The following is a 72,089-nucleotide window of genomic DNA, read 5'->3' on the forward strand; positions in this document are numbered from 1 at the left end:
TTAATCTCTGGTGCCATCTGTTATTACGCAGTTCTGTTAAAGCATTTTTCAATATCTGACTATGCTTATTCAGTTTCTTCTTGTCTTCTTCTCTTTTTGTTGTTCTGTAGATTTTCCTGAGTTTTCTGTTCTTTTTTATAAGTTCCTTTATATCCCTTGGCGTATCTCCATGTGAATGTTTCGGAATTGGTTTCCTTATTCTCTTGGTGCTTTCTTCATAGGCTTCTTTTATTTGATTTTCCAATTTTTCAACTGCTTCATCTAATTCATCCCGGGTGTTTATTTGGGGAATTTCCGTGATTTTCTCCTGAAGTAAATTCTTATATTTCTCCCAGTCTGTGCGATCCTTGGTTTGTGTCTCTTCTTCGTTTCTTGGGCCATGACCCACTATGAATTCTATGGGATTGTGGTCTGAAGTTCCGTCTTCTATTGTATCAATGCTGATTTCTTCAGTGATGTCTTTCATTACGACAATGTCCAGTACATCGGGTAGTCCATTTACTCTTGGTATGTAGGTCGGTATATCAGGTCCTATCACAACTGCATTAAGTTTTTCAGCATAAATCTTCAGTCTTCTCCCATTGGTATTTTCCACCCTACTGTTCCATTCCTGCGATTTGCAGTTAAGATCACCAATTATGATTTTCGGGTGTCTTCCTACTAGTAGCATTTTTAGATCCTCTTCCAGCATGTCCTTATCCGGTGATTTATAAGTCGAAATAATCTTCACTTGTCCTCGATTGGTATTCACAATAATCGATATTGCTTCTACTTCTTGACCATTGAATATTTGGTCGAAATGGTGATCCATATTCCTTCTAGCCAGTATAGCAACGCCACCTGTGCTGTTAGGTCTATCATTTCTGTAGATATCGTAATTGGGAAATGCTATCCGAACGTTGGGGTTAAGTCTTGTTTCTTGGAGAGCTATGACATCCGGTCTCTTCTCTTCAATCAGTTCTTCGAATTCTGGTCTGCGGGCTCTCAATCCTTCGACGTTCCAAGAGACGATTATGAGATTGTTCTTTATCGTCGTATCATCCATTAAATATTCTTAATAATTTGCTGCATCTTCTTTTCAATCTCTTTCTCCAGATTCTGCATCATCGTGCTGAGGAGGTTTTTCGTGAACTTATCCAGTTCCTCAGTGATTCCAGAAATTCCATTTCTGGTTTCGGCTTTTTTGTCGGTTTTTGCCTTTTCCGTCTTTTTCTCTGGTTTCTTCGTCTCTTTGACTGCTTTGGTTGCAGTTTCCTGGGGTTTCTTCACTTCCGAAGAGTTTTGGGCTGGCTTCGGAGTATTTTGTGTTGGCCTCGAGCTGGTTTGGTTTGATCTTGGCGATCTCTTGGCCTTTTTAGTTACCAATTTCCATTCGCTACATCCCTTGTAGCTGGCTGGATGTCCTTGCTCTCCACAGAGAACACAAGAAGCATTTCGCTCCTCGTTCTCCCTGGTAAGCGTACACTCCTTGGAGCTGTGATTACCGGAGCATTTCACGCACCTCCATGGAAAAGTGCACTTACTTTGGGCATGTCCATATCGCTGACAGCGATAACATTGTCCAGGCCCTGTCGTCCTTCTCTTAGGTTCAACAACACAGTTCATGTTGTAGAGCCTTCTCACCTCGAAGATACCCTTATTCTGGGTTTTAACCAGCAATAAGGGCATCGGCTTTTTTGTTATATTTGAGGTCATCCTTATGACCTCAGCATCGAAGATCCCTTGATCCTTGAGGTCGTCAAGGATCGTCGGGATATCTGCATCCAGCGGTAGGTATCTCACTACCGCATAAATTTTCTTTTCCTCCTCTCGTTGGAGAGTGTAAAACTCTCTGTTGATTTTGTGGAGGAATTCAGTCATCCTTCGATGATCTTGTGGGGTTTGTGGGACTAAAATTCCACCCCTACACGGAGAAAGGGGAATGGCGTATACCAATACTGATAAGGCAGATGCATTGGCGGACTCGATCGAACGAGAATCGTGAATAAATTACAGGATAGACGACGATAATGAAGATTTGGAAGAACTGGTTGAAGAAAATGATGAAGAAATGGATGAATTACCCTCGGCTGCTGAAATAGACAAAACAACATAGCCAAATGAAATCAGGGAAATAATTAGAACTTTGAAGAAGAGGGAAGCTCCCGGAAGCGATAAAATGACGAATGTTATGTTAAAGAAATTATCTAGAAAAGGGATAGCTGCTCTAACAAATATCGCGAATGGAATTATGAGGACAGAACACTACCCAGAAAAATGGAAAACAGCGGAAGTCATAGTCATCAATAAACCATTCAAAGAGAAGAAGTTTCCACAAAACTACAGACCGATAAGTCTACCGTCGGCGTTAGGAAAAGTAGTAGAAAGAATTATAGCCACGAGGCTCAATAAGGAAACCGAAAATCTGAACTAATACCACCAGAACAGTTCGGATTCAGAAGAGAGCATTCAACAGAGCAACAATTATTAAGGCTCACAGAATACATCACAGAGGGATTCCAAAATAAACAAGCTACAGGTCTTGTTTTACTAGACGTCGCCAGAGCATTCTACAGAGTATGGCATGAAGGATTAATATATAAGATGAGATGTGCTGGATATTCGATCAAAATATGCAAGTTGATCAGAAATAGAAGATTTTAAGTGAAAGTGGCAGGAGAATGCTCCACAACAAGAGATATAGAGGCTGGAGTACCCCAAGGGTCAGTACTTGGGCCACTTCTGTACAACATATGCATTCACGATATTCCGAAGAATCCAAGAACCATGCTGGCGTTATATGCTGACGACACAGGCATAGCAACTCGACACCGCAACCCAGAAGTAATAGAACGAGTTCTACAAGAAACGATTAACGAAACAAATGACTGGTTCATAAAGTGGAAAATCAAACTCAATGGACAAAAGAGCCAAGCAATATTACTACAGAAGAGAAGACTGCGACTCACAACGAATCTAGATGTTGACTGCGAAGAAATCGACTGGAAAAATAAAGCCAAATATTTAGGAATAACACGGCAAAGAACCATATCAAAAGAATTCAGGCCACTGAAAACAAGCTGCTACGATGTGCAATAGATGCACCTTGGTTTTTCAGGAATAGACAGATTTATAGGGACCTAAAATGGGAAACCATAACGTAATTCATGAACAGAAAAGCAGAGAAATTATCCGAATCAAGAACTCAGGAGACTAGTGGACTACGACCCAGAGGAAGACAAAAGGAGAATGCGAATTTACCGCAAGAGATCAATTAAGAAGAGATTAAAATAAGAACATAAACTCATTGAAAAATTCAATAGTGTTATCCAATAGGGGATAAACACATAAATCCCAGCACGATAGTGTGCGAGAAGAAAACCGACTAAGAGATGAACGGTTTATAGGCAAATGCCCGGAACCAAAATTCAAGAAGCAGTTGAGGGTTTTTAGTGGGTCTCGAGCTCAGGAGAGTGAGAAACCCTACACTTGTTCCGCCACAGGAGAGGGTGGTTCGTCTGACTTGCAGATTTTCCCCCTGCTACACCAAAAAAAAATGATATACACTTGACTTTTCTGGTTAGTACTTCCAAAAATAAAAAAAGCAGAGTAGAATAGTTATGATGGCAAAAGTTGCAATGAAACATGAAAATATTTTTACTAAAAAGATTTTCAAAACGTTGTTCTTTATATAGTGGACAAACAATACCTATATTCAAATTTGAATTGTACATTTGAATGTCCCCAGAGGAAAAAACCTAGAGGTGTCAAGTCTGGTGAGCATGGTGGTCAATCGGCCCCCTTCTAACAATCCATTCCTCCCAAAAGGATCTGTGAGCCAGTGCCTCACCAAATTTAAATTAATATTTCCATCCAGTTGATTTTCTAATGTTATTATACTTCTTCAAGCTTTTAGAAGAACACCTTAGTGAGGCAATGGCTCAATGGCTCACTCTCCAAGAGAAATGGATTTGTAGAAGAGGACCACTTGAATTGACACCTCGCTCCCTAGACTTAGCATTCAGTTTTTTTCCTCTCGAAATATTCGAAGTCAGTGGTGTATGAAACAGACTGCAGATGTAGAGAGAAATTCTAGTTCAAGTTTTCCAAAACGTAAGGGCCGAATACGAAAATAAGTTATACTTCGGTCTACAAAATAATGGACAACATTCTGGATATCTTTTATAGTAGAAAATTTTTCATTTTTCCATGTTTCATCGCAACTCTTGCTATTGTTACTATTCTACCTTTTTTCTCAATTTTCGAAAGTAATAGAACAAAATTGAAGTGTGAGTAATTCTTGAAAAGGCCATAGAATTACCTTCGAAAAAAGGTGTCAATCAACCCGTTCCTGTTTTAAGGTCCTGGGTTGATTAGAACCAACCGTTAAAAAATTTCACCTTACGAAACGAAGTTTTCCCCAAAACACAATATAAATTTTCATATCATATGAACATATTACTTCAATTTGTAACCAAGGAAATTTCGATCATTATTAGATGATCAAGGTAATTGAATGACAGATTGAAAAAAATCAGTTTCCATCAAACGAGTTTTTCTAGTATTCACAAGGTTGGCAAGAGTTACTGAACACGTCCATTGAAACTTTTGAATCTCGAATTTTCTCTAATCCTCAAACCGAATCATTAAAATTCCTTTTCAGTCATAGTGAAATCGAAATTCTGAATGGAGAAATTACTTGATCCTATTTACATCGCTACCATTTATTTTCCTCTGAACAGTCATTCAGACAGTCTAACTTATTAGGTACCTACGCATTAGGCGTGAAAGTACTAAATGAAACTTTTATGTACGGGTTAAACTTTGTTGAGAGTGAAATACTCATTCCTAGAGACCGGTTTCTATGCAACAAAAAAGATTGAAATTCTAGATGAATTTTGCCGGTTAATGATAGACGATATATTATAATTTTGAGGTTATAAATTGACGACTAAAATAAATGTTGAGTAAAAATTGAGAAGAATTCAAACCATATGGTTCTGCAATTTGAGACAAAACTTTGTGTAATACTTTTCTGCAAAAAACCAACTCTGCGTGACGGTTCAAACAAATGCCACCCTCATACACATATGAGTTATGGGAATCATAAACTGTTCTGAATATCTTCGATCTCTTTTCTTCCGAACAAAAGTGCGTCCATTCGTACCTATACTCCATTCACTTTTATTGTAGCACTCACTTGGCCATGGAAATTTGACACCTTTCACTCTATATATTACGAAAATCTGAGGTTATGACGCTTGTCAAAACATTTTCGGGTTTTAAATCAACGCTATGTTGCCCGTTCTACGTAAAAGTTTCTGTTATTACGTATTTTATCACAATGTCGAATCTCTTCGGAAAATATGTGACGAACATAATTGAAGTTTATACAAACTGATTGAAGGCATACCAAATCCAGTTATTTGCATGGAAAATACAAGAGATCGGTATATCATAATATGCACTAGCTTGAGGAGAGTTAATGTTCGTTATCTTCTTTGGCTAAGGTTTGAATACGTTACATCAGTTGTAGATTTCAAAAATATTAACCCGAAGATGAAATGCTATGTTGCAGTAGTTGGGAATAGGTATCTCCCGAAGGAATTAACAGATAATTACAAGAATGTGTTTGCTCTGCAATATAAAGTAGTTCGTATTACTCAGAAAATATGGATGTTTCGTATATTAAATATTCATTATGTGAATTGATTTCGAAGAAAGATATTACCTGTCATTCTGCCTGAGATTTGATAATTTTGAAAGAATTCCTAGTTCAATTATAGGTACATTTTTCAAATATAATTTTTAGGCAGCGCACTTGAACACTTGGTGTGTGTTGATGATTCAGAATGATGAATAACTGAGAAGAGGGCTTTTTTTATTCAAAATCTCGACAGGTAGCATTGAAGATTATAACTAAATAATTGAAAATTCTCAAAAATGAACCTGAAATATGATTTCGTTCGTTCGTTTCTCATTCACAACAAGTGTGCCATGCAAGGTGAGAATTGGATTTGATTGAAAAAAATATGTTTTTTTCAATTCTGAAAAAAAAATTCTTCAACTGATCCAGAATAGATTTTGACATTTGAAAAATACTCAATATTTTCAGTTCTGTCCTGATAATCTGCGAAATGCCTGTGCCATCTCGAAGGGCTATTCGAAGTAAACGAGCCCACAAATTTTCATCAGAATCGGACTACTCGTTCTTATATCGATTGAAATTTATTTTGGGAGGATTTTGCATCTCTTCACAAACCTTTTAGGGCTTTCACTCCCAATCTCTGAAACAAAATTAATTAAAAATGAAATCAACGATTTGCTCCTGCGTGAATTCTTGCACTAATTTGTCAGGAGCAAATTAACTAGAAAAAATTGTTGCCTGACAATGAACTCAAAATAAATAACGTTGAAACTATAATTCTTCGTAACGTTTCGGAGTCTATATCAGACTCCTTCATCAGACGAAAAAATCTACTTTTGAAAATCTTCTGGAATTGTCGCTTTTTGTCTGACATTAATTGTCAACACACAGAAACAGAGACTGCACAGAAACGTTGATTCATTTAATTTTGAAATTACCGGATGACAGTTCCTTCTTTAATAAATTGATCCAAATATGATCTATTCCTACCGAACAATTTGCCAAATTATTATCCTGATCTAATAGAATACACGTAGACTCTTTAATTTTTCGTTTATAATGGTCTGGTTCTGACAGAACCAGAATTAAATGAATCAACGTTTCTGTGCAGTCTCTGTTTCTGTGTGTTGACAATTAATGTCAGACAAAAAGCGACAATTCCAGAAGATTTTCAAAAGTAGATTTTTTCGTCTGATGAAGGAGTCTGATATAGACTCCGAAACGTTACGAAGAATTATAGTTTCAACGTTATTTATTTTGAGTTCATTGTCAGGCAACAATTTTTTCTAGTTAATTTGCTCCTGACAAATTAGTGCAAGAATTCACGCAGGAGCAAATCGTTGATTTCATTTTTAATTAATTTTGTTTCAGAGATTGGGAGTGAAAGCCCTAAAAGGTTTGTGAAGAGATACTCGTTCTTACGTTATGGATATCGAAAATTTAAGCCTAACTTAAATCACCCCGTATCTCCGAATCTAAAGGCCTTTGGTTACAAAAAAAGAAACTTTTCTGAAAGGCGGGAAAGGCCTAGATGACCCTCATTCATCGTTAGGCTATACCAACCGCTCGTGAAACACCTTGTAGCAACCAAAGATAAAATCTTTGGTACTAACAATGCATACCTGTTACTTCTAATAAACTGAACAAGGCCTGTACCTATTGAAACAACGAATGCTTAATTTAGTTGCAATTTATTCCTAATTGAATGCTTATTCTACTGGTCTAATAATAGAGAGGCAATGAATGCAATAATGAGAATTACTTCAGACACATTTTACACGCTGATATGAATATCATCATGTGTTAGGGTCTGAACTACAATACAGGGTTGGGAATGATAAAGTTTGGGACCAAGTAAATATCTTTTGAACGAAAAGGACAAGGAAAAAGGACCAAAGCAATTATGTACGAATTCGAAATTTCAAGCTCTTTCAACAAAGATATACAGGAGGTCCCATATAAATTAAAAAAGTTGAGGATTTTTCCTGTTCAACCGGAGGTATATTATCAACATCAGATGCATTTTGCGCCTTTGTAGTAACCTGCAAAATTTCATAAAAATCGTCCTTCTCGTTCAAAAGATATTTATATATTTGGTTCCATTCGTTATCCCAACCCTGTATATTGTATATACAGGAGAGGCTTTGACTCGTAAAAACAGTCAATTTTTGAGGTCGAAAGAAAGACTTTTTTCCTTTACCTTTTTTCGAATCGGCCCGGTTTAAAAGATACAGTCTGTTGAAAAACCAAAAAAAAAAATAATTTTTACTTCTATCTCACAAACGGTTCTATCTAATGAAATGACTTTCGGAATATGGTTTTTCATTTATTTCATTAATCTTTTTCGAATACAAGATATCACCCACGTCTTCCAGTTTTCTCATTATGACCATTACGTACCATAAAATACCAAAAATTCAAAGAACCCAACTCTTGAAACTAAGTTGGAAGCTATCTAATGTATACGTGAACGTTTTGTAAAATAAGAGTATTCCTCATATTTTCTCGTATAATGCGCCGTTTTCGAGTAATTTGATAATCAAAAATTAAAAAGTATCAGTAAAATTTTAAAAATTGGGTACTTTGGCTGAATACAACTCTGTTTAAAAGATCCACAGATGTGTAGTGTCACAGATTTAGCTAGTTATTCTGAAAATTAAATTTGTTTTTCCAAAGCTCCTCAGCTCTTTATGAAAATTTAAAATGGCTATATCTTTGTATCAGGGCCGAATCAGAAAAAATGGTGTAGAAAAAAAGTGTTTCTTTTCATCTCAAGAATCTACTGTTAAAATTTTTGTACGAGTCAAAGACTCACCCTGTATACAACTAAAGAAGGAAGACAGATGAGATGGAACGTTCTTCCTGTTGGGGTCCGGTTGATGACAAATTGGCTTGTTGCTGATACTTGTTGATATCATATTAGAGAGTGATGCATCTGAATTAATTCTTAAATGCAATAAATGCATCCTGTCAGATTTCTAAGCAGTTAATAACCATTTTATCCCTTCCGAAGGTTATGGTTTTTCCGAGGCAGCAGTACGCCCAGGCCTAGGAGCTGCACAAATGGCCGTTATATTCAAGAACTTGATGAACAGACTGAACATACAGAAATACTACGTTCAAGGGGGGGATTGGGGGTCGATGATTGCGAACTATATGGCTGTTTTATACCCTCAACAAGTCATCGGAATGCACTCGAACTTATGCTTCAGCGATATGCCCATAACGAATCTGAAGAAGATCGTTTACGGTTTGAAGCCGTCACTGATCGTGGACAAAAAGTATGAACACCTTGTATATCCGATGTCGAGCGTGCTCGCCAATTTGATTTTGGAGTCTGGGTATTTACATCTACAGGCTACCAAACCAGATACTGTAGGTGAGTTGAAATCGAAAAGGAGATTAATTTTAAGTTTTGTATCTCTACTTCATCTACCAACTGTATTTTTTTCTAAAAATTCGACATTTTTACTCTATTCCTGATTATTTATTTTATTTCGAACCGATGCATAAGTATATTATTTTCCATTCAATACAAATACAAATTCAAAATTCTTAGCCTACTATAGAACCACACAAAATTTCAATGTCGAAATATTTTATTACTCAACATATTCTCCTCTTAATTGGATACATTTATGTATGTATGTATCAATTTGAATGAAGTATTCAAAGTGTTAACACGTATTCACGAGTGGCTCCTCGAGTGATTGGTTTTTAGTATATAAATCTGTTTTTTTTCGTGTTGGCTTTTTTGTGCGACATTACTGGTGCATACAAGGTAGTAATTCTTACCCTCTATCAACAAAATATTCCCTTACGGGGTGCCGATTTGTTGTTTCTTCGTTTTTTTTATTATTATTTACCTCTATATTTCTGGTTTGTCGACGATAATACGCACGAACGTTGCGCCGATTTCCCCACCATCTGCATTTGTTGGATGTTTCCTTCTGTGACGCTCCGCGTTCCGTTCTTGTTTCTCTGTTTCCCGGTACTTGATATTACCTGGAGCTGTAAGTGTTGCGGACTCTTTCATAGACTGTTCCGCACCGCTACGTAATTTTAAACCTACAATCCCTCAATCCTATACCCTATACCCAATTGTTTACCTTTTCCAATCCGTGGCCTACCTGGTCTGTCGAAGTCTCTCTTATCGGCCCAAGAGAGTGAAGCTTGTTGTTATCCTGTTCTGGTTTCCTTGTTCAACCAATTCCGTTAAAATGAGTAAATGTCATGTATGCTCTAAACAAACTACTGCTTCGAAATGCATCAGCTGTTTTAAGTGCAAGAAGAATTTCCATATTGATTGCCTCAGTTTGATACCCGGTGAGCTGTGCTCGATTGATGCCAGTTGGGTTTGTAATTATTGTAAGAAGGAGGGCCGATCCCTTCGAAGTGGGTCGGTCTCCTACTCTGTCCAATGTTCGAATACATCCACAGCGATGGCTTCGTTGCCACCTGCACTGGGTGCTGACCAGTTCGCTGCAATTATGGCGAAACTCGACGCGATATCTGGCGACATTTCAGCAATTAAGTCCACACAGATAACACTCCAAGCCGACTTATCTGAGTGTAAGTCTATTTTGGAGAGACACTCATTGGATATAGTTCGTCATGAGGGCATCCTCGACGATCATGCTCGTTCGATCAACAAACACGATTCTGAGATATCATCTTGCGATTCTCAAATACATCATCTTACTGAATCTCATAAGGATCTTAAAAACGTTGTTGATTCTGTCAGCTCCAAAATTTCGGAGATTGTATCCTCTAGTTTGGCTCCCAAAACTTCGCATCCCGTGGACCCGGCTCTCCAACCTGCCGAATTGCTGGAACGTTTGCGTAGATCCCATAACATTTTGATTCGTGGAATTCCTGAAGCGAGCACCGAGATGGATAACTCGACTGTTTCTCGGGTGCTTGATTATATTACTCCGGACGCCAATTCCCAGCGCATTTCTTTGTCCAGAATAGGTAACACAGCCGAAAACCGACCCAGGATGATCAAGGTTTCCTTCAGCAACCCACTGGTGGTCTCTAAAATACTCAGGAACAAGAAGGCTGTCGCGAGTGTACCTGACTGGAGCAGATTCGTTATCTCTGATGATAAATCACCTATGCAGATCAGAGAACTCAACAATTTGCGCATGGAACTCAAACGCAGGATAAGTGCAGGTGAAACCGGTATAGACATCAAGTACATCTCTGGCAAACCTACAATTACTGATGTCTCAGGCCTTAGGAACTCGAAAAACTGAGCGCCCATCACGAGTGGACTATCTTTTACACCAACGCGCAGTCTTTGTTGTCCAAGTACCCTGAACTGTTGGCTTTTGTCAAAGTTTGCCATCCTACATTTGTTCTGATTGCGGAATCTTGGCTCCACCCTGGTATACCCGACTCTCTTGTTGCTTTACCTGGTTACTCAATGTTCAGACAGGACAGCGCCCTGACCGTGGGTTATGGTGGCGTGTGCGTTTACGTTTCTGGGGAAGTTTCTGATACCTTTTCCTTGACGATATCAAAGCTTGATTCTCCAGGGGTTGATAATATATTCATTGATGTTCTACAGGGTAACTCCTGCGTCTTCACCATTGGATGCATTTATAGACCACATCCCTGTCAGTCTGATGCAACAGTTGCCGCACACCTGGGTGATCTGTCCCATACCAAACGAAACCTGTTCGTGGCTGGTGATTTTAATATGCCTGATGTTGAATGGCCCCTCTCATCAAGAGTTTGTAATTCTGTATCTAGTCCTTACATAGATTCAATTCGTAGTAACAACTTGCACCAGCTAATCGACTTTCCAACTAGATTTCGTAATTCGCAGTCTCCGTCTCTTCTAGATTTGATACTTACAAATGATACTGACCTTGTGTCCAAAATTGAGCAGTATCCACCTCTGGGAAAATCAGATCACATTGTTTTGATGTCTACTCTTGATATAAAATTCCTATCGTCATCCAAGAAATCACGAAAAACCTTGAAGATTACAAACTACCCTCTTCTTAACCGAAAGCTTGGGGAGATCGACTGGGATGCCTTTTTAAAACCGACTGGTGATGTTGAAGAGTATTGGTCTATATTCACATCAATTCTCCAGAATCTGATGGACGAGTGCTCGTATGAGAAGGTTATTACCCAGGTACCAGCGAAGCCATGGATTGATAATAACATCCTTAAGTTGATACGTCATAAAAAATCTATATGGCGGCGTTACACACGCTATAAACGACTGAGTGATTACAATGAACACCGACGTTTTTCTAATTCTCTCCCAACTCTCATTAAAAATGCCAAAAGGGAATATGAATCCAAATTAGTCCGATCGAAGGACCAGAAGAAATTCTTCAAGTATGTGAGGGCAACCCTCAACTCCAAAGTTGACGTACCGTTGGTTCACAACAGCAACAATCAGCCGTGCTCAAGTCCTGAAGAATCTGCAAATGTTCTAGCTGACTCGTTTGCTGCTTCTTTTACCGCAGGAAGCTTGAACTTCCCGAAGATGCTCGATCCACGCTGCTCCTCTGAGATTTCAGACATAAGTTTTACCCCTTCTATCGTTGAAGCTCATCTCTCAGCTCTTAAAGTCAACTCCTCCCCAGGTGCTGATGGTTTCTCGGCAAGACTACTGAAGGAATGTGCAAAGCCGCTATCATATCCACTTTCTCTCATATATACACGTTCATTCGAGACTTCACGTTTGCCTTCTACCTGGCGAAGTGCACTGGTGACGCCAATCTTTAAGAAGGGGGACAAACGTGATGCTTCTAACTATCGTCCCATCAGTCTGGTTTCAATTGTAGCTAAGGTCTGTGAGAGAATTATTCTTGACAATGTCCTCCATTTTGCTCTTGACACCTCTCTTATACCGGACTGTCAGCATGGTTTCCTGCCTGGGCGTTCAGTGATTACCAACCTTCTTGAGGTCATTAATTCCTGGTCATACTCGCTTGACAAGGGTCACCCGGTTGATGTGGTCTACCTGGATTTTTCACGCGCATTCGATCGTGTGCCACACAAACTCCTCCTTCGCAAACTGGAACATTTGGGAATTCGTGGCCGTTTACTTCGCTGGATTGAGTCATTCTTATCTGATAGATCGTTCAAAGTTCGTGTCGGCGAGACCCTTTCATCTTCGAGGCCTGTTTTGAGTGGAGTCCCACAGGGGTCCGTGTTGGGACCACTCCTTTTCATCCTTTACATCTCTGATTTGCCGAAGATTATTAGGTCCTGCTGCTCTCAATTTGCCGACGATACTAAATTATTCAACAATCCTAATGACGCAGCTCACATACTTCAAGAGGACCTGGATAAATTGAGCCTGTGGTGCCGGGATTGGCAATTGCCCCTCAATCAGGAGAAGTGTGTTGTTTTGCACTTAGGCAACCATAATCCCCGACGTCAATACCTTCTAAATAATATGCCGATCGCTTCTTGTAGTAGCCACTGTGACCTTGGTGTAGTTGTTACTGAAAATCTGAGCTGGTCCGAACATATTCTCCATGTCGTTAACAAGGCCAAGCGATCTCTTTTTCTAGTTCAGAAAGCTTTCGGAAGATGTGATCCATCTACATGCGCAGCCCTGTACAAGACATACATCCGCCCCATCTTGGAATTCGCTGGCCCTGTGTGGTGTCCAGTGTTGAGCAGAGATTCTGAAATGCTTGAGAACATCCAACGTCGTGCAACCAGGCTTCCGTATGGTATTACGCGACCTAACTATGTGGAAAGGCTTTCCCTCATGGGTATGTCAACATTTGAAGACAGAAGGATTCGCGGTGATCTCATCATCACCTATCGAGCCCTCCACAATTTGTTTGGGGTCGATCTTGGATGCCTTTTCCGCCTGAACTCCGACTGCCGACTCCGGGGTCATGCCTTCAAGCTGGCGAAGGAGAACTTCAAAACATCACAGAGACAGAACTTTTTGACAAATCGCGTGTTTGGAGTGTGGAATAGCTTGCCTTCATCTATTGTGAACTCGGTATCGGTGAACGCTTTTAAGTGCGGTTACGACGGCTGGCGTCGTTGCGTGGAATAGTGTCGCTCGTGATTATGTTCTATTTTCTACATTTGTTGTTTTTGATTGTATGAGTTTATAGGCTATGCCTAAACTCTTAACTGTAATATAATAATAATAATAATAATTTATTACAGTGAACCTGCAACGTCTCTAGACCTTTCAAAAAAATGTTTCTTCTTGCTCTGCTAACCAGACCTCCACAGCTTTTATTACCTCCTCGTTGGAAGAAAATTTACGACCCTTTAAACTTTTTTCAGTTGAGGAAAGAGATGGAGCCAAATCTGGTGAATAACGGGGGTGTTCTAGTAATTCAAACTCTAAATCAAGAATTTTTTCATCCCAACATGAGATTTGTGTGCGTTGTCCTGCAAAAACAAAACACCTTTGGATAGCTTTCCGCGTCTTTTCTCTTCAATTTTTTCTCGTAGAGTGGTCAGTAATGTCGAATAGTAATCTCTGGTTATTGTTTTACCCTTATCCAAAAAATCAATTATGATTACTCCATGGCAATCCCAAGAAACTGAAGCAAGAACTTTTCCAGCAGATTTTTGGTCACGAAACTTCCTAGGTCTTGAACCAGAGTGTCGCCATTCCATCGATTGTTGCTTTGTTTCTGGATCGTAGAAACGTACAGAAGTGTCATCCATAGTAACAATTCGGTTTAAGAAGTCTACATCGGTTTCAATTCGAGCACAGATCGAACGCAATGCTTCGACCCTTGCACGCTTTTGGTTTTTTTCACGTCCAAATTGACGTGAACTATATGATGAACGCGTTCGTATGAAATATTCAGTGCTTCAGATATCCGTTTTAGCCCAATTCGACGATCTGATAAAATCATGTCATGAACTGCATCGATATTTTCGGGGACTGACACAGAAACTGGCCTTCCCGATCGGTCATCATCTTCAATGGAAAGTTTACCTCTTTTGAAGCTTGCAGTCCAATTTGTCACTGTCGCATATACGAAGGACATTGATCACCATGGGTATTAAGCATATCATCGTAAATCTACTTACCTACCTCTTACCTTTTAAATGCAGGTACTTGATGATGGATCGATACTCCAATTTTTCGACTTTCACATTTCGGTGGACATCTTCTTTCTTTTAATTTATTGCGTAGCTCTAGTTTACTTTTTTGACCTGAAAATTCACACTGACACTTCTAATGAGTTATTGTTCGTTGCTATGGTAACGCAATATTTTTTTTATTCATAGAACTGGTCTAGGCTATAACTATACTTCATTCACTTTTATTTTAGCAGTCGGTTGGCCATGGAAATTTGACACATTTCACTCTGTATAGTACGAAATTGTGGGGTTATGAAGCTTGTCAAAACATTTTTGGATTTTAAATCCACGCTATGTTGCCCGTTCTACGTAAAAGTTTCTGTTATTACGTATTTTACCACAATGTCGAATCTCTTCGGAAAATATGTGACGAACATAATTGAAGTTTATACAAACTGATTGAAGGCATACCAAATCCAGTTATTTGCATGGAAAATACAAGAGATCAGTATAATATCATAATATGCACTAGCTTGAGGAGAGTTAATGTTCGTTATCTTCTCTGGCTTACATCATTTGTAGATTTCAAAAATATTAAACCGAAGATGAAATGCATATGATGCAGTGGTTGGGAATGGGTATCTCCCGAAGGAATTAACATATAATTACAAGAATGTTAAATTCTTCAACAAAAATCATCTTGCATCAATATAAGTAAAAGGAATTGAAGGAAGTTTCAAGTTAAGATGAACTTCACCTTTGAACAAAAATTTCACATGAATAAACAAGTAACAGGACAACTTGCGCGTATTTGTGGCTTTTCATCTTAATATATTGATGTAATAATAATAATTAGGTATTTATTAGTACCTTAAAACATTTACATTGTATAGGACAAGTCAAATGAAAAATAGAAATATCCATTTTAGGGAAGTTATTCTTCGATGACATTTATCGAAAATCCTGTAGTAAACTTTTCGCATTAATTCACTCAATCATAAAATTCTCAAATGCCACCACTTTTGGGTCTCCCCAATAGAAGGAAATTCTTTGTCATCCTCTTCATTCACAATCTTTCTGATTGTGGAAATATCCAGTTGAAATATAAGTCGTTTAGATTCAGATGAAACATTATATAAATTCTCTTACATTGAATATGTTCGCTACCGTCTGACGTATTGTGGATTTTAGAATATCAGGGTATAATTATTTGAATGAGCGGACCTGAATTCTAAAACCCTGTCTCTTTTTTCAATCACTTTCGGCATTTTTGTAATAAAAATTGATATTAGTTGTGGCAACGGCGTTATGACATTAACGACATTTCATGAGTGCCAACCTAACTTCGCTCTAGTTACAAAAACTTGAGAAAATTATTTCATGGCCAACCGACTGCTAAAATAAATTTTAATGAAGTATAGATATCAATACATCCTCATCATTTCTCAAAAACAATAACTTTCAACTCTGTTATAGATTTCATTAAAACTCATTTTTCCAGACTTTCTGCATTCAACATGATTTATATGTAGTCATTCTGTAACAAATTTGGATGATCCATTTTGTTTCAGGTACAGCCTTAAACGACTCCCCAGTAGGGTTGGCTGCTTATATACTGGAAAAGTTTATAACTTGGACAAATCCCAGCTTTAAAGAACGAGAGGACGGGGCTTTGACTGAAAAATATAAAATGGAGGATCTTCTGGATAATGTAATGATATATTGGGTAACTGGTACAATAACGTCATTAATGAGGTTATACTCAGAATCTTTCAATAGTGCCCACTACAGTTTGCACCTTTCTAAGTGAGTACAATCATTCATTTTGGTATTATTTTCAATAATTAAAGGTGGAGATGTGCTCTTCCTGATATGACTTTAAGGTAAGTAAGACAGAATGGTCGGGACCAACTGTTGACAATTTTTCAAAAGAAAAAATTACATACCCCATGAACAATCCAGCAGATGGAACTCAAATTCCGCATGAATCTTCAAAACGTCATTTTAAAGTCATATACTAGTTTTAAATCAGATGGGATCTGTGTTTTTGGAGATATTTTGTGATATTTTTCTGGGGACAAGCGGCGTTGTACGAGTCAAGTACCTGGATGGGTGACCACTTCAGTTATGAACTTGAACAAGCGCTCAAAAAATCGTGACAATCACTATTTCGAACAAATTAGTATTGTGCTTCTGGTCACATAATTCACTTTGAAAATATATGAAGATTTATCTATTGAGTTTCTCTTTTGTAATTTCAGAATACCTGTGACTGTACCATCTGGATGTTCGAGATTTGCACACGACATAGTGTACTCACCTACCGCCCTGTTGGAGGATAAATTTCCCAATTTATTACACGTGACTGATCACGACGCAGGGCATTTCGCAGCTTTCGAAGTACCAGAAGTACTAGCCAAGGATATTTACGATTTCACTGAGAAAGTTCTAACAGCATCATCGCCGAAAAAATAATGCAGTTTTTATCTCTGGATGTAATGGGAAATAGTGTACGATCATTTCGATGAATACTTCAGGGGAATTCGAACCGAATATCTGTTTAAACCCACCTAACCAGTTTTCTAAATTCGTTAAGTCCCCCTTCGGAGTGATTGTAGGGTCCTAAACAGTCTTATCAATTCTAAGAGTAATCCAACCCTAAGAGTAATCCAACCAATGAACCAAAAAACAATATATCTCTGAAAAATTGAAAGACTTTTAGGAGTAGTATCGTTAGAGCTTGTTCCTCAGCAGAGCTACCAATTTTTCGGCAAAAAATCACCCCGTCTAGGTTGAAGTCCTTCCGAAACTACCGGGTATACCTGCTAACACGCAAGTATCCCAATACAATCATTACGGAGGTGGACACAGAGGGTTAGCTCTGTGCAAGTTAATTTTTCGATTGATTGGCTATAGTTTTGTAGTTCGAATTCTATGTGTTTCACATTGATAAAAGGACAGTATTTCATACTTCACTACCTCGGAATGAGAATACAATATTGTCCCAATGGGTTAGTTTCACAAAATCAATAAAAAGAATTTCCTCCAAATGTATTTCAATTACCATTACCATCATACCATCCATGAAACGATTCAAATACGAGTATAATAGGTTGGGAAAAAAACAATTTTTTTTTGTGGAATTTACATCTTTATTTGCACCTTTATTTTTCTATATAGGGTGAGTCTTTGACTCGTACAAATATTTCAACAGTAGATTCTTGAGAACGAAAGAAACACTCTTTTTTTCTTACTACACTGCGCAAAAAAATTACGCACATTCTGAAAATCTCAATTTTAATGAAAGTTAACTCTACATTGACTTTATAACTTATTTTTTATGTTCTCTCGGGAAGGTTTTGAACGAAACAAGACACATTAAATGGAAGAAAAATTCAGGATTTCACCGAATCTTATGTGAAAGAAGAGAAATTAACAATTTTGAAAATACTGAAATGTTGATAAGTGATTTAATACTTGGTATTTCCAAACCTTGCGTTAATTACAGCTCGGCAACGACGGTTCATACTCAAAATGAGTGATCTTAAAATGTTCTGATCTAATCCTTCCCAGATCTCTCCGAGTTGGATTCCTAAGTCATTAAGAGTAGCTGGATGATTTTCTGAACTTCTCAACCTTCTATTGAGGTTGTCCCACACCTGCTCAATCGGATTGAGATCTGGACTTCTTGTTGGCCATTCCATTCGAGAGACTTCAACTTCTTCAAGGTACTCCTGAAAGATGCGCGCACGATGGGGTCTGGCATTATCGTCCATAAAAATGAAATTTTCACCAATGTATGGGGCAAATGGCACTACATGCTCTTCAAGAATGTTCCTTATATACTTATCAGCATTCATAGCTCCATTATCAACGACCACTAGGTCTGTGCGAGCAGTCAAAGATATTCCACCCCATACCATAATCGATCCTCCCCCGAAACAAGTAGTATTCAGGAAATTGCACTGAGCATATCATTCATGTGGACGTCTGTATACAAGGGAACGTCGATCACAATGGTAGAGGCAGAATCTAGACTCATCTGTCAAGAGAACTCTTTCCCAAACGGCCTCTTCCCAATGGATATGCTCTCTCGCAAAATCCAAACGCGCCCTTCGATGGGCTGGGGTAAGAGCTGGGCCTCTTGCCGCGACACGAGGCTTTCAATCATATTCTCTGAGGCGATTTCTTATTGTCTGAATGCTAATTTGCACCTCATGAGTTTGCTCGAAATGAATTTAAAGGAGGCGAGCGGTTGCAAACCGAAGAAATTCTCAAGTAACGTTCTTGAATGGCAGTTGTTACACGTGGTCTACCCTGTCCTGGTCTTTCATTCATACCTTTCTCCCTGAATCGCTGCAACATTCTGGACACACTTGTATGGGAAACTCCAAACCTTTCTGCGATTCTTGTGTATGTCCACCCTTCTTCTCGCAAAAATACCGCTTGGGCACATTCCTCTTGGGTCAAATTGCGTGTTTCGCGTTGCATAGCGATCGAGTGTAGAAAATCAAACGAAAGAAAAACTATTGATCACTAGAATTGATCGAGAACAACTGATTTTAGAATGGAGCCAATACATTCAAAATCTGATAATATCATCTTTTTTTATTCCTGCTGGGAAAAAACATCTGTATTGAAGAAAACCGTTGAAAGTGGATAACATATGCATGCATAATTCTGATAAAAATAATTATCATTGAAAACACCTTCAGTTGTAGAATAAATTTGAGATTTCCATAATGTGCGTTAATTTTTTTGCGCAGTGTATTATGTTATGCCAACAAAATTCTTCAAGAATATCAACTTCTGAACCATCTAGTTTTATTGGTTAGATATTCTTATTCAGGGATGACAATTTCAATTTCGTTTATAATGAAACTATCATCTTTTTTGATTTTAGCTAGTTATTCTGATGGTAATTTTGTTTTTCCAGGGGTGACACAGCTCATTATGAAAACTTAAAATGGCTATATCGTTTTATCAGTGCCGAATGGGAAAACATTTTATAGGAAAAGAGGGCTCTCTTGACCTCAACAATCTACTGTTAAAATATTAGTACGAGTCAAAGACTCACCCTGTATTTATTGTCATTTCGAAGGTAGCTCCATAATGCCACTCTCGTTGAAGTTTTGGTCCCCATTGGCAATCTTCTATTAATGCAAATTTCTACTAGGGAAGTTGCAATGCAGAAAGAACAAAAGGAAATCGCTTGGTCCCAGGTCTGAACTGCATATATGGTGGATACACCCATCAAAGCTCCTGGGGTTTCATTATAGACGTTTGTGGTCTTGCGTTAACCTGATGGAAAACAACACCTCTGTTTTCTTGTTTTCGATTTCATTTCATTTGACAGAGGTAAACTAATTCGATTCATTATGTTTATTTTGTCAATCGATGTTGCACCCAAACATTGACCTCTTTTTTGAATCTGGAATTGTGCAAATGACCTAAAAACGTTTTATGGTCGATCTTTAGCTCCCTGGCAATGCTACCACTGCCGCTTGCACTGCCAACAAGTGGAATGAGAAAGTTATTTCCCTATAAGTGGTTAAGAATCAAGTTCTGCGTCAAATTGGATCAAGAGCGTCTATTTTGTGCCACCCATTTCAAACAATTAAGTTTCTTAGTTGAGTCACTTTCGAAACTCAATGGAAAAGTGAGCTGTAGTATTTAAAAATGTCAAAACTCACGTCTGGTCTCATTTAAATGCTTTTCATCTTTATTTCAACCATTTCTTTGAAATTTTTAATAACATGGGAGATACAATCGAAAAACGGAAAAATCACCCTCTATAAGTGGCACATTCTTGCCTACAACTCCGCTCATGATAAAACAGAACAAGGATCATGATGTAGGAATCATAAGGAAGTTGGTTTCTTATTCCTGTGAAACATTTAATGGTGAAGAACTTCATTCTTCATCGAGGTCACCTTTTGAACAAAATCGAAAATATCTCGGGCAATAACGTTAGGTTTTTCGAAGGCAGCAAAGTGTCCTCCGTCGAAATCATTCACTTGGATCAATTTAGGAAATTTGTCCTCGATTAGAGCCTCAGGATTCCATTCTAAGTCATAAGCGAACCTTGCACACGCCGCTGGCACTGGTACCTGTTTCCTAAAACGAAATTTAATGAAAACTTCATTCTAGAGCCAGTTTCGAGTTTTCAAAGTGATCTGATTAGTGTTTTTGGGAATGTCAGGAAGATTATGTTTTTTAATGGGAGATTGAGGCATAATAGCAGAAAGGTCCATTGAGATTTAATGCCCAATAAAGTTTTTATTTGTTTCTCATTTGTAAACGTCAGTTTCCAAAAACACAATATTAACCAAGAAAGTTTATTTTATCAAGTCACCAACTTGTAAAACTGACAGTTAACTTGCAAAATTTTTACAAGTTAGTAGTATTATTTACATTAGAAAATTTTGTTTTATCGTCATATATGTTGAAAATCATGGTACAATTGTTATTTCCAGTAACACAGATTTTTGATGATGAAAGAGTTCATACTGATGATGATGAACCATCTGTTGACTCAGAAACTGCTGAACTCGAGGACTGCAGAACATTTGTACTCTCCTTACTACCAAATAATTTGCTAGAAATTTCGATTTTTTTGTTGACCGAATCATCGACATAACTCATCGCAATTTCGGTGCTCTTCCACCCTCCTGCACGCTTTGGTGCTAAAATATCTCCACCCGAATCCGCAACCATAGTAGCTCCAGTTCTGCGAAAAGAGTGGCCGGTGTATAACTCTGGGTCTTTTGAAGCTAAATATTTCGCTATTTGCTTTGGGACACCACCAATAGTGTGCTGGCCAGCATTAAGGGAAATGCACTTTCCATGTCGGTATGTCAAAAAAAATCTTAGGCTTTCTGTTCCAGGAGGCCGAAGATTTACATATTTTTTGTATAACATGCAGGGCTTGAAGCTGCAGCCATCATCGTTCTTGTTGTTAAATTTTTTGTTTGCCGCAATGTCACAATAACGTATTTTCCCATATCTTCTACATCATTCATGTTTAAGGAGAGAATTTCGTCACATCGACAACATCCAAAAATCCCAAATATTGTTACAATTTTCGCCAGCAACCACTGGTCATCAGGAGCATATAAAATAAATTGTTCAGCCTCTTCTTTACTCAATACCTTGGCCTTTTTTGGCGTATACCGCTCATTTTTTCGTTTCAGAAACGCTATTACCAAAGATTATAGAGTAGAAAGATAGGAAACGAAGCGACTAAAGTAATGTGAGCGCCATCTGTGTTTCAAATGTGTTTTTAAGGCCCTATGACTGGTTAAAATATCAATTCGAGGGACATATGAAATTTTGCGAGATGTCAGAGTCATATGGCCATTTTGATCGAACAGGTTTTGAATGTTTTGATTCTCGTATCCATAGACAACCTCGTATCGCCTTTTGTTTTTCAAGCCGGTTCTAGTTGCTGATTATTGAAATTTTTTTCTAATTTCTTGGCGAAAACCTCAGAATTTTGTTCGAAAATTGTATGGTGAAGAACTGTGGATCAGATAAAACGAATTTTACTAAAGAAAATGGAAACGTAAGTATTAAAACTGGTAACATGTGACTCGGTCATTCATTGATTTTTGTTTTCAGTGCTACGAAGTGGATAACATTTTCAGGGCGTAAAGGCCTGCAAACACTACTGACTGCACCATGTGCAATGAACATGGCCCAGATAATATTCCTTCTTATACTTATAAGGGGTGCATTGATTATCTGATAGATCCACTGCTTCATATTTTCAATTTGTCAATATCAAAGAATACTTTTCCCGATATTCTAAAAACATCGGTAATAACACCCATTTATAAGTCGGGGGAAATATGTCAAGTCGAGAATTACCGACCCATAAACATCTCGAATGCTTTGTCCAAGATATTTGAAAGGATAATATATCAAGATATAATACAAAATTCACATCTCAAGATTAATCCGATTCAGCATGGTTTTTCTAGGGGGAAATCGACGGTAAGCAATCTTTGTAGTTTTACTGAATTAGCAGCAGAAGCAATTGAAAGTGGTCATCAGCTCGACACAGTATATACTGATTGCGAGAAAGCGTTTGATAGGGTTAGCCATGCAATTCTTATTAGGAAGCTGGCTGCAGGAGAGTTCTCGAAAAATGCCTGTAGTTTCGTTGACTCATATTTGAGGCAGAGACAGCAGTTCGTCAAGATTGGAGGTGCATATTCTCGATCTATAATTCAGATATCAGGTGTACCTCAAGGAAGCATACTCGGTCCACTGCTTTTTTTGATCTTTATGAATGATCTTCCTGCTCACCTGTATTTCTGTGTGGCTTTATTGTTCGCGGACGATTTCAAGCTTTTCAGGAAGATTCTTGATCTGTCAGATTGCTGCCTTTTGCAAAAAGACCTAGATGAAGTAGAGCGATGGTTTAAGATGAACAAGATGTCTTTGAATATCAAAAAGTGTCATGTTGTTAGCTACACACGGAAAATGAATCCGATACAATTCAATTATACAATCGGTTCACAAATAATTGAGCGCAAATCGAAAACCAAAGATTTAGGTGTCATGTTTCAGCCGAATCTAAAGTTCAATAGCCACTTTGAATTATCAACCGCAAGGGCATATAGAATGTTGGGATTGGTCTTCAGAAATGCGAAAGATTTTAATTGTTCAACTATCACTCTGCTGTACAATGCCCTCGTAAGACCTCATCTCGAATATGCCTCGGTAGTTTGGATGCCGTTCACAGTCACTAACATAGACAAAATTGAGAAAGTTCAGAAAAGGTTTCTGCGCTATTTACACCTGATAAAATATAATGAATATCCATTTAGAATATCGTACCAAAACATGATGAAGGATTTCAGTATGATTTCACTAGATAATAGGCGTAAATTCAAGGCTGTGACCTTTATGTTCAAAGTTCTGAATAATGTGAGCTACCAAGATTGTGATTTTGTGAAATTTATTAATTTTAAGGTTCCCAAATTGAATTTGAGAATTTTAAACAAGGAACCTTTTCATGTAATACCTGGACACTTATCTCCTGTAAATTGTATGATGCATGTGTGCAATGAAATTGTAACAAAATTTGATGTGGATATTTTCAATACTACCATTAATGAATTGAAAACTATACTATTGTAGGTTAGAATATTTTCTCTGTATTGTCTCTGTTCTGCATTTGTAATTTACCTTTAAGGTGTTTATGTGGAATTAAATTGAATTGAATTGAATTGAACATTTTACTGCAAGTCGATTAAGAACTGTTCATCCACGAAAATTGTTGTATGCAGGAAGCATCCCTTACATGAAGGGCTCATTTAGGGGAAATTATAACTTTTACACGTCCATTCAAAGATTCTCAATTGCCTTCAAAATATATTCAGAAATACAAAAGTTTTATGGATTTCGATTTGCGAATCGGGTGACTGTCGAATTGTTGATTGGAAAGTCAAAGTTTTATGAAACCTTCTGTGAGTGTTCATTCGTCAATCAATTTGTATATTGTGTCATAATGAAGAAATCATGAAAAAGCATGAAGAAATTATACTGACGGGCTTGAATACAAGGCTTGTATACCTCTGTAAGGTTTTTCTCAATTGTGGTTCTGAAAATTTTGTAAATAATATGTAAGTAACGGAAATGTGTATCCTATGATGGTAAATTGCATATTGGTTCTTATCAATTTCTGATATAAATTGTAAAAATTCAACTCAGTTCATTGATTCGAAACGTTTCCCCAGAAAAAACACCTTTGACGTAACTATAGCAGATAACCATGTACTCTTGTATCCTAGTCAAAGCTCTATTCGTTGTCTATAATTTCAAATTTTTGTAAATTTCTTATAGATTGCAAATACAAATTTATCAAATCCAACAGCGCATTTCATTGATACCAATCGATTCCAAACAATGTTCAGATGAAAACTAACATCCTGGTCACAAAAAAAAATCATCCTTTTGTTTTGTCGCTCAGGATGTTTGTTTTCTGCTCTCAACAAGGTCAATATTGAAATTGAATAAAAGGAATAGAATTCGAATTTCGCGCCCCTCAATTATAAAAGAGAAAACTGTTGGGTGTTATACCCGTTCTCCCGAAACGTGAATTCCGCTAGATGGCACTATATGAAAATTTCTTTAACTGAACATATTTTCGTCCCACCAAGACAATAGCTCCACCCACTTTTTTCGCTACAAGACCTTTTGCCTGAGGGGACAGCAAGCGAAGGATAGTTGAGTTTCGGAACAGAAGACTGAATTTCATGAATTATGAAACATATAGATGTGACAGAATTACAAACACCGGAGGAGGAGTAGCAATATTGGTGAGAACAGATCTGAAACACTACTTTAAAAGTAGATCCGACGAAACACAAGGAAAAACAGAAAAAGTGACGATTGTTGCCGAATTAAATCGGCAAAGAGTCGAAATAACCTCGGCGTATAAGCCACCACAAAACAATCTATTGGAAGAAGAGATAAACAACATGTTGGAAGGATCAAACCCGAAAATCTCCATCGGAGATTTCAACTGTAAATCCCCATTATGGAATAGCATAACAGAGAAAAGAAATGGCAAAAAACTCAAGGATTTCGCCGAAAAACAAAATGCCATAGTTATTGGACCAGAGCTACCGACATATCTTGCTTTTGGAAGAGGAATACCAGATGTTATAGATATCGCGATATTGAAAAATATAACTCAAGAATTCTCGATTGAAACTTTGGAAGATGGAACCTCAAACCACAATCCCGTGGAATTGACAATTGGAGAAGAACCAAGAGAAAAACTGCTGGAAATGAGAGAATATACCAATTGGACTAAATACAGCCATTTAATACAATCGGAAATAACAGAAATTCCAACAATAAACACTCCAGACGATCTGGAATGTGCGGTTGATAAACTGGAAGAGATTATATTGAAAGCTTACGAAAAAAGCACGAGAAGAGTGAAGAGACCAGCTCCAAGTCATCCGCATGGCGATACGCCTAAAGAAGTAAAAGATCTTATACAAGAAAATCGAAGACTCAGAAGAATATATAGGATGAACAAAAATGATCTAAATAGAAGGAACCTCAACCGACATAGCCAAGTTCTGAAAAATGCCCTGAAAGATCTAAGAACAAGCAGATGGAACAAAAGGGTTCAAGAACTGAATACAATCGATCATTCTGCATGGAGAATGCAAAAAAGCCTACGAGGAGAAAAGACTAAAATTCCACCCCTACACGGAGAAAGGGGAATGGCTTATACCAATACTGATAAGGCAGATGCATTGGCGGACTCGATCGAACGAGAATCGAGAATAAATTACAGGATAGACGACGATAATGAAGATTTGGAAGAACTGGTTGAAGAAAATGATGAAGAAATGGATGAATTACCAGCGACTGCTGAAATAGACAAGCCAACATCGCCAAATGAAATCAGGGAAATAATTAGAAGTTTGAAGAAGAGGAAAGCTCCCGGAAGCGATAAAATAACGAATGTTATGTTAAAGAAATTACCTAGAAAAGGTATAGCCGCTCTAACTAATATCGCGAATGGAATTATGAGGACAGAACACTACCCAGAAAAATGGAAAACAGCAGAAGTCATAGTATTCAATAAACCATTCAAAGAGAAGAAGTTTCCACAAAACTACAGACCGATAAGTCTACTGTCGGCTTTAGGAAAAGTAGTAGAAAGAATTATCGCCACGAGGCTAAATGAGGAAACCGAAAATCTGAAACTAATTCCACCAGAACAGTTCGGATTCAGAAGAGAGCATTCAACAGAACAACAATTATTAAGGCTCACAGAGTACATAACAGAGGGATTCCAAAATAAACAATCTACAGGTCTTGTTTTACTAGACGTCGCCAGAGCATTCGACAGAGTATGGCATGAAGGATTAATATATAAGATGAGATGTGCTGGATATTCGATCAAAATATGCAAGTTGATACGGAATTATCTCAAAAATAGAAGATTTTACGTGAAAGTGGGAGGAGAATGCTCCTCAACAAGAGATATAGAGGCTGGAGTACCCCAAGGATCAGTACTTGGGCCACTTCTGTACAACATATACATCCACGATATTCCGAAAAATCCAAGAACCATGCTAACGTTATATGCTGACGACACAGGCATAGCAACTCGACACCGAAATCCTGAAATAATAGAACGAGTTCTACAAGAGTCGATTGACGAAACAAATGACTGGTGCATAAAGTGGAAAATCAAGCTCAATGGACAAAAGAGCCAAGCAATATTACTACAGAAGAGAAGACTGCGACCCACAACGAAACTGGATGTTGACGGCGAAGAAATCGACTGGAAAAATGAAGCCAAATATTTAGGAATAACACTTGACAAAGGACTTACTTGGAAAAGTCATATCAAACAAGCAATCGACAAAACGAAAGCAGCGATGAATAGACTCTATCCTCTGATAGGAAGAAGAAGCCACATGTCGAAAGAGACAAAATTGAAGATAATCAAAGCCGTTGCTAGGCCTCAACTGACTTATGGATCAGTTGCCTGGGGTTTCGCGGCAAAGAGCCATATCAAAAGAATTCAGGCCACTGAAAACAAGCTGCTACGATGTGCAATAGATGCACCTTGGTTTGTCAGGAATAGACAGATTTATAAGGACCTGAAATGAAGGAAACCATAACGGAATTCATGAACAGAAAAGCAGAGAAATTATTCGAAACAGCGAAAAACCATCCGAATCAAGAACTCAGGAGACTAGTGGACTACCCAGAGGAAGACAAAAGGAGAATGCGAATTTACCGAAGGAGACCAAGAGATCAATTAAAAAGAGATTAAAATAACAACTTATTGAAAAATTCAATAAAGTGTTAATCCAATAGAGGATAAACACATAAATCCCAGCACGATAGTGTGCGAGAAGAAAACCGACCAAGAGATGAACGGTTTATAGGCAAATGCCCGGAACCAAAATTCAAGAAGCAGTAGGGTTTTTAGTGGGTCTCGAGCTCAGAGAGTGAGAAACCCCACACTGTTCCCCCTCAGGAGATGAGGGTGGTTCGTCTGTCTTGCAGATTTTCCCCCTGCTACACCAAAAAAAAAAAAAAAAATAGTTGAGTTTATGTGTTTATTATCCCTAATAAAAGGGTCTACTAAAGATTTGGTTTATTTCGAATCACCCCACTTATAGGAGTTTCAGCGCGATGTTAGTAACAGAGACGCGAAAATAAGTATTGTTGAAAATCGAAAAATTCTCAATCGAGCTTTGGTATGAAAGGACCTGAAACGAGCACAAAAATATGTAGACATTTCATTGCCTCAGCTAATGATGCTTTAGTATCGAGAAAGAACTGAAATATCTTGCAGTATACAAATTAACAGGCCTTGAATTAATGATTATAGCTGTGATGATAGTGAATAGGTATAATTATTTAGAAACTGATGATCTGGGAACAAACAACTGTATGAAATTCGAAATATTTTATTTTGAAAATTATTGCCGTGTTTCATTTTTATCCCGTGCCCGCATTCCTCTTGGTATTCTCCCATCTATTGATTCAGGAAGAATGCAATTCATATAGAACTGCTCCAGCTTTGGCAAGATGATATTTTTCCATAGTGCCTCGTCACATTCTATTCTTTCTATTTGAAAATCATCATCTGAATATAGAACGAAATCGCAAAAAATTTGTTTACAGATATTCAATTGTCTTTGCACTTGATAAAAATTTTTATGAATTTTTTTCAGCCTAAAAATGATAGAAAATGATATTTCTTCGAAGATAACGAATTAGCTTAGAATTACCTCATTCTACCATCCTCGATGGTGAAGCAGTGCGGTTTCTTGTAGTCCCTTAGCTTTCCTTTGATTGATTGGAGACATTTGACCTCTATCAAACCATCGTCCCCAACCAATCCATAAGGAGAGGCTCCCAGGAATGGATACTCAGGGTCAATAAATTATCCGCACCGGGTTACCCCTATATTTTTTTTTATGTTCTTACAGTGTTATCGCCTTACTTTGGCAAGGAGTGGTTGATTTTTTTTTCACCACTGAACCAAAGTTCGAGGATGTTAGATAGTCCTGCCTGCATTGCCTCCAAAGTGCATTGTCATGCTGCCCACGAGTTATTTCTTCCAAAACTTTGACGAGTCAGATTTTCTATTTCTGAGAATATCTGAAAATTCTGACTTCTTGGAGGACATTTCTTCCTCAGTGATGTCAGGTTGGGCAGCATCTGGTCCGTAATTGAAATCCGGGCCATTGGAGAGAGTTTTCTTTTCTCTTTCTTGAAAAGGTCAATAATTTCTCTCTTCTCCTTTCATGAATTTTCCTCCTCCTAACGAACTGTGTTCAGCCCTGAAGGACCTCTGCAAGTGTGTAGGTGCCAGGCAGGACCCAGCAGCATGGGAAAGGGCCGCTACGTAAGCCCGAACTGTCTATGAAACGGACTCCCTAAAATTCACCCTCTTACTTACAATATCAGCCGAAACTTTCGATGACTCGTAAAAATAACGAATTTTCGAATTTTATATGTTTTATATAGGTACATATCATTGAACTCTAAAAGTTCTTATAGAATTCACATGATGGTACATAGAATGGTACATATAGTCGGACACCAAAACGTTATTTTCACGTAAAATTTATGAGGATGTTATAAATCTTGTCTGTTTTGAATTTTCTGCAAGAGTCGAGTACCACCCGTCTTTTTGTTATCATAAAATTAACCCTCATAAAAGCTGGTCGACTGTTTGGCCATAAATCTCAATGCAAGAGCAAAGTAAATTGTAATTGGCTACTCAGAAATAGGAGGGTGGAGTTTGATGAGAGGCGGGTGAATTAATCTTATTTCGTCCAAAAATCAAGGAAAATTGAAAAAAAATTAAATTTTTTTTATGTTATCATGAAGAAGGTCTCTTTAAGAAAATACTCTCGTTGATCATTTCGAACCATCACTTCTGCATTCGAATTTATACTCATATATAAATACCACCATTTTCAAACTGAGTTTAACAGAAAAATATTCATTTTTTTTTCAAAAACGAAACGAGAGTCTCTTTGTTCCTTCCTTCTGATTGTATATGTTGAAAATCAGATGAATTCATCGATCCGTTTTTGAATTAAGATGGAAATAAATAGCATTGTGAAGCATAGGGCGAATGGAAGTATTGTACAACCCAGGGGGGTGCAACTTCCATAGAATAATGTTGGTTCGCACAGAAGTGCTGACATCTATAGAGTATGTCCCACTTTGATAGTTACTAACAAAGATTATAGAGTATAAAGATAGGAAACGCCCTCATATCGCTAGTGCTAAAAACCGACTACATTTTGGCCAGTGGAAACTCATTTGACAATGAGATGGCGCTGAAAACGTATCGTCAATACAGAAAAACTGTTTGATAACAGTTTTCTGTTTTATAATTGAGGGGCGCGAAATTCGAATTCTATTCCTTGTATTGAATTTCAATATTGACCTTGTTGAGACCAGAAAACAAACATCCTGAGCGACAAAACAAAAGGATGGTTTTGTTTTGTGATCAGGATGTAAATTTTCATCTAAAGATTGTTTGGAATCAATTGGTTTCAATGGAATACGCTGTTGGATGTGATAAATTTTTATTTGCAATCTATAAAAAATTTACAAAAATTTGAAATTATGGACAGCGAATAGAGCTTTGCCTAGGACCATAGACCTAATAAAATATGGACAGGCCCTGAGAGAGAGAGGTCACGAGTAGTACGTTAGAAAGAGATGGACATATGGTAGAAAATGTCAAAATCATATGTTTATTGTTTACTGTTCAGCTACTATGTTTTCACATGATATTTCATTCTCGTCACAAACAATTTAGTAGAAATCTAGGTTTTTAGAATCGACTGCTACATGCTAATAAAGCGAAAGTGATTTATTTTTGGAAATAATAGACCAATAAAGGATTTTCTTTGTTATCTCATGTATGTACATATATAGGACATGATTTACAAAGATTTACAAGGAATATACCTAGTCTACTTTCTATATTTCATAGGGCCACAGCAAGAATTTGTAGAGGTGACTTGAATTTCGAGATAGTAGATATATTATTGAATATTATAAGGAATGTTGTTCTAAACGAAGTAGTTACATATGTACCATCACATTCTATTTCAAGGCATGTCCGAAGAAAATACTTAACTCCAATCTGGATTCAATATTAGCACAGTATAGACACCAACTTGGTGTCTATACTGTGATATTAGGAAGAGAAGAGATGTAAATCATTCAGTAAGCCCTGTGACATCGGCAAACTCAAAACTCAATATTTTCTGTTGATCAGTGTCACAGAAGTCTAACACTGGAAAGCCACACGATAAAGAAACAGGAGAAGTAAAATATTACTGCCAGGAGTGCCAGAGAAGGGCAACTAAACCACCTGATGGAGAACCTATCAAAATAATTGAAAAAAAAAATTGTGAATGATTAATCATCATATATATAAATATTTCCCCGGCAGGAAATGTCATATTATTTGTGAAAGTATCAATAAACATACTCAAAATTATTGCCTTTTTCTCTATACCACACATGTTCTTGCTCAAGGAAGGCGAAATGTTTAAAAAAATTCACTTTAACGATTAATTTTTCTCTGTGCAGCCAGAACGCAAAGCAGGGGTCCTTTTATCTTCCCAAATCACGAGTAATTTCAGTGTATATGAAATCAGACTCTGGCGAATGAGATAATAGTGTTGTTTTACACAACTCTCAAGTTTCTTACATTAAAAAAAATCAGAAAAAAAATTTTGTGTATGGTTATCTGGTGTTTTTTCTTTGCAAAACGTTTTGAATTAATAAATTTAGTTGAATTTGTACAATTTATATCAGAAATTAATATGTACCAATATTCAATTTACCGTCATAGGGTCATAGGATATATATTTCCGTTATTTTCATATGATTTACAAAATTTTTAGAACCACAATTGAAAAAACCTTACAGAGGTATACAAGACCTGTATTCAAGCCGGTCAGTATAATTTCTTCATGCTTTTTTATGATTTCTTCATGGTATGGTCTCTTCATGACACGAAATATACAAATTGATTGACGAATGAACAAAACACTCACAGAAGGTTTCATAAAACTTTGACTTTCCAAACAACAATTTGACAGTCACCCGATTCCCAAATCGAAATCAATAAAACTTTTGCATTTCTGAATATATTGAAGGCAATTGAGAATCTTTGAATGGACGAATAAAAGTCATAATTTCCCCTAAATGGGCCATTCATGCGAGAGATGCTTCCTGCATACAACAATTTACGTGGATGAACAGTTCTCAATTGAATTGAAGTAAAATATTCATTGCACATGGTGTAGTCAGTAGTGTTTGTAGGCCTTTACGCCCTCAAAAATCCACTTCGTAGTTCGTAGCACTGAAAATAAAAATCAATGAATGACCGAGTCACATGTTACCAGTTTTAATACTTACATTCCCATTTTCATTAGTAAAATTCGTCTTATTTGATTCACAGTTCTTCACCATACAATAATTTTCGAACGATATTTTGAGGTTTTCGCCAAGAAATTAGACAAAATTTCAATAATCAGCAACTAGGAACGAGCTTGAAAAACAAAAGGCGATACGAGGTTGTCTATGGATACGAGAATCAAAACATTCAAAACGTGTTTTGATAGAAACGGCCATCTGACTCTGACATTTCGCAATATTTCATATGTCCCTCGAATTGATATTTTAACCAGTCTTAGGGCCTTAAAAACACATTTGAAACACAGATGGCGCTCACATCACTTTAGTCGCTTCGTTTCCTATCTTTCTACTCTATAATCTTTGCATCAAAGATTATAGAGTAGAAAGATAGGAAACGCCCTCATATCGCTAGTACTAAAAACCGACTACATTTTGGCCAGTGAAAACACGCGTGACAATGAGATGGCGCTAAAAACGCACTCTCAATACAGGAAAAATTTTTGATAACAGTTTTCTGTTTTTGAATTGAGGGGCGCGAAATTCGAATTCTATTTCTTGTATTGTATTCAAATATTGACTTTGTTTCTATCAGAAAATAAACATCCTGAGCGACAAAACAAAAGTATGGTTTTGCTTTGTGATCAGGATGTTAGTTTTCATCTAAACATGGTTTGGAATCAATTGATATCAAGGAAAAACGCTGTTGGATGTGCTATATGTTTATTTGCGATTCATGAAAAATTTACAAAAATTGAAATGGTGGGCAATAAATGAAGCTTTAACTAGGACACTAAAGTATATGGTGATCTGCTATATGTCGAAGGTGTTGTTTATGTACAAAAGGTTGTTCTGAATTAATGAACTTAGTTGAATATGTAAAATATACATATATCAGAAATTAATATGAACCAATATTCAATATACCATCATAGCATACATATTCCAGTTACTTACATATGTAGGTATTATTTAAAGAATTTTCCTCGGAATTTTCAGAACCATACTTAAAAAAAACCTTACAGGCATATGCAAGACCTGTATGTCAGTATAGTTTCTTGGTGCTTTTTTATGATTTCCTTATGATATGGTCTCTTCATGACACAATATACAAATTGATTAATGAATGAACAGAACACTCACAGCAGGTTTCATAAAAATTTGACTTTCCAAACAACAATTTGACAAGCACTCGGTTCCCAAATGGAAATCAATAAAACCTCTGCATTTCTGTATATATTGAAAGAGTAGCAATTGAGAATCATTGAATGGACCTATAAAGATCATAATTTCCCCTTAATAGTCCGTTCATGGAAGGGATGCTTTCTGCATACAACAATTTACGTGGATGAACAGTTCTCAATTGACCTGCAGTAAAATGTTCATTGCACATGGTGTAGTTAGTAGTGTTTGCTGAAGTAATTGTCTTCACGTCCTGAGAATTTTATCCACTTCGGAGCACTGAAAATTAGAATCAATGAATAACCGATTCACATGTTACGACTTTTAATACTTACGCTTCCATTTTCCTTAGCTGAGTGAAAAACTTAATCACGTAAAATACATTATATTATTTGATCCACAGTTCTTCACCATTCAATAATTTTCGAACAATATTTTGATGATTGACCAAAAAATAAGACAAAAAAATTCAAACATCAGCAAAAGGAACGAGCCAGATAAACAAAAATCGGAATGACAATCAAAACATTCAAAACCTCTTTGATCAAAATTGACGTCTGAAATCTTAAAAAATTTCATATATTTCTGCAAATGGCACTCAAATTAATATTTTAACCAGTTCTAGCGTCTTAAAAACACGCGTGACAAACAGATGGCGCTCAAATCGCTTTAGTCGCCTCGTTTCCCATCTTTCTACTCTATAATCTTTGCTTTGCATCTTACATTTGGCAAATCGTTTTGCGCAAGTCAAAGTTTGTCGAATTTCAAATTTGAAAATTTTTGATTTTGTTAGCTTTTTGGTTATTGAGAATGCCTTCGAAATATTGTTGTGTTCCTAAATGCTACAATAAAGATGATAAATGGTAAGTTAAATATATTATTGAATCCACGTAATTACTAAATGCAATAAACCCATTCATCTGAACATGGCGTCACTTATTTAATTCCTAGCTATAGAATAACAGAAATCAAGGACGCTCAAAAAATTTGGATTGAGAGAATTGGAAATCCAGACCTAGCAAATTTGCGTCATGCATCAAGTGCAAGTATTTGTAGGAAGCATTTTCATGCAGATTGCATAGGCTCAGATGGAAAATTGAACAGATTTGCACTTCCTACACTGAATTTACCAGGTAATTTAATACTCCTCTCTATTATAATTATTTTTCAATTAGAAGATTTATTTCCAGAGTACGTGAATAGTCGTCCAAATGACGATTTGTTTTTATATTCACCAATTGCATCTAAGCCAGACTCGTCCAGGAAAATGCAAGGCATGTAAATATATTTCAACAAAGCTGAATTTTTTAAAATATTTTCCATTGAATACAGATTCCATGAAAACCATCTATTTATTGGACGAGGTACCGGATCTAAAGGTTCACGTTCCCAAGAAGGTATATACCAGGGATGTTATTGGGAACGAATTGGCAGGTCCCAGCAGACATACAGAAGGTTTTTATATTTTCTGTCATTTCAAAATTTGAAAGCCTCTCATGGATGATATTCATTATTGGGTGATATTCATTACTAATGTTTTATATTTTTAGTCTCGGAACTGGAATCAAGTGAGGTGCAGATTGGAACAGAAACCAATCTTATCGAGGATATTCCTACATCTGAAGAGCTTCCTAGTACCAGCAGAGATACAAGAGGTTCTTATTGTTGCTATATACTAAATTAACTACTTTCTTGTTTTGTTTATTCTTTATATAAAATCATTCATCAAGATCATTTTTCAGACTTTGAACCAATAGATAGTTTGCCAAAAATGGTAAAAAGAAGAAGAAAAACTTGTTTTCAAACTGCCCCCCTGAAGAAGCAATTGAAATATTTCCGCAGGAAGGAAAAACAGGCCTGCGCTAAACATCAAAGTATGAAATCCAAGATAAAAGCTCTTCAGGTTTCAAAATATCTGGAGAATCTGGAGAAGTTGAACAGAACAACTCAAAATTTCTTTTTGTCTCAAGTAAGAAATCAAAGATTGCGGGGAAGAGGTCGTCGTTTCACTATCGAAGACAAAATTTTTGCACTTTCAGTTTATAAGCAGAGTGGAAAGGGATACAGATATTTGTCCAAAATTTTCAGTTTGCCCTCGAGAAGAACACTATTAAATGTACTGAATGGAATTCCTTTTGATTGTGGCATCAATAGTCAAATTTTTTCGAGCTTGAAAAATGCAGTGGGCAAATTGAAAGTTTCGGATAAATATTGTGTTCTCATGTTCGATGAGGTTGCGTTGAGCCCTAGTCTTTCCTACAATTTTTCCAAAGATTGTATGGAAGGACTAGTTGATTTGGGCAGTGGTGATCGTCGAGGGCAGTTGGCAGACCATGCTCTCGTATTCATGCTGAAAAGTATTAGTGGCCAATGGAAGCAGCCCCTTTGCTATTATTTCGTGCAAAATTCTGTAAAAACCAATGATTTGGTGAAAATTATAAAAGATGTAGTAAGACATGTTCGCCAGGCAGGCTTGCAGATAGTGGCAACAATATCTGACCAGGGAGCAACTAATGTTGCTGCTATAAATAAACTTATAGAAGCAACAAGAGAATATTGTTTGAGGAACGAAGTGGAGAAAAACCTACAAGGTTATCTAGTGGACAATGATGAAATTGTTCATCTTTATGACCCACCACATCTCCTCAAAGGTATTCGGAATGCCCTCTTGACAAAAGACTTACACTTCTGTCAAGATGGTGTTCAAAAAGTTGCTTCCTGGAAACATATTGTTGACGTCTATGAAATTGATGCTGCAGTTAATATTTACAGTTCAATTTCTAAGCTGACTGACGAACATGTCTTGCCCCATAAAATAAAAAAAATGAAGGTAAAGAATGCAGCACAAGTTTTCAGCCGGTCACTGTATTCAGTTATGAATCTCTTAGCCGAGTCATGCCGAGAGAAACTGCCAACATCTCGAACTTATTTAGATCCCTCGGCGTCACAGACTGCTTCCGCCTTACTTTTTTTTGATGGGCTCTTTGACAGTGTCAATGGACGCTCCCAAAGCGCCCCTAAAGATAAACCCTTGACAGGTGTGGTGACAGCAAAATCCCCTCATGTCCAGTTTTGGTACACCTCCCTCCCTATCCTGAAATCCATGTATTTCATTGAAAGACCTTCCAAAAATTCCGTCATAACCCCCTCCTTGAAACATTTCATATTCACAGTAAAAGGCTTCTTATATATTTGGGAATTTTTGAGGAAAAAAGGTGTAAAAATGATGGTTCCTCGTTGTTTCAACCAGGACCCATTAGAAAATTTTTTTTCTCTTATAAGAAGCCATGGATATCGAAATGTTAATCCTACATGTTCCAATTTTATTGCTTCCTTTAAGTCCCTCCTTATTAACAATTTGCTGTCATCACACTCACCTGGATCGAACTGCGAAGAGGATGCTGCTTGTGAAGCATTGGACACTCTCAAAGAGTTCCTCACAAAAAAAATTGGTGACACGCGATCCAAATCGAAAGTACTTCCACCTATTTTTGAAAATTGGACGATGCAGAATTTTGACATCGATAGTGATTTGGGAACACCCTATGTGGCAGGTTATTTAGCCAAAAAAATAATGAGAGATATTAATAAATGTTCAAATTGCTTGGAGGTTATTGAGGCATATTGCAGTATACCAGCAAATTCCTTGATTGAAGCGAAAACGTATCGCCACTGCAAAATGATGAGACCTTCCCGAACATTTATTAGTATCTTTCATTGTTTTACTAAAGATGTCCTTACCCATATACCTCTTCTCATCAATCAGTTTGATATGAGAGAAGAAATTAAGAATTATATTAATATTTGTTCTGTTCAAACCATCAAAATATAGGAAATAAATTAGTAAATTTTTCGTTGAAATTCATAATATATTTTTATGAAAGAACTGTAAACAAAATTTTATGTGGAAAAAAATCAATTCGATTCAACGATCCTATAATGAAGATGGCCGCGGAAAAATTTAATAAAAAAAGGAGAAAATGATTGTTTTTCCACATTGCATTTTAATCATTGTTCTAGCTTTAAATTTTTATTGTTTTTATTTATTATATTTATTTTTATTATTATACACTTAAATTCTACTACCTTTTTTGCTTCCTTATCCTTTCAACTCTCAAAAAAGATTCACAAAAAATCCACCAGAGGGGGCGCGAATGCGATGAACGTTTAATAGGCATCTGTAATTTTGTTAACAACGCTGTCAAAAGCAAGCAGGTAAAAGTGGCACAGAGATAATAGATGTCGCGATATAAGGAACCATATTTTTTTAAAGAGTTGCATATCTATAGGTTATCTATGGTACAAACTTAAACAGTTTTTCTGTATTGATGATACGTTTTCAGCGCCATCTCATTGTCAAATGTGTTTTCACTGGCCAAAATGTAGTCGGTTTTTAGTACTAGCGATATGAGGGCGTTTCCTATCTTTCTACTCTATAATCTTTGGCTATTACCTTTTGAAATCTGCAAATGACAACTAAACGTCATATTTTTCAATGAATTTTTTAAGGAAAACAAACCTGCGAACAGGGGCATTTTCTTTAATTTCCAAGCAACTTTTCAGCATAGACCATTTTGCCCATAAAGTATTAGGGCTGAATCTAGCTGATAGTTGAATCAAGAAGACCAACAAAACATCTTAAGTTACCCCAATCACACTATTTTTGTTTTGCCACTTTCTGAAGTCGTCGTATTCTCGCTCGTACCTTGAAGCTGATTTTGCAGGTAATAAACTTGAAGCTACACTGCTGGCTGCCTCAATAATTTCTTTTGGTACATTCATTTTCGCTTTCGCCAAAACAAATGTAAAGAAAAATAAACAGACATGTTCATGGCAACGCTTCCATAGCTTACGACATTTGCGACAAATTATTGAGATTTTTTTGGAATTTATCTAACCTTTTTACAAATGAGAAACAAATAAAATATAAAATAATACACTCAAGGTAACGGGTTTTACTGGCTCAAGGATATCCTCCATTCGCCAGTAAAAATCCTCTTACCTTGCTAGTAATGCTATATACTATAAACTGTCACTTTTGAGAGGGGAAATTATCGTAATTCAGTTTCAATTTGAATTGTTTCCAAATTGTTTTATTCCCACTGTTAGGTTGTTATTTTTTCTTTGTGGCTGATAATGCGTAAATTTCCTGAGTAAACGCCTCCACGCACGTTGAAAATTTCTGAATGTACATATTCAACTCTGAATCTCACCTCTCCAAATCCCAGGTGATCATATTCGTATTGTAACTTTCAGCATATATCCTCATCGAGGTGGTTATCGAGTTTGTCACCCAGTAAATCATTATGTTGTCCAGTAGATCTTCCATTTTGTACTTTTCGGTGAGACCCCCATCCTCTAACAGTTTCCAATTTGGATTCGTCCAACTCACGAATTTTTCCAGGATGTAAGCTGCAAGACCTGAAGGAGAATCCGATAGAGCTGTACCTGATGAGAGAAAGAAATTTGGTAAGATACAGAATGGGTAATTCATGAGAATGATTCGATAATGCACTTCTTCAGAAAGATTATCGAATTAGTCTTGGACTCTATAAATGAAAGTGTAGAAATGATAGACTGCGAAAGTTTATTTTTCAGTGCTATGCGTATTTGAATAGTCGAATAGCAGATTCATAAAGAGGAACTTTATGTACAAGGTGCCTAAAAGAGTCGGTAGTGGGTATTTCTCTTTCGAGTACTACTGAAAATAAAAATAATGGCTGATTATTTAACGGGTAATTCAAGTTATAAAAATTACGAGGATGTATTGACATCTAGTTAGCCTAGACCAGTTCCATGCATAAAAAAAATTGCGTTACCATACCAACGAACAATAACTTATTAGAAGTGAAGTTTGAGGTCAAAAAAGTAAACCAGAGTTATGCAATAAATTAAAAGAAAGAAGATATCCACCGAAATTGTGAAACTCGAAAAATTGGAGTATCGAGCCATCATCAAGTACCTGTATTTAAAAGGGTTAAGAGGTAAGCAGATTTAGGAAAATATGCTTAATACCCTTGTTGATCAATGTCCTTCGTATGCGACAGTGAAAAATTGGACTGCAAGCTTCAAAAAAGGTAAATTTTCCATTGAAGATGATGACCGATCAGGAAGGCCAGTTTCTGTATCAGTCCCCGAAAATATCGATGCAGTTCATGACATGATTTTATCAGACCGTCGAATTGGGCTAAAACGGATATCTGAAGCACTGAATATTTCATACGAACGCGTTCATCATATAGTTCACGTCAATTTGGACATGAGAAAAATTGCTGCAAAATGGATCCCCAAATGTTTGACTTTTGACCAAAAGCATGCAAGGGTAGAAGCATCGCGTTCGATCTGTGCTCGATTTGAAAACGATGTAGACGTCTCAAACAGAATTGTTGCTGTGGATGAGACTTGGGTACATTTCTACGATCCAGAAACAAAACAACAATCGATGGAATGGCGACACTGTGGTTCTCCAAAACCTAAGAAATTTCGTGTCCAAAAATCTGCTAGAAAAGTTCATGCTTCAGTTTTTTGCGATTACCATGGAGTAATCATGATTGATTTTTTGGATAAGGGTAGAACAATAACCGGAAATTACTATTAGACATTACTGAGCACTCTACGGGAAAAAAATAAAGAGAAAACACGCGGAAAGCTATCCAAAGGTGTTTTGATTTTGCAGGACAACGCCCCTGCACACAAATCTCATGTTGCCATGCAAAAAATTCGTGATTTAGGATTTGAATTACTAGAACACCCCCCTTATTCACCAGATTTGGCTCCATCCTACTATTATCTTTTTCCTTAACTTAAAAAACGTTTAAAAGGTCGTAAATTTTCTACCAACGAGGAGGTAATAAAAGCTGTGGAGATCTGGTTTGAAGAGCAAGAAGAAACATTTTTTTTGGAATGGTCTAGAGACGTTGCAGGTTCGCTGTAATAAATGTATCCAATCAAGTGGAGAATATGTTGAGTAATAAAATATTATTGGCAGTCTTCCAGCTCCAAACCAATAAGACGTTGGAAAAGCATTTTTTTCACCCTTTAAATAATCATTCAAAATTTGGTTGAACATCTTGGAACACTTTTTTTTTTGGTGGTATTTCACCACATGCTACCGCTATTCGTTGTCAAAGTTAGTTAGCTTATATCCATAACACTCTCACAAAAATGTTTGATCTGAAAGAACTTAAGGGGCTCAGTGATATTTTATACAAGGGGTTCCTAAATTGGAGGTAACAATGGAAACAGTAGATTCCATGAATAAGTTTTTCTCTTACAATTTCTACATTTCACAAGATATTCAATTGAAATTCAGCATGAATATTATAATTAATAGTCCACACCATGTGACATGCCAATTTCAGTATTATTATTATTATTATACTAAACTTTATGGCCTCTTGTGATTTATTCGTATTAGCTACCCATTGCGAGAAAACAATTTTGAACGATTCTCCCGAAATCCTCTGAAAAATCCAAGTTGTCAAAAAAATTCAGAAAGCTGTGTTGAATAAATTTAGTGTTAGTTTTGACACATCAAATAAAACTGGGTATTTTTATCAATTAATGTGTTTTCACAACTTGTTCTGATACCAATCCAAAATTTAAAACTTTAACACCCTTATCTCGAAAACGAAACGTTTGCGATCCCATGTTTATGGGACTTTTTTCTTAATATCACTCAAAAAAGTACTCACTGAGGCACACTACAGACCTCACATATTCAACCTACAACAAAATTATTCAACCTTCAAATGCTCACCAATGGTATCGGGCTTGGTAGTTTGAATATGAAAATACCCCATCTCCTCGAGAAACCCTGCGAAATACCCGGATAGGGGATAAACCAAGTGTTGTTCATATTCCTTTTTAACAATCAGCGACGGATACAGACTGTACAGCAATCTTTTCAGTATAGAAATGGGTCTGATGGACGCGCACATATTTGAATGCATCCCAATCACGTTTTCCGGGAATAGAATGGATATATGGGGCGCCATTATTGCACCCCAATCTCCTCCTTGTACGAAGAATTTGTCGTGATTCAGACGCCCCATTAGGTTCTTCAGGATCACCCCCATCTGGACGACTCCAAGGCCTGGACGGACTGCCGAATCAGAAAATCCAAAACCAGGGTGAAAAGTGATATTAGCTTGTATTCTACGAAGGGAGTGGGGTGAGTTTTTGACTCTTACAAATATTTTAACAGTGGTTTATTGAGGTCAAGAGTCACACTTTTTTTTCTTTACCATTTTTTCCGAATCGGCTCGGTTCAATAAATACAGGCTGTTGAAAATCTATAAAAAATGTTATTTTCAGTTTTATATCACAAACGGTTTCATCTAATGAAATGAATTTCGGAATATAGTGTTAAGTTTTTCATTCATTTGATAAATCTTCTTCGAACACAATATATCACCCACGTATTCCAGTTTTCCCATTATGACCATGACCTACCACAAAAATACCAAAAATTGAAAAAACCCAATTCTTGAAACTAAGTTGGACGCCATCTACGAGAATGTATTGATATCTAGTTAGCCATGTTCCATGCATGAAAAAATATTGCGTTACCATAGCAAAGAACAATAACTCGTTAGAAGTGTCAGTGTGAAGTTTGAGGTCAAAAAAGTAAACCAGAGTTGCGCAATAAATTAAAAGAAAGAAGATGTCCACTGAAATTGTGAAAATCGAAAAATTGGAGTAACGAGTATACAGTACCTGTATTCAAAAGGGTTAAGAGGTATAAGCTGATTTACGAAGATATGCTTAATTCCCTTGGTGATCAATGTCCTTCGTATGAGACAGTGAAAAATTGGAATGCAAGCTTCAAAAGAGGTGAATTTTCCATTGAAGATGATGACCGATCGGGAAGGCCAGTTTCTATGTCAGTCCCCGAAAATATCGATGAACTTCATGACACGATTTCATCAGACAGTCGAATTGGGCTAAAACGGATATCTGAAGCACTGAAACGACGAACGCGTTCATCATATAGTTCACGTCAATTTGGAAAAATTGCTGCAAAATGGATCCCCAAATGTTTGAATGTTGACCAAAAGCGTGCAAGGGTAGAAGCATCGCGTTCCATCTGTGCTCGATTTGAAAACGATGTAGACCGAACTGTTACTATGGATGAGACTTGGGTACATCTCTACGATCCAGAAACAGAGCAACAATCGATGGAATGGCGACACTCTGGTCTCCAAGACCTAAGAAGATTCGTGTCCAAAAATCTGCTGAAAAAGTTCTTGCTTCAGTTTTTTGGGATTGCCATGGAGTAATCATGATTGATTTTTTGGATAAGGGTAGAACAAGAACAGGGGATTACTATTCGACATTACTGACTCTTGCACACAAATCTCATGTTGCCATGCAAAAAATTCGTGATTTAGGGTTTGAAATTCTAGAGCACCCCTCTTATTCACCAGATTTGGCTTTATCCAACTATCAACTCTTTCCTCAACTGAATAAAGTTTGAAAGGTCATACATTTTCTTCCAACGAGGAGGTTATAAAAGCTGTTGAGGTCTGGTTTTCAGAGCAAGAAGAAACATTTTTTTGAATAAATAAATAGCTGTAATAAATGTATCCAATTAAGAAGAGAATATATTGAGTAATTTTGTTTGGTTCTAAAGTAGGCTAAGAATCTTTCAATACAGGATGGTCCAGATCGTAGCCAAGAAATTTTAACCACGTATTCTACATCAAAAATAAGCCCTAGTTTGTCATATAAACATATGTCGAGAAATGCTTCCTCTCCGAGATACGGGGTGTTAAGATTATAGAAAAAAAAATGTTTTTTATTAATAACTTTCACACTGCTTGAAATATTTTTATGAAATTTGAGACATAGGTTTTGAGCATCAGGGAGCACTTTTTGCATGATATCATTTCTTTTCTATGCTACCAGTGGCGCCCGTACTGCAGCGAGACTAAATATTTTCAGATAAAAAATGATACGCCACTGGTTTTTCCGATAATAAAAATTACTAACCAAATCCTTATTTAATTTGGACCAAATTCTGTCTCTTGACTTTTTGCGTTTCCGGTTAAAAAAATAAAACACATTCTCATGCATGAAGAAATCGCCAAAATTTGATATGGTATGTACATAATAATAATAAGACTATTTTTGCTATATCAAATTTTGGCGATTTCTTCATGCTTGAGAATGTGTTTTATTTTTTTAACCGGAAACGGTGCCTATGTCTCAAAATTTCATAAAAATATTTCAAGCAGTGTGAAAGTTATTAATAAAAAACATTTTTTTTTCTATAATTTTAACACCCCGTATCTTGGAGAGGAAACATTTCTCGACATATGTTTATATGACAAACTAGGGCTTATTTTTGATATCGAATACGTGGTTGAAATTTCTTGGTTACGATCTGGACCATCCTGTATATCCCCGTAATGAATATTTGTAAAATAAAAGTATTCTTCATATTTTGCGCCGTTCTCGACTAATTTGTTGTTCAAAAATTAAAAAGTATCTGTGAAATAGGAAAAATTGGATACTTTGGCTGAATACAACCTTGTTAAAAGATCCACAGATGTGTAGTATCACAGATTCAGCTAGTTATTCTGAAATTAATTTGCTTTCTCAAGGAGTGGCACAACTCATCATGAAAATTTAAAATGGCTATATCAGGGCCGAATCAAAAATAATAATAGGTATAGGAAATAAGTGTTTCCTTTGACCTCAATAATCTACTGTTAACATATTTGTACGAGTCAAAGACTCATCCTGTATACACAGAGACGTTTCCCTTAAAGCAAAATTGACTTCAAAATGCAATGAGAACTTTTTTAAACGTTTGCTTCATTTTTTCTTCCTAAAATTCGCACAAGATTTTATGATTCAATAAATCACCCTTTGTTTCATCAGGTATCTGAAAGAAGGATGTAAGCAAGTAAAAGTTTATAGCTTTTTTGGAAATCAACTGAAAAGTTTGGGTTGGATACCAGGATAAGTATAGTTTCACCAACCTGGCAACGATGGGGCAACAACTTCGAATACAAAATCCCTACCCTTCTGAGCATGGGCGCCCGCAGAAATTTTTCTCAGGGGGGGCAAAATATCATCTACGATTAGTTTTACTGAAAGAAAAATATCTCTAACGGTGTCTATCAGAATCTCAGGAGGGGGCGTGGCCCCCCCTGGCCCCCCCTGCGGGCGCCCATGCTTCTGAGGCGTTGTGAGTAAAGGAATGATATCGTAAAATTCTCTGACCGATCCAGGCCAGCCATGAATCAGTAAAAGTGGAAAAACTTTCAATCCTACAGGGTCCTTAGGCTTTACATGAAGATAGTGAATGTTTAATCCCTGGATGTTGGTTTTGTATTGGGGAAACTTATTGATGAATTTCTCTCTTTTCCGCCAATCATACTCATCCAACCAGAAATTTTTGAATTTAAATAGGAGTGCTGAGGAAGTTCCATAGGTTTGATAAGTATTAAGAAGCGTGGTGGAGGTAGTTTTCGTATTCTTTAGTCTGATGCGAAGGTCCTCCAGTACCTAGAAGACGAAACTGGATCAAAATGATGTAGAGATTAGGCAAAATACAGCAGACACAGCTTCGAGAAATATTTATGTCGAATTAGGTTGGTATCTATCAATGAGATGCTCATCAATATGTAGAGAAGAAGTTGGCTACACATTTATATGTGCCAATAATATTTTGGATGCACCATCATAAGCAGAAACATGAAACAATGATGAATCTACCGTATCTGAGATATTTATTCTGAACGGATATACATTCTCATCAATCTTAGAATTATAATCTCCCCACCATTCGTTTTTCACTTCAGGTAAAGGCGGTTCATATATCAGAATCGAGTAGATTCGAAAAACACCTAATCCTATTGTCAAGCATAATACCGAACTGAATGAAATAAACAACTTTCCCATAGTTGAGTATAATTTGAAATAAATCATCAGCCACACTGTTCAATATATTTTAAGAATCATCACATATGAAGGTTCTAGGTTATCACTTATCTTGGCAAAGTTTTGGCTTATGCTTAGACCGTCATTGATAAAATAATCTTTTATTATATACCATCCAAGATTTTTCAAGAAGTAGGTAATGAAAAGCCCATAAGTAAAACTCAACCCATAAAAATGATCTTGACCAAACAATATCATCCTATTAAATCTCTTCACAGCAACTGAAGAGCCAGAAGAGCAATGAAGAGTTGAGAGCTTGACTCGAATTTTTCCGTTTCATCAGTAATGAAGAAAAGCCAATTAATGTATCGCATGAAAGAAATTGATTCTTGTAGTTCTCATAAAGTGGGTCGAACGTTTTCTTGTTGAAATAAAATTATTGCTTTTCCCGATCAAAGCAATATCAGATTAAGGAGTCACGCCTTCCAGATGTTAAAAGCGATTTGTATCCGCTTACTTAACTCTCGATATTTTATTTACCGCTTCATTTCAAGATGGAGATGAAAATTTTAATTATTCCAGTATGACGCAGTCAAAGGAATCTCTGGTATTGGACAGTTTGAAAAAAGTTCAAAGGCTGGAAAACGATGATAAAGTGAAGGCAAAGTAAGAGGAACACCTTCTCATCCAACTAGGTAACTGGTGCGAGATTTGACCATAGAAATCATAATATACAGGGCGAGTCTGTGACTCGTACAAATGTTTTTAAAATCGATTCTTGAATTCAAAAGATACACTTTTTTCTTCAACCACTTTTTCCGAATCGGATGGGTTCAAAAGATACAGGCTGTTGAAAAAACATGAAAAAAATGTTATTTTTAGTTCTATCTCACGAACGGTTTTATCGAATGAAATGAATTTCGGAATATAGGTTTTCATTTATTTGATGAATATTTTTCGAACTCAAGATATCACCAACGTCTTCCAGTTTTATCATTATGACCATTACGTACCATAAAAATAACAAAAATTCGAAGAACCAAACTCTTGAAACTAAGTTGGACGCTATCTAATGAATATTTGAACGTTTTGTAAAATAAAAGTATTCTTCACATTTTCTCGTATAATGCCCCGTTTTCGTTTGATGTTCAAAAATAAAAAATATTTGTGAAGTTCGAAAAATTGGGCATTTTGGCTGAATACAGCTCTGTTTGAAAGATCCACAGATATGTAGTTTCACAGATTAAGCTAGTTATGGTGAAGGTAATTTTGTTTTTCCAGGGGTGGCACAGCTCATTTTGAAAACTTATAATGGCTATATCTTTTTATCAGGGCCGAATAGGAAAAAAATGGTAGATATAGGACACATGTATTCTTTTGACCTCAAGAATCTACTGTTAAAATATTTGTACGAGTCAAAGATTCACCCTGTACATCCATACATTCTTTTAAGAAATATTAAAAAAAAATGCAAAAGGAAGTAAACTTTGGTTCGAAGAGAATGGTTTCAATCAATTTGTATCAACCCTGTGTGTATGACAAGACAGTGACAGTCGATATAGGTACCTCAACGTCCCTCAACTTTTCTTCCCATTTAAGATTCAAGTCTACCTTTTGCATGTTTTCTGATTTTGGATAGGTGCCGAGAAGTTGAGGATTTTCAAATTGACACTCTGTATAATCTGATATATCTCCACAAAATGTCATACTAAGCTAAGCGTTGTGTCATATCAACCATCAAAATTCTATGGTTTTTCATTAAGTATCATCCTTATCAATTCAATAATCTATAGATTACTTGACATTTTGAACACTTGTCATGTTTCATTATATTCTTCAAAGGAAGTTTTTTGTTGGTAATTTGGAAGCCTGAAGAAGGAAATTGCAATAACAGGGGGAACAAACTCAAATATGACTCACTTCTCAGAAATATGAAATTATTAATTCACTAGGCTTTGGCTGAACCTGCTCTCTCTGAATTTGTGTCCTAGTTTCGCAACTAGCTATGAGGCAGTAATGCCCTTTTCAAACGAAGTGATTAAGTTTCAAACATGTGGAAAGTCAGCATCATTAATTAATTATTTTCTAAGAATACAAGGACCTGTTTTATATCAAGATTTTCCCCAATTTAGCACATTGACATTTGATCTAGCGGTAGGTATTAGAGATCAAAACAAGAAAGAAGATAATGCTTCGTTTATCATGGAAACGAGATCGTGGAAACGAAAAACTGAGTGTGAAGTTTTTCCCCTGAACATATCTTCTGGTCTCTCACAAATCGATAATGCGTTTCGTGCCAAAGGCATTCCAAAGCTAACTAACATTGAGATGACCTGCCACAAATTATTGAGGATAGTATCCCTTTTTGTTCCAATATTGGGAGTACGAAGGACTGTTCAGATGTGGATTCATTGAATACACAGCCGTCTTATAGGGAGGCTGTGATTCAATGAACGTAATTCAATAAGCCCGCAGTTCCCTAAGGCTGTGATGATTGAGGTAGGTATAACATTTCATTGATTGCAATTGCTTTGGATGACCAATTGCATTAGATATCTATCTTAAAATTGCATCTATTTCACATTCTTTCGTAGACTTGTTTTTTTTTTAACAATATAGGTCCGACCATGAGCACACCCTGAAAATATTTTTATCCGTATACTGGATGTCCGAAAATAAAATATACACATAGGTTTTGTTTTTCTGAATAGTAACCCCTATTTTTGTTACATCTTTAGATTTGCCACTGAATTGTATATACAGAGTGTTCCTCAATTGGAGATACAAACGAGGTGTTTGGAATTAAGTAATTTCAAGAAAAAAGTCCATAAACATGGGATTGACAACGTGTCATTTTCGAGATACAGGGTGTGTTGACTGCATTTTTATGACAATTTGGATTTTTCTCAGAATCTCAGAGATTCTTCCAGAATTTTTTCCTCGAAATCGGTAGCAGATACGACAAAAATACAAGAGACAATAAAGTTCGGTATAACAACAACACTTTTTTTTAAAAATTTGCAAATTAACAGTGGCTCACCAGAAAAAAGTTCTAGAGGGAAACAGAAACAGCGGACAGTGTTCCAGAAAAAATATCACCCTTTAGATTTGCTTTCGAAATTGGCATGTCACATGGTGTGAACTATCAATCATAATATTCATTCCAAATTTCGATTGAATATCTTATGGAGTGTACATACTATAAGAGAAGACTGGAAAAAAAATTCCAATCTTAACACCCTTTATCTCGAAAACGAGTTGTTCGGGGTCCCAATTTTATGAGACTCTTCTTTTTTCAAAATTACTGAAGGAATCTCCTCTTTTCGTTTGTACTGGGTGGTGATATCTGAACTACAACTTTTTCAACACAACGAGATGAGAGGAAAATATATAAGTAGTATATTACTGTCGTTATTTTTCGAGAAACTCATAATGCCATCCACTGATCCACTGCATTTCTCTATCTTCTTTTGTTTTCGAGTTATAGGCCAAAATTAAAATTTCAACTTTGCTCATTATCTCCGTTTCTGTTTCTGCTAGGATGTTGAAATGCAAACATTATACATACACTTTTTTGATAGAAATCCAGTGGCGTACTAATATTTTTTTTCAACAGGTATATTTGCTGAGCTATAACATAAAGATGGTTTTTTCTTATGGAACCAGTTGTTTGAAATTACTTAGGAAGACTGGATCGATGTATGATATATTTCTGAAACGGGAAGAAAATGGTCATTTTAAACTCCTGTTTTCCTACGAAAAATCACAACTTTATTTTATAGCTCAGCAAATAAACCAGTAGGAATCAATCATAGTACGCCACTGGATTGCTATGAAAAAAGTGTTTATATAATGTTTTCATTTTAACATCCTAACGCAAACAGAAACGGAGATATTGGCCAAAGTTGAAATCGCCCAAATATAATTCAAAAACAAAAGAAGTTAGAGGAATGCAGTTGATGGCATTATTAGTTTCTCGAAAAATGACGATATGAATGGCACATTCATTTTCCTCTATCTCGTTGGGTTAAAAAGTTGTAGTTCAGGTATCACCAATTTTCTCCACCCTGTACTTGGAATTAAGGAACACCCTGTGAACCATAGTTATGGAGCATGTATGCACTGCTGGATCCCCCTGTATTTACAGCCTCTTTATCGGCTTATTGCATATTTCTAGCATTCCTTCCAGCTTGGTTTCAATATATGTACCTAAGCCAAGAAAATCTCTGTTCCAAAATCTCCTTCAATCAGTATTTAGTAGGATTGTAGCCATTAAGAGGGGTCTACACCGTTTTATTCGTCAAACGCAAGGAAAAATAGGAGTTTTTTTTTCATTCATTTCACCACTTTCCGAGGTGAAATGAATTTTTCAATGAATTTCCACATAAAAAAATTTCTCGAAATGTCTCGCCATTGGCTACAATTCGAAACCTGCTGAAATTGAAAAAAGACGTTTGTGAAGTGGAAACTATTACAATATTCGAAACTTCTACTGATCGTTCAAGTGTTCTGGCAACACCCCACATTCTGGTAGTCTTTCCTCCCTTACGGCTTATACGGACGGTGAAAAAGTCCGGTGTTACTTCTCGAAGGTTCAACATTTTTGTCGAGTTTTTCGAAAAATATCTGATGTATACGATTACCCTACCATTGGAGATGTATATGGAAAATCTGATGTAATGCTGTCGAATAAGAGACCGGGGAATTCATCACGTAGATATTACATCAAATAAGGACAAAACCAATATTGATCGATACCACATTAGATAAAGTTCAACACAAATGGACTAATCCGTCACGTTTGAACGCCGAAAGGATTTGTTGTGGTCATGATAGGATTTAATCAACTAGAAATTAGGGCTCCCGTAATTTCAGATAATGAATTGTCACTTGAATCCCCATCAAAAGATAATCCCATGTATTACGTTGTCCAAGTTCTATGTATATCGAACCAGTTGCAATATGTTCCATTTCTCAATTATTGGCAATCCTTGTAATTCCATCTCATCGTAGTTTTCGGGAAAAATCAGTACGCGAATCGGTCACCGAATGAATTCCTTCGAAACCACCCTGACATTTATATTTTCTGCAAAGGTTTACTAAGTGGTCTATAGTCAAAGAGTTCCTCTTTTTCTGCGTCACACTCACATCTTGGACTATCAACAGCATTCCATCTAAAGAGGATGCTATTACACCGACCATGGCCAGTCCTAAGTCGATTTAGCGTACACCAAATGTTTGTATGGAGATCAAATCCAGGGACTCTTTTCGAAGGATCAATAACGAGATCAATAATCAAACCTTTATCAAAGAGATTACACCAATTTCATTCTGATTGCCAAATTTCTTTGTGATTATTATTCGAATAAGAAAAATCATGAAGCCAATGCTTACGTGATTTCAATCTAGCACTTCTAGAATCAGGTATACAGGGTGAGTTTTTGACTCGTACAAATATTTTAACAATAGATTTTTGAGGTCAAACACTTTTTTCCTATAGATGTCATTTTTTTCCGATCCGGCCTTGATAAAAAGGCTTTTCATAATGAGCTATGCCACCTCTGAAGAAACAAAATTCCTTTCCGAATAACAAGCTCAATCTGTGACACTATACATCTCTGAATCTTTCAAACAGAGTTGCATTCAGTCAAGGTATCCAATTTTTCAAATATCACGGATACATTTTAATTTTTGAACATCAAATTACTCGAAATTACTCGAAAACGGAGCATTATATGAGAAAATATGAAGAATACTTTCATTTTACAAAACGTTCAAATATTCATTGGATAGCGTCCAACTGCATTGGTTACCCGTTCTTTCAAACATCGTACCTCCTCATATTCGCCGACAGGAGGCAGTCTCGAAGTCTAGGAACAAATTCCATTCCTTCCCAAATTTATTCCCAATCTCATCATATACGGGGTGAGTCTTTGACTCTTACAAATATTTTAACAGTAGATTCTTGAGGTCAAAAGAAACACTTTTTTCTTATACCATTTTTTCCGAATCGGCTCGGTTTAAAAGATACAGGCTGTTCAAAAACCATAAAAAAATGTTATTTTTAGTTCTATCTCAAAAACAGTTTTATCGAATGGAATGAATTTCGGGATATAGTTTTTCATTTATTTGATTAATCTTTTTCGAACACAAGATATTACCCACGTATTTCAGTTTTCTCATTATGACCATTACGTATCATAAAAATACCAAAAATTCAAAGAACCCAACTCTTGAAACTAAGTTGGACACTAACTATTCAATATTTGAACGTTTTGCAAAATAAAAGTATTTCCCATATTTTCTCCTATGATGCGCCGTTTTCGAGTAATTTGATGTTCAAAAATTAAAAAGTATCTGTGAAACATTTGTTTAAAAAAAATTGTTCAAAAGAGCCAGATATGCTTAGTGTCACATATGTAGCTTGTTATTCTGAAGGTAATTTTGTTTTTTCAGGGGTGGCACAACTTATTATGAAAACTTTAAATGGCGATATCTTTTTTTCAGGAAAAAATCGAATAGGAGAAAAGTGGTTCTTTTGACCTCAAGAATCTACTGTTTAAATATTTGTACGAGTCGCTGCATCAGCCCTATCAATGATAGGGGCATTGATAGGGCTGATGCGGCGTTAGCTACGCCCCTGTGTTCATATTTCATATTTCATGTTTCATTTTTCATTTATCTTCATCAAAACAACTTCAATCCTAATATTCTCATCCCAAACTGATCCAGTGTACAGGGAAACTCCCCCTCAACCTGCAATTAATTTTGTGTGATTTAGGAAGTTTCTACCCCCTCTGCGTTGGAATTGAGGGTTTGCAAGTTTGGCCTGTTCGTTCATTAATTCCGAAAATAGTTAATGAGTTAAACGAATAGATCCCTCTGCTGCCGACGGGATTTTTGTTTAAGGTTCACTCGAGACCGAACTCAAACATTCTTTTCTAGCATTGCGGTATTCGGAAGAGAGTGGAGAATAGGCTTTCAATTGCAATTTTTTGCTGCAATGTAATTGACAAACCACATTGAAAACGAAGTTCTATTACCGCGTAGACACTAATCGAAGATTATAAAAAAATCGCCATCCAAATTTGGAAACTTGTCAGTTTGCATTCAACTTTCGTCTATCTACGTTTATGACAATGGATATAATATAATAAAGTTATAGGATTGAAAAAAATGTGAGCAACATCTACTTAGTGCTTCATATTATGTATAGTTTAATGACTCAGTATTTTTTAGAACCCGTACAAAAAATTAAAAACTGTCAACTCGTCATCGCCCTCCAAAGGCTGTTTCTTGGAAGGGAGTCGATTTCGAAAAAAATTTATAGGAACTACCCCTGCTTATTCTCATCGAGGAATCATCTCCCTAAGTCCTTCGCATTTGTTTATAGACACCCTGTATATTTCAATGATATTGAGTGCGTTTATCCTTCGCAACAACTAGTTGCGAACTAGTTGCGAACTATACTGACATATACTCCATTCACATTTATTTTAGCAGTTTAGTATTTTGGCACTCATGAAATGTCGTTAATGTCATAACGCCGTTGCCACAACTAATATCAATTTTTATTACGAAAATGCCGAAAGTGATTGAAAAAAGAGACAGGGTGTCAGGAATTGCTATTTAGAATTCAGGTCCGCTCATTCAAATAGTTATACCCTGATATTCTGAAATACACAATACGTTAAGGCGCAGTTATACCAAACGAGCATTATTCGCGAACACTGTTTGCAAACAGTAGTACGGGCGGTGTAAACAGTCATCGGCGCCGAACAGAGTTCGCAAACCCTGTTTTCGAACGTTTCAGAGAGTTCGAGCTCATTTCGCCTCATGCCGGTAAAGTTACGTTTCATTATAAGGCACTGTTTGCGAACAATGCACGCAATATGAACAGGCGGTGTAAACACTCATCGACGCCGAATAAAGTTTACGAAGCTTGTTTCAAAACGTTTTAAAATGCTCGATCCCGTTCCGTCTCATGTCGGTAAACCGACGAATCATCAAAGGGATTCGGATTTCCTTGCACATCTGGCGTCATATCATCGAAAACACCTGTGGACCGTGATAAGTTATTGGGTCTTGGTATTTAATTTATTTTATCTACTCCTATTAATTTATATATTCATTATTCAAATGCTTTTAAGCAATTAATAGTATTTGTAAACAAACAACGTGAGTTATAATAACTCACTACTATAACTCACTATAATTAATCGGAAAAGATTCTTGGAATTATTTACGAACAGGCTCTGTGCTTTTTCTACATGCCAGTTGGCCGAAAGGGAACAGTCCATTATTGATATTGAGGGGAGGAATGTCACTTGAATAATTTTGACGTTTTCAAATCAAGTTGATACCTAATTATTGTGAATATTTTGCTCGAAGGAATTAATTCAGATAATGAAGATAAAGTATTATGTACAACTCCAGAAGTAAGACGAGCTGCTAATATTACCATACAGAATTTATCGCCCGAAAATTTAAACTAAAATTTTTATAGTACTGTTGTATGTCAATATTGAGATTTGTCAATAAAGTTCTTTCTCTGTACTTGTATCTTAGTATTTATTGTTAAAGTCGTAGATAAAGTATAGTATTCAACTTGCGGTAATGGTCATAACTCACTTGATGAATTACAGCACTCGCCTACGGCTCGCGCTGCAAACTTCATCTGCGGGAGTTATGACCTACATTACCGCTCGTTAAATAATATACTATTGAATTTTGGGGAAATCTCTTGAATCGTGATTTCATAATTAATCATTTCATTTGAAATGGAGTCCATTTACTATAGCTTCACAGACAGACGGTAATAATTTTCGATATTGATGGTTTTGAAATTCGGTAAAGGTACATGACACTTCCATAAGAATCTCCCGTAGCCAAAAATAGTTAGTGCCAGTCTAACCGACGCAGGAATGCTCTCTCGATAATTGGAGTCTCTCTTGACACTTTTTCCTCAATTTTGGCGAGTAATATAATAAAGTCCGATAATGACATGCGGCAGAAATTTCTAAAAAATTCTGTTTCGTCCGCTCTCAAGTCATCCAGCAGCTGGGTATAATTTCTTCCTTTCAGAAAAGAATTCACCCAGGTTGTTCGTCTCCTCCTTTGGCGTAGTTTTTTCATTTGAGAGATTATTACTATCAGAGACTCTGATTACTATAGATTCAGTAGAAATTGCAATTTTAGATAATGAGGGCGCCATGTCGGTGCACTTTAGAGAGACCTCGTTGAATTATCAAGAACAACTGCTCGTTCGGTCAGGCGCGGGCTGTGTGAACACCTCCCATTCGAAGTTTCCGAACGTTTGAAAACATTTCAAAACGTTTTGAAACGTTCGAAAACAATGCTCGTTTGGTGTAAATGCACCTTTAGACGAACATATTCAATGTAATTTATATAATGTTTCATCTGAATCTAAACGACTTATCTTTCAGCTGAATATTTCCACAATCAGAAAGATTGTGAATGAAGAGGATGACAAAGAATTTCCTTCTATTGGGAGACCCAAAAAAGTGGTGGCATTCGAGAATTTTATGTTGAATTAATGCAAAAAGTTTACTACAGGATTTTCGATGAATGTCATCGTAGAATGAGTTCCCAAAAATTTATTTTTCTTTTTTTTTCATTTGACTTGTCCTATACATTGTAAATGTCCTAAGGTACCAATAAATATCTAATTATTATCATTATATCAATTTATTAAGATGAACAGCCACAAATACGCGCCAGTTGTCCTGTTAATTGTTTATTAATGTGAAATTTTTTTCAAAGGTGAAATTCATCTTGACTTGAAACTTCCTCAAATTCCTTTTACTTATATTGATGCAGGATGATTGTTGTTGAAGAATTTAACATTCTTGTAACTTTAGCCAAAGAAGATAACGAACATTAACTCTCCTCAAGCTAGTGCATATTATGATATTATACTGATCTCTTGTATTTTCCATGCAAATAACTGGATTTGGTATGCCTTCAATCAGTTTGGAAAAACTTCAATTATGTTCGTCACATATTTTCCGAAGAGATTCGACATTGTGATAAAATACGTGATAACAGAAACTTTTACATAGAACGGGCAACATAGCGTTGATTTAAAACCCAAAAATGTTTTGACAAGCTCCATAAGCCCACATTTTCGTACTATACAGAGTGAAATGTGTCAAATTTCCATGGCCAACCGAGTGCTAAAATAAAAGTGAATGGAGTATAGTTACTGAATTTTTTCATATCCGTCCTAGAAAAAAATGATGAATAAGGTTCAACCCAAAAGAAACACTCTGTATGAAGAAATTCCCCAAAATTTATAGTATATTCAAGAAAAAGAGAAAAAACTAAGGGGAACAAGGTTTTCTTTGTACTTCCGAATGCGATTTTAATGCTCAATATACCTAGCCAAATCTGAATTTACAGGCAACATAGTAACCACAGCCGTCTATAGAATTTATAGAGTCCTTTAGAAGGCTGTGAAAGTAAGAAAAATTTCAAAAAAATTAAATTTCATTCGTATTTTTTGGGTCACAATCGTCAAACACTACGAAAGCAGAGGTCTTATACCTAATAAATAAATATTGTCGTTTTTCCTGGTAACATTACCTAAAATTATTATTAATCCAAAAACAAATCTTTTCATTCCTTGTGTTTCAAGTTTGTGATCCAAAAAATAAGAGCCTGATGAGAAGCTGAAGATTCAATTAAATCAGGAAAATCACAAATTACTGAATACCGAATAAAATGATGTTGTATAAAATTTTTGTTACTGCATGTATTGTCCGAAAATTTATATTTGACTAGGTTTTTGGAATATTCAAATCGCATGAATGTACGAGAAATGCTTTGTTTCCTTAGATTTTTCTTCTTTTCTCCAATATCATATCGAATAAAAGAAATTTTGATATACAAGGTTTTTTCTGGATTCAATCTTATTTATCAGTTTTTCCTAGGCCGGACCTGTTGTTATGTAGGTATGAACTAGTTGTTGCGGAGAATAAACGTACCAAATTTCATCAAAATATATAGGGTAGTTCGAAAGTTATAAGTTATTGAAGACATTGACAAAATCAATATTGATTATAAAAAGAGATTGACTCTTTAAATATAGGTTATTCTGATTCACCTCAGTGTCCTCTTCTACACTTAGTTCGCGACCATTCATTACCAATTAATGACCTTGTATAATTTTTCTGAACTCACTCAATAGCAGAGTAATTGATGTTTGGCATCTGAAGTTTACCTATCGAAAGTCCATAATCAGATAATCTAACGGGATCTAAAACCACTAAATCGCTGACAGCATCAACGGAAGTTGGAAGTTTAATCCATTCATTTAAGTTGTCGCATCGATAACCAACGAATGGACATGAAGCAAGCTCTGAAACAAAATTGAAGTTTTGCAATGACAGGTACGTGATTTTTCAATCATTTCAGTTGGAATAAAATCATAAGGTTTTCGTCAGAGGGGTCACCCAAAACATGAATTGAGTCAGAGTGAGAAATAATTCCCATGTTTCTCCCCGTCCCAATTGGAGTTTTCACGCTTTTTATTTCCATTTCAATTAAATCACCGCTTTCATTGGTTTGATAAATGTCGGATCGTGAAGCGCGCTCTAATTTTCGGGATGCATTTGATGAAAGAATACAGCAGACGGTGGATTCAAAAAAGTCTTTCAAAATTTCGTCATATTTGACCTCTACTTTGAACGTTGGTATTTGAATAGTTGGTAAGGCAACTCATTATTTTTAAATTCTCTTCTTACTCTTTTCAATTACTACAGATTATACAGGATGGGCCTGGAACTCTTTTGTGAAGGGAAACATTGAGAAACACTCTGGCGTAATCTTCTCAGGATGGATCATTCCAAAAAGTGCCTTTGGACTTAAAAAACCGCGAGATGTGAGAAGTATCTGGATCTTAGCAAGAATAAGCTACACGTCCTAACAGTTGCTATCTCAATTACGAGTTTTTGACTCGTACAAATATTTTAACAGCGGATTTTTGATGTCGAAGGAAACACTCTTTTCCTATACCATTTTTTGCGACTTGGCCTTGACAAAAAGATATAGCCATTTTAAGTTCTCATAATGAGCTGTGCCACCCCTATAAAAACAGCTAGCTGAATCTGTGACAGGTTCTATGAAGTATGCACTTTTAGCGGTGGGGAAAGCGTCTGCAGGGTCTCAAAGATGTAAAAAAAAATCGTCAGGTGTACATACTCGAGCGTGTCAGATTAAGATACTTGTATATGCCTTACGTGTCTCTGATAAGGAATTCATGCTTATCTGACAGTTTACGCGGTAGACTGGCCGTACGGAAGAGTTGAAAATGGTAAAAAAAAAAATTCCAGCGTGTCAGATTTTTGGAGGATATGTTAAGTGGACCCAAAGGAGGCTACTTTTCAAGGGACTGACAATTTAGACGTGACGCAATGTCCTTTGAAAATGTAAATAAAAATCGTTACTTGTACAGGGTGGGCAAATTTCGATGTTTTAGCACTACAGTTTTTAAACCAGATGAGATACACAAAATCTGATACCCCATTCTCGTTCTTTTTTTCTGAGAAACTAACAATAGTAGTAGTCATTTTTGGCCACTTTCTTTTGTTTTCGAGTTATAAGCAAAAAGTGGAAAAATGGCGATATCGAAATGAATTTATATCTCCACTAATACTGATGATAGAGCTCTGAAATTGAAACATTATACAGGCACTTTTTTACGTAGAATCCAGTGGCGTGCTCGCCTTTTTAGGAGGATTTTTAATTACGAAGCTATGACCTTAAGTTATGTTTTTTCCAATGGGAACACTAGTTTTCTGTGCAATTTTTTAAAAGCTTTATTTTTACTGATTTCAAAAATATATAACATCATATGGTTTGTATCAATATAAATAATAACAGAAAATGGTCAAAAACACCTTTTTTCTCAATATTTCTATGGTTTCAACTTTTGATGAGCATGAAAAAATATAGCATCGTATGATTACCAGTGTCTCTTTCTATAAGTCCTTTCATTATTATGAAAATTTATAAAATATATCTTGATTCAAATTTTGTGAAAATTGGTAAAAATTATAGAAAGAATGACATTGCCGGAAGGAGACTACTTTTGTTATAGAAAACTCTATTTTTCTGTGCTCGTCAAAAGTTGAAACCATAGAAATATTGGGAAAAAGTGTTTTTGTCCATTTTCTATTATTTATATTGATACAAACCATATGATGTTATATATTTTTGAAATCAGTAAAAATTAAGCTTTCAAAAAATTGCACAGAAAACTAGTGTTCCCATTTAAAAAAACATAACTTTGGGTCATAGCTTCGTAATTAAAAGTCCTGCTAAAAAGGCGAGCACGCCACTGGATTCTACTTAAAAAAGTGCCTGTATAATGTTTCAATTTCAGAGCTCTATCATCAGTATTAGAGGAGATATAAATTTAGTTCGATATCGCCATTTTTCCAATTTTTGCTTATAACTCGAAAACAAAAGAAAGTGGCCAAAAATCACTACTACTATTGTAAGTTTCTCAGATAAAGAGAACGAGAATGGGGTATCAGATTTTGTCTATCTCCTCTGGTTTAAAAGCTGTAGTGCTAAAACATCGAAATTTGCCCACCCTGTATATACTCGAGCATGTCAGATTTTCATACAGATGGTTTATCTCGGTGTTGTAAACGTGTTGACCCATTAATCTGATTCTAAACAGGGGGAGTTTTCTTAATCTGACACTTTGAAGATGATAAAAATGCTTTTTTTTCGAATATTTCCCTGCCTGTACCTCTGATCGTTTTTGTATTCATTATGAAAGTTGTAGATGATAAAATTCTACACAACTTTTGTCTGAAGCAATTTTACATACTCTTAACCGTTCTCGAGTTAGAGGGCGATAAGGGCGAGAACACATGCGAAAGAGCAAGGTCAATGTAGAATCCCAGTCTAATCTACATTCATCCAATTGTCAAAATGACAAAGTATTTCTATGATGACAATTTCGAAATTAGTCACGAAAATTTTAATGTTGTCTCTGACTGAACCTTAGAATGTACTATTTTCCGACGAGTGAATTTTCGCTTCAGCATGTATCACTAAACAGCTCGCATTAATCGCCATATATCTCAAAAACGTTTGAAAGTAGAAAAAATTGCTAAGGACAAAATTTGTAGAAAATGTTATGGTCTACAACTCTTATAATGAATGCGAAAAAGATTTGAAGTCCAGGGAAGGAGATAATTCAAAAAAACTGATTTTGTGACCTTTACGGCCAATTTTTATTGTTTCGGCTTGCTAAAACTGTCAGATTATATTTTTTCCGTTATTCTTGACTCATTAGCTTCAAAATGGGAAAAAACTCCACCGCGCTCGAGAATTTACACGTGACGTTTTTTTTTATCAACTCTGGCGCCCCCCACTCACTTTCGACACGATTAAATTGTTAGATTAAGAGAATATATACTTTTAAACAAGTAATTAACTACATGTATCTAAATCTGACACGCTCGAGTATGTAAAATGATCGTTTTTTTAGTATTCTGATAGGCTGTCCTAGACAATTCCCGCTATATATTATGAAGGTCTAATTTTTGGTAGAGGTACTCTACAGGGTCCAAGGTATGTCCCCTTATATTAATCTGACACGCTCGAGTAAACCCCGAATTTCCCTCTTCGGCTCCCCAACTATTAATAGGCTCTAGGATTCGAGTTCCTTCAAACTTTCCCTTCAATCGAAAAAAATACACCATGACTACCATGAGAGAAATTGGGATATTGAAGAAAAGTGAAGAATCCACGTGAGCAATTTACAGCTATAAAAGTTAACAGTTTTCAATACACAGCCGGATTTTCCCTTCTTATGAGTTCAAACCCCATCCTTTTGGGACCTTTTTTTTCATATACTCCAGAGAGGACACGATTCACAATTTATCCGATACATTTTCACGCCGATATCTTTCCGGATAAATAATTCATGAGATACACATCGAAGTAAGTTTGCGCATATCTCATCTTCAGCCCCAATCGTGGATTCGATGAGGTTCATTTCCACGCAATTTTCCCAAAGTGGAGGATCGTTTACTGCTCTCGCGAATTCTGTGCGCCTTTCGACTGTTGTATCGTTGTTCTGTGATTTCCTAAAAGGTACTTAATTGCTGGCACACGTGAGGTTCGAGTGTGATTGGGGGAAAATTCGGTGAGTGTTGAGATGATTTTGTTGGAACTTTTTCTTGAGGAAAATTAGTTTGGAAAGTGACGCAGATACGACAGCCACTGTTTTTCTATGGTGAATTATCATCACAAGAATTGCTCGAATATACACTCTATCCGAATTAGATCTTTGTCCATTCTACTTAAAATTGGGATAGGGACGAAAAATGACCGTTCTCCATTCATTGTTTTTGGCTATTTGTCAGACGCGTTTTCTCTTGGAAGAAGGTCCTGAAATTTCAAAGCTAGAAGCTATACAAGTGAATGAATAGTTGTGAAAAAATTTAAGAGTTGATAACTTGTCAAAAGTTGTGGATTCCTACAACCTCCTAGAGATGATAGGCAATTTTTAACTTCCTTTTTGAAACAAGAAAACCGATCAAAATTAAATTGAGCAAACATTTTATGCTATAGATTGAAATTCATCCTAGGAGGATTCTGCATTTTCTCAAACTTTTTAGGGTTTTCAATCCCAATCTCTGGAACAAAATCAATTAAAAAATTGAAATAAGCGATTTGTTCCTGCAAAAATTCTTGCACTAATTTGTCAGGAGCAAATCAAGTAGAAAAAATTGTTGCCTGACAATGAACTTTATATATTAAATTATAATAAATATATTATTATTATATATAGTAACGTTTCGGAGTCTATATGGTCTATATCAGACTCCTTCATCAGACGAAAATCAATTTCCGAAAATCTTCTGAATTGGAGCTTTTATTTGACATTAATTGTCAATACATAGAAACAGAGACTGCATAGAAACGTTGATTCATTTAATTTTGAAATAACCGGATGACAGTTCCCTTTTCAGTAAATTGATACAAATATGATCTATTCCTAGCGAACAATTGACCAAATTATTATTTTGATCCAATAAAATACACGTGGACTCTTTAATCTTTCGTTTATAATGAATCATCCGGTTCTATCATTAAAATTTTAGTGTTATTCCAATCCATCATATTTATGGTATGCTATATTAGAACAAACATTATCTGCGATCTGTGATCTATTAATTTCTCTGTTATTTTTAATATTATTTTAATGTTCGCGTTTTCGTATTTCATGCTATCAAGAAGGCAATCGAAAAAATTTTGGTGGTGTCCTTTTACGAACACTCACCTCCAAAGGGGTAGAAATAGCCACCCCTTAATTTTTTGTGAGAGAGTTCTTGCCTTATTTATATTATACAATTGAAAAATTTTTTCGATAGCTTGTTTCATATTGAAAAAATAAGGTTGTCTGTATTTTCTTGCTGAAAGTAAAAATTTTTGAGAAAAAAAATTTATCAACAGTCTGCACAATTTCATTTAGCTGGTTTCTGATTAAAAAAAAATTAAAATTGCTTTTAAGGGACCGTCTTTAAGCAGGGCTATATTAAAGCAAAGGATGTTCAAAAAGAAAATTATAAGAAATACACACAATATTTTTTATGAGTGATCAGCCCTTAAATTATATTCTCAACTATTCATTCATACCCAGTATATCGCATTTTATTATTGTAACGATGCAGATTTTTTGGTTGGTGTTTTCCCCGTGGGATGAAAAGCATACAACAACATATTGGATACGTTTAATAAAAACAATCCTGTTTTGCTGGAGGATAAATAGTGCATGTAGGATGAAAAGGCAACTTTTCATGTGGATTGCTGCTTTTCCTCCTGAAAAGTTGCCATATGTGGTCCGGACTCATGATTATTTATTTCTAAAGCTAATGTAGGTCGAAAAATAGGAAAAATTTGTTTTTGAAACTGAGATATTACTTTTCGAAGAACTCTATTTAAAATTTAAATATCAGGGCTAAAATATTGAAATTATGGTATAATAAACAGTGAAATACACGTACCTTCACCTCCAAGTTCAGACAAATAAATCGAAAATGGGTCTTTGTACTTTGTAGGATTCAATTTAAAAGTTCATAATTCTTATGTGAACACATTTATTTTTTTAATTGAAATGAGGTAGATATATAAAACCTATATATACAGGGTGTCTGTAAACACATGCGAAGGACTTGGGGAGATGATTCCTCGATGAAAATATGCAGGGGAAGTTCCTATAAATTTTTTTCGAAATCGACCTCCTTTCCAAGATAGAGCCTTTGGTAGGCGATGACGTGTTGAGAGTTTTCAATTTTTTAAGGCCCGGTACTTTCACGTGCGAATAACTAAATTTATTCGATAAATAAGTCTTATTCTTAGGATAAGTAAAAATGCAGTCTTTTCACTTTCAGATAGTATTATTCATCGAATAAATCTGTCATTGAAACTCGTTAATAAGATTTTATTTGTCATAGATCGAATGTCGGTATGTCATTATTGGTTAAATTTTTTAGATTTTTGATGTATGGTTATTCTTTGTGTGATTTTCACGAAATATTTGCTTTTTAGTTGGAATTATGACAATTTCTACAATGCGGTCTCTTATTTTACATTAATCAGTAAAAAGTATAATACCGTGTTTTCATAGAATTGTTATCGTTAAATAATTTTATCTGAAAGCACCGAAATAAGGTATCCTTCAGATAGGAAATTATTTGACGGATACTTATTGACAGTGAATAAAATTTATTCGAAGGTGAAAGTACCTAAGAGTTCTAAAAAACACTGAGTCATAAAACTGTACATAATATGAAGCACTGAGTAAATGTTACTCACACAATTTTTTTAGATCTCATAACTCTATTATTAGGGGTTGAAAATATCAACATGCATTTTAGCTGGAGGTAGTCATTCTATGGAACACTTTTACGATGAAATGTGATCGGAACTGCTTGTAAGTTTTCATTTATTCCAAGAAAAGTATCGACTGTATAGAAATTTTGCAAGAGACTTTTTTTCTCCGGAATTGAATGGGAAACCATAAGAGAATTTTATTTTTCGAAAATTTATTCCACGAAAACAATTCTTGAAGGAAAATCATAAGGGGTTGTTATTTTCAACCCATAATAATAAAGTTATGAGATCTAAAAAAATTGTGTGAGTAACATCTACTTTGTGCTTCATATTATGTATAGTTTTATGACTCAGTGTTTTTTAGAAACGTTAAAAAAATTAAAAACTGTCAACTCGCCATCGCCTTCTAAAGGCCATATCTTGAAAGGGAGGTCGATTTCGAAAAAAAATTATAGGAACTACCCCCGCTTATTTTCATCGAGGAATCATCTCCCTAAGTTTTTCGCATTTGTTTACAGACATCCTGTATACAGAGTGTCCCAAAACTAGTGAATCAAACGTCACACCACGATGGAGTAGACCAAATACTATTGAATGATACCAATATTAGTTCAGCGAAAATGTACCGTTTCCAAAATAATCAGAATTTTATGAAAATACCTAAAGTTTCCGATTTTCGAACTATTTTTTTCAATCACAGGGACAGTTTGTGACGAAGGATAGCGATTTTAAATCATATTAATCCTAGATTATTGTTTTGTCACACCTAATAAAAATTATTCCAAGTAGTTAATCGAAAACCCAAGTAAATGTAAATTAAAACAATTGTTTTTTCTGCATAATTTTCATTACTCAGAATAAACCCCCTCTATAGGGGTGATAATATGGGCGAAAAACGCTGTCCTTAATCACAAATTGGCCCTATGATAAAATAGACCGAAAATCGGCAATTTCAGGTTAGGTTTTTTCGGAAACGGTACATTTTCGCTAAACTAATGTTGGTGTCATTCGATAGTATTTGATCTACTCTACCGTGGTGTGATGTTTGATTCACTAGTTTTGGGGTACCCTGTATATCAACAACAATCAATATGATAATTTTAACCTATTATTTTTCCGTTGTTTGTCTATATTTATACCTATTGTAAACCGGCAACTTCCATTTATAATAACAGGGGAGCACGCTCAGTGAAATTCCGCGTAAAATCTTCTTATCCATTGAATGGGAAAATATGTATACCTACAATTCAAAACGGTCCATATCCTGGAAATACGAAACCCTGAACATGATATGTTCGAGGAAGTGAACCAATTACCCATGCAGTATCAATGTCATAAGATATTCGAATATTTTGGTTTACCTTCACTCTGTCAACTTCTCTGCGGGGGTTTCATGAAAATAAAGTTGGGAATGAAAATTTTCCAGCTTTATATGGCGGGATTAACAAATAACAAGCGTAGAAACTTCTCTCGAATTTTCTTTCACATTATCGAGATTAAATATTCTTCGGAAAACACGGTATGTTGCTGACTGAGATAATACAGAATACACTGCTCAACAACAGATAGACATCACTGAACTCCCATAAATTATTTCAGGAATAATCCCTTCAGAATATTTATTTTGCTCAAATAACAGATAATGTTTTTTATTTCAGTAAAGAATTAATGAAGGAAGTGTTTGATAGGAAGTGAATGAATTCAAAATAAGGATTGAATAACAGGAAATAAATTTAATGAAGAGAAAGTTGACAATATCGATAAAGCTTGTACTCAGTTGGTTCCCCACAAGTTCGTCTCGAGCATTCTACTCTTCGGCATACTTTTAATGAGACAATTAATTAAATTTGGGGCTAATTTGTGCAGAAAGCTACTCCAGGTCCAGATTAGTAATCGGTTGTTTAAGAAAGGACAGTTGTACTAAGAACAAAATTATATAATTTTCACTAACATGAGATTTTCAACCACCACACGTGTTTCGGCATTACAGTAGCATCTTCAGGTAGGTGAAGCTAAAGAGTTCATCATCACCTTCAGGTTTATAAGCTATAACTTCTACATTACTTGAGTGATGTTGGATTCACTCCAGATTGATGCATAGCATTTTCAGAGCGTGGTTCACAGCTCTGTAAAAAATGTAACATCGTCGAAGTTATAGCTATAATTTCTATAAAATAAGTGATTTCAGAAGATGAATGAATTAAAAACTAAATCTTGCAGACGGTAGATAATTGTAATTATAACTATAAACTCCCTCATTATCGACTCACTTGGAAGAGAAAAAATATCGCCTTTCTTTAAACGCCAGAGATTTTCATTTCCAATTTCTCGTCCCTCCTTAATTCAAGAATTCCTATTTTTCATGTAAAACGAAGAAGACCTGAGATCCCAGATAGCAGATTCAGACGGAAAAACTGGAACCGACTTGTCAATAGCATCACAGGAAAATTCAATGCACATGAACAAGAAGCCAATCACGAACAATTTCTCGTTGAGGTCCATCAGAAATGAAGAAAAAAACTTCTCGTTCGATTTTTCAATTTAAGCCGATCGCGTTTAGACGTTGGAATATGATTTCGAACCGAAATGAAAATAAGGCGATGCTCACAAACATCGAAATAAAATTGTACCTTCGTGGCCAATAATCACCGACGAAAATTGCTTTACAATTGAATTTATCGATAATCGAAGATTCCACATCGATTTCGATATTGAATATGAACCATGGACTAATTGAAAGTTAATCTATGATATGAACTGAAATGCTACAAAAAAATACTGCTCAAAAATTGAACAGGATAATTTGCATGCATGTAATAATACAGGGTGAGTCTATGACTCGTACAAATAATTTAACAGTAGATTCTTAAGGTCAAAACACTTTTTGCATATAACCTTGTTTCCGGTTCGGCCCTGACAAAAATATATAGCCATTTGAAGTTTTCATATTGAGCTGTGCCACACCTGGAAAAACAAAATTACCTTCAGAATAACTACCTAAATCTGTGACAACACATCTGTGGATATTTTAAACAGAGTTGTTTTCAGACAAAGTACCCAATTTTCCAAATTTCACAGATACTTTTCAATTTTTCAACATCAAATTACTCGAAAACGGCGCATTATACGAGAAAATATAAAAAATATTTTGATTTTACGAAACGTTCAAATATTCATAAGATAGCGTCCAACTTAGTTTCAAGAGTTGAGTTCTTTGAATTTTTGGGTATTTTTATGGTACTTAATGGTTATAATGAGAAAACTGGAAGACGTTGGTGATATCTTGTGTTCGAAAAAGATTAATCAAATAAATGAAAAACTATATAGATTATCAAATCTAAATTAGAAGAACATTTTAACAATTTAATACCAAAATACCAATTCGGATTCCGTAAAAACAAATCCAATGTACACCCACTTACGATATAGTAGATTAGATAATATACAAAACGCACAGTTGAATAACAAAAAAACAGCAGCAGTGAGCATCGACATTAAAAAAGCATTTGATAGCGTCTGGACTAAAGGTTTACTATACAAAATTTACAAGTCAAATGCTCCTTCCTACCTCATCCATCTGTTAAAATCCTATTTAGAAAATAGAACACTGAGGCTATTTCTCATCAAAGAACATTACAACATTGTATGGAGAAACTACAATTACACCTGAATGTCCTGAATGACATCACATCATGGTTGTCCAAATGGGGACTCAGAGTAAATCCAGATAAATCTCAGTTGATTATATTTAACCACAACATCAATCAAGACTCCCCAACAATATCTATAAACAATAAAAAAGTGAAACCTGCATCGTCACTCCAATACTTAGGTATTCAGGTGGACAATAGAGCTAATTTACGTCTCCACGCCAACAATATGAAAATGAAAGCTATCGGCAGAGCGAAACATTTTAAATGTTTAACTTATGGAGACCATGGAATTGACATTAAGACTGCTTCCACCATATATAAAACCCTACGCCGACCAATGATTGAGTATGCATATCCTTGGTATGCAAATTGTAGAGAATCAGTATTAAAAATACTACAAGTGGCTGAAACATCATCTCTACAGACAATAACCAGGTTGAGACATCCCAGGAACCGGCTACACAACCCGCCTAATAATCTCCTAATAATTAACCAAAGTAGAACCGATCAAACAGCGTATGAAAATATTAAATAGAAAATTCATGGAGAGACTACACGACTTGAAAGATGTAACTGATCTAGCACAAGACGATGTGCCTAGACAACCACAAAGAAAATTTCCCACATGCACATTATTGCAAAAACTGAATATGTTAGATATTACGTAACTTTTTTTTTGTATATGCATACAGAATGTAACAGGAATTTATTATTGGCTGAAGGACTCAGGTCGATGGCCTTAAATACATTTTAATATTATTATTTTTATATTCCGAAACTCATTTCATTCGACAAAACCGTTTGTGGGAATAAAATTTTTGTATGGTTTTTCCACAGCCTGTATCTATTAAACCGAGCCAAATCGGAAAAAATGGCAGGGGAAAAAAGTGTTTCTTTTGACCTCAAGAATCTACTGTTAAAATATTCGTATGAGTTAAAAACTCACCCTGTATACCTCATCGATAACTTAATAAATACGACGATAAAATCGTTTATATCCAACGCATGTGAACGGTTGTCGCACCTCGTCGGAGTTTCAGAAAGCTGCGAATCCAATATCTGGATTTCAGAGGCTAGAAGTTAAAACCATCCCCGGGCTAATGATTCGTGAAAACCTTAAATCCGCCCCTGGAACGGTGGACGTTTTTTTGCGGGAATGAACGCGGAGCCAAAATCCGTAACAGACCCGAAGCAATTCTGATTCGATTGAATGGAGGATTGATTTACAATTTGCACGAACGTAAAATGGGTTGTAGTTTGGAGGGGTCATGAACGTCAACGATTACCCCATAATCGAGTGAATCCTGGCTCTATTGCACTTCGTATTTCTCCAGTGATGCCACAGCTACCGAAATTTCGGTAGATCTACCGATTTGCGAAAATTTCTACCGATATACCGATTTCAATTCATTTTCTACCGAATTTTTTGATCAGTGTGGAACACAAAATTACATTCCAGTACAAAACAAAACAGATCTAATTTGCTTTGGTTTGGTGACTTGACAAGGGACAACTGACTACGTAAGGCCTGCCGCAGACATGCAATTTTTAGTTTTGCAACTGTTTAGTTGCAGAAGTGAGTACAATGCATTTATATGGGACCGCGCAGACATGCAACTGAAAAGTTGCAGCGATTACCTTTGTGTGCGCCCTCGAACCGCTTGCAATCAAACTGTTGCGCAACTGAAAAGTTGCATGTCTGCGGCAGGCCTAAGTGTTAGATAAAGGTTTCGACGTAACAGAACAGCATTTCATAAAAATGAGTGATAGAAAGGTGCTATATGAAACTCGAGATAGGTATCGTTTGAGATAATATACGTACATTTAAAATTAACTGTATTTGTTACGTTATTTATTTTTTTCATGATAATGAATGCTTTTCTGTTTTTTAGTTTATTAAGCTGTATTCACAATCAATTCGCGGGCCGAAGTGCACTTCGGCACGAAATTTACCATTCGCAATAATCTTGGTACCAAATACTCAAATGAATCAAAAATGTAACTGATCAAAGCATAAGCATCAGCATCATCTATAGCCGGCACGAAATTCCTTGCCGAAGTGATAGTTTGCAACTTGCAAGAAATTTTGTCTTGAATTTCATTGTGAATGGTAACGGAGAACGCCATCTGCTAAGCTTCCGTGCCGAAGTGCACTTCGGCCCGTGAATTGATTGTGAATGTAGCTTTACTATTTGTATAAATAAATCTTCCATTTATAGTTTTTGTTATTTATGATATTAATTTCATTTTCATGGCATGGATTTATGTTTAATTTGGTTTTCTCGTTATGAAATTCCTATAATCTTTCATCATTACGTGAATAGGTAAGAAATTATATTACTCTATAATTTTGAAGCAAAAACCCTATTCCATTCGACGCCTTTGCATGAAATAAATAGTTTTAACAGAGTATTAACTTGGATCTACCGAAATTTTACGAAATCTACCGAATTTTTCCGATAGTTCTACCGAAACTTCAAAAATGTCTGTGGCAACACTGTATTTCTCCGGTCTTCTTTATCTTGCTCTGATCGAAAGAAAACAGAAAATTTCCATTTCATACGCATGGTTTTCTTCGACTAGCTGATGCTCTGAGAGGATTTCTCTGGAGGGAAGTGAAGGAAAATAATCCTCATTTTGACAAGGAATCGATTCTTCAGTTTAATATTCGATTGTGGGTTCTCGAAACACAAACAGAATATTTACAATCGAAATTTGATTTTAATGAACGGAATACATTTCAGGACCAATAAGTAAATAAAATATCACGACACGTTGACTGCGGTGGAAACAATACTTATTTGTGCAAATTTTCACTTATTTTTTGTAATAAATTAACAACGCGAATTACAAAAGAGGTACACTTCCGGAAAAAAACCGGACAGTAAAAATTTTCACCAGATTCATTTTGAAATAACTTTTTAAGTTGAACATCGATTTTGATCATTTTGTTGTCTATTTGTAGCCTATTTGTCGAGTCTGCAGGAATTTCAATTGAATTTGATAGTATACAGGATATAACTGAAAGTTGCAATTTCCTCTAAATACACTCTGTGGAGGTAATTAGTGACGCAATGATGGGTCTCTAAATGGGTTTTTGAAGCCTGATCTTCTCCTAATAGTTTCTTTTGTAATTTACTTCAATAGCTCCTTCCTGAAAGGAAATACGAGTTTTCGAAGAGAATTATGCAATTTATAATATCAAGACATTAAGAACAATACCTGCTCTTTGATCAAGGATCACGGTTATCCTGTTGCCTATCAACGTTATGATCAATGTTTTTGGATTCATCTTGACAGTTACAGTTCACTGGAATTTAGCATTGCATTTAGCAAGTGATTTTTTCTACTATGCGGTCAGAAGAAATTGCGCAAACAGTTTAGCCTGGCCTCCACGTAGTCCCGATTTGAACTCAATTGAGCATGTGTGGGACATGTTAAGCTTATTCGCATATCCGTCAACTGGAAACCATTCCAGCCCTCAGAATAGCTTTTTTTGAAGAGTAGGAAAACGTTCCACAACAGGCAATTGCCAATTGTACTGGAAGCTCACACCGCCGCATGGAAGCAATGATAAGAGCATGTAGAGGCAATACTCAATATTCATTTTCCATCTGTTTTTACAGATAAGAATATTCTTAATGTGTTATTGCTAATGTTATGAATTGCATAGTTTATTTTGAAAAATCATATTTTCTTTCAGGAAGGAGCTATTGACGTAAAATGAATAGGAAAATGTTAAGAGAAGATCAGGCTTCAGCCTGAGCGTCACTATATACCTCCACAGGGTGTTCAAAAATTTAGAGGAAAGTGCAATTTTCAGTTCTACCGTGTATATCATCAAATTCAAACGAAATTCCTGCAGACTCGACATCAGGTGATAAACTAGCTGAGATAGGCTACAAATAGACAACAAAATGATCAAAATTGATGCACACCGTAAAAAGTTATTTCGGAATGAATTCGGTGAATATTTTGTTTATCCGTTTTTTTTTGTACAATATTGTAGTAAATTATAATGAGCAAATTATGGTGGCTATTATTCAAGCAGATGACGTTAACCAAACGAGACGAGACCAAAACTAGAAATAAGTGGAAAGAAATATGAAGAAGGCACTCAATCAGGCCCAATGAAAAACTTCCACAGGCACTTGATAAAATTTCCACTGATTTTCCCGTTCGAAGAAAAATAGCTGGGGGAAGAATTCCGAAGTCAACGGAAAGTGAAAAATAATGAAAGTTATAAATCATCGCATCTTAGCTGTAATGTTATTTCATATTTGTTTTCCGCCATGATTTCATCTCTCCTCTTTTGCCGGAACAAATATCTCCGATTACGATCTGTCCATTGGAAGAACCAATAATTCTTTTCCCGAACCGTTTCCCTTGTACGCCCACTCATATATTTCATTTTTAAGTTATCAGCTGTGACAGCATCTTCATCATTCATAACCCTGAACGTTTTGAAATTGTGGAATTTGGTTGAAGAAAAGGGGGAAGTTCTTTTTAATCCAATAGTTGTCTCCCATTATGATGAAAATATTATGAGATGTACCCCGGGTTTCATAAAGCTTGATCGGGGAATCAACGCTTGATTGACGAATAGGCGTCAATTTATTTTCAATCGATAATTCAGTAATGGTCATTCATAACATCATTCTCGCATCAAATGATGATGTTCATACATCCATTTAATTATTCTCAATTGCTACTTCTTCAATTTATTCAGAAATGAAAGAGTTTCAGTGATTTCGTTCCAGAAATCGAGTGACTGTGTTGATCAGACAATCAAAGTTTTATGAAACCCGCTGGTAGGAGTACAGTTGTCTCTGCTCGGAGCAATTCATGTCTTGGAGAGTTGGCCAGTCCATCCATTCAAAAGTAAGAGCTTCCAACGCTGCATTAACCAGTTGACTGTTGTGGACGGCCATTATGGTCAATTGAAATTAAATTTTACCAATAGATCCTCCAAGTAGAACGATTATATTGCTTCAATTATCATATCTTTGGCTGATCCGAGCCGACTAGTGTTCTGTTAAACAGACAAAAACAAGTTTAGCATCAAATACCACGTGGTTTTTTTATGCCTACCACAATTTCAGAGGACAAAAGCTTGATATACTAAAAAAGAATATAAGGAACAACTTGAAATATCCCAGTACTAGATAATTCAACAAAAGCTACAAATAAGGGTAAAGGGAGTCCGGGAGACTTGCTCAGGTAGGAGACTTGAACCACTTCAAATATTTTGCGCTACCGGTATCGTAAGTAGCTAGCGATATACTCGTAACAAGGCACAACTAGTGGCTCCATTTTGGCCGCCAACAGTTCGTGAGTGAGAAGGTTGAACATTTTGTTGA

At 36.0% G+C, this 72,089-nt stretch overlaps 3 protein-coding genes across 3 annotated transcripts; 2 read left to right on the forward strand and 1 right to left on the reverse strand.

Moving 5' to 3' along the window:
• The first annotated feature begins 8,612 nt into the window (after positions 1-8,612).
• On the forward strand, positions 8,613-17,221 carry LOC123318790 (juvenile hormone epoxide hydrolase 1-like). The gene is made up of 3 exons (XM_044905535.1): positions 8,613-9,005; positions 16,240-16,474; positions 16,930-17,221. The coding sequence occupies exons 1-3, from the start codon at positions 8,690-8,692 to the stop codon at positions 17,141-17,143; spliced, it is 765 nt and encodes a 254-aa protein (XP_044761470.1). The 5' UTR covers positions 8,613-8,689; the 3' UTR covers positions 17,144-17,221.
• Positions 17,222-20,544: 3,323 nt separating this feature from the next.
• On the reverse strand, positions 20,545-45,252 carry LOC123322568 (juvenile hormone epoxide hydrolase 1-like). Its single transcript, XM_044910513.1, has 6 exons — positions 45,032-45,252; positions 44,497-44,821; positions 44,293-44,343; positions 41,064-41,432; positions 38,518-38,752; positions 20,545-20,785 (listed from the first exon to the last, which is right to left on the reverse strand). The coding sequence occupies exons 1-6, from the start codon at positions 45,242-45,244 to the stop codon at positions 20,566-20,568; spliced, it is 1,413 nt and encodes a 470-aa protein (XP_044766448.1). The 5' UTR covers positions 45,245-45,252; the 3' UTR covers positions 20,545-20,565.
• Positions 34,061-35,085, forward strand: LOC123322569. Its single transcript, XM_044910514.1, has 5 exons — positions 34,061-34,167; positions 34,256-34,437; positions 34,495-34,578; positions 34,637-34,759; positions 34,855-35,085. The coding sequence occupies exons 1-5, from the start codon at positions 34,115-34,117 to the stop codon at positions 34,986-34,988; spliced, it is 576 nt and encodes a 191-aa protein (XP_044766449.1). The 5' UTR covers positions 34,061-34,114; the 3' UTR covers positions 34,989-35,085.
• Positions 45,253-72,089: the final 26,837 nt, after the last annotated feature.

Source organism: Coccinella septempunctata, chromosome 1, assembly GCF_907165205.1.
Source record: "Coccinella septempunctata chromosome 1, icCocSept1.1, whole genome shotgun sequence".
NCBI lineage: Eukaryota > Metazoa > Arthropoda > Insecta > Coleoptera > Coccinellidae > Coccinella > Coccinella septempunctata.

Coding starts and splice junctions, on each gene's coding strand:
- LOC123318790 (XM_044905535.1), top strand. CDS start 8,690: ATGGCCGTTATATTCAAGAACTTGATGAACAGACTGAACATACAGAAA. Junction 9,006..16,239: donor TACCAAACCAGATACTGTAG/GTGAGTTGAAAT, acceptor ATTTTGTTTCAG/GTACAGCCTTAAACGACTCC. Junction 16,475..16,929: donor TACAGTTTGCACCTTTCTAA/GTGAGTACAATC, acceptor TTGTAATTTCAG/AATACCTGTGACTGTACCAT.
- LOC123322569 (XM_044910514.1), top strand. CDS start 34,115: ATGCCTTCGAAATATTGTTGTGTTCCTAAATGCTACAATAAAGATGAT. Junction 34,168..34,255: donor TACAATAAAGATGATAAATG/GTAAGTTAAATA, acceptor TTTAATTCCTAG/CTATAGAATAACAGAAATCA. Junction 34,760..34,854: donor TCCCAGCAGACATACAGAAG/GTTTTTATATTT, acceptor TTATATTTTTAG/TCTCGGAACTGGAATCAAGT.
- LOC123322568 (XM_044910513.1), bottom strand. CDS start 45,244: ATGATTTATTTCAAATTATACTCAACTATGGGAAAGTTGTTTATTTCA. Junction 38,753..41,063: donor TACCAAGCCCGATACCATTG/GTGAGCATTTGA, acceptor TTCTCTCATCAG/GTACAGCTCTATCGGATTCT. Junction 20,786..38,517: donor ATCACCTGGGATTTGGAGAG/GTGAGATTCAGA, acceptor ATTTCGTTTTAG/GAAACAGGTACCAGTGCCAG.